Genomic DNA, 72,089 nt, shown 5'->3' with positions numbered 1-72,089 from the left:
AATGCTCACTCTAAAAATTTAACAATGGCCTCTCTCTCTGAGCTGAATCCAGCATATCCCTGCATCTATCCCACAAAATCAGAGCTCCCTCTTCTCAATTCCACCCTCTCACCCAGAGAAACCCATCTGGCAAAGGTGCCTTTTATGTTAAACAGTTTTATATTGAACAGTCTTCCATAATAGGGTTTTTTAATCTAGGGTCCACAGACCTTAGATTTCAGTGGGTTTATGAACTTGAATGAGGGGACATTTTCATTTTTATTTTCACTAACCTCTCACTGAAATCTAACATTTCCTTCAATGATGTAAAAACATGGTTCTGAACAGAGGTCCATAGGCTTCAGTCGATGCCAAAGGGGTGTGTGATACAGAAAAAAGGTTAAGACCCCCTTAGTTATAATAATAGCAACACATCATAGGCCTTGACAAAACTTTGTGAGTAACCACACTATGTCAGAGTGGGAAGGCACGTTGTCGATCCTCCAGTCCAATTTGTTTCTTATAAATGTGAGGAAACTGTGTCTCAAAAAGAGCAGAGAGATTTGTCTAAAGTCACACAGAAAATCTGTGGTAGAGCAGGATCCTGCTCTAAGAACCCTGGCTACCTGACTCCTTATTCTATATTTTTTTCCATGTTACCAGACCCTTTTCCTCTAAACTCGACACACCCATGTAGATGAGTTATTCCTCAGTGAGTCTCTACTCCCCTGGAACTGAGGAGGTGGAGTCTAAATCTACCTGTGTCCTCCCCTGAAAATTACTCAATGGTCCATGTATTTTCCCCAGGCGCCTTCATCCAAGAGCCTGGGCAGGGTGGGATAGACATTGTCAGGGCCCTTTGGAGATTCTCGATCTGCTATAGATGAGAGGAAGTGGGGAAAGGGAAGGAGGAGAGAGAGGCAATGTCATCCTCAGGCTTGCCAATTTAGGGTCACTTCCCTTGGCCAGCACTTTTTCTTCCCTTGGCATTTCCTTCTACCCTTAGGTGACGGAAGAAAAAAATGGAAAGTGTGGAAGTGGTTGCCTGGGGCATTAATATTAAAAGCAACTGCCACAGATTGTTCTAATGTCCCACTATGAGAGGGAAGTTTAAAAAGATGTCAGAAGAGGACACCTGAGGATCTCTCTAGAGACTTTGGAAAGGAAATGGGCCCAGACTTTAGGCTCTCTGGGGACCTGTCTGTGAAGCATCCAGGTGTGCTTTATCTTGTTGCTCGTTAGAAGGATTGAAGACTCTACCAATGCAAATCACAGTGGATGGTATAGGCCCAGACAGAGCTGGGGGGTGAATGTATTGAGTCCAAACAGAGTGCCCCCATCCTTTACATATCAGACCAAAAGGCCTGTGAGGGCGGGCAGTGATAGCATATTAACAGCAAGCCTGGATAGGAGAAGTTGACATTTTAGACCTCACTGTAAACAGCAAGTTGTCACAACTCAGGAATTTTAAAACCAATATTGTTCATTCCATTTTCTCTTTCTATGTGTGAATGATGGATTCTTTTAGTTCATGAAAAATTAGGAAAGGGATTAAAAATCTAAGAGAATGAAGCCAAGGTGGAGCACTGAATAGACCATGGGGCCTGCAGTCAGAAAGACTAATTTTCCCAAATTTAAATATGGCCTCAGACACTTTCTAGCTGTGTGACCCTGGGCAAGTCACTTAACCCTATTTGATTCAGTTTCCTCATCTGTAAAAGGAGCTGGAGAAGGAAATGGCAAACCACTCCAGTATCTTTGCTAAGAAAACCCAAGATGGGGGTCACAAAGAGTCAGACACAAGTGAAAATAACTAAACGACAACAAAGTGATAAATTACTATAAAATTAAATATAAATAAAACTCTTTAGACATTAACCCAAGAAAAACACATTGGAAGGGGGAGCAAGGGGAGAAGAAGGGGGCTATGCTCTGAACATACTAAGTTGATAGCACTCAAATTGGGAAACTGAGGCCGAGAGAGGGGAAATGACTAAGCCAGGTTCACACAGGTCTTCGAAGAGAGGCACAGGTGGAGCAAATTGAATTTTGGAGAAGTTTCCTAGCCCCAAACCTAGCCTCGGTGCTCACCTATGTGTTAAGGGGAGAGTACTCCCATAGGGGTGGATGTGTGTTCATCCTCATGAAACTCTAGATATGGATGGGCATAAGTCATCACGTATATGCATATCTTCCTGAGCCTGGGTGCATATCTACATGTGTGTGCCTATATATACCTATGCTTATGCCTATGCCTATGCCTATGCCTATGCCTATATCTATACCTATACCTACACCTATACCTATACCTATACATATGTTTCTTTAGGTCTATCTATGTCTGTGGGTGTTTTCAGTTGTACCCACGTGTATGTATGCATTAAGATTAGGATTTAGAAGCTGCTCACAAGAGCATAGTGGAAGTGAGCAGATGCAGACGTTTTGTTTCCCTATGTTTCCCTTTTAATGGGTTGCCAGGTGTGGACCCCTCCAGGTTGTTCAGGACTCACTGAGGTGGAGCCAAAGATAACCCAGGTCATGGGAGGAGTGGAATTTCTAGACTGGAAGGGGGGGGGGGATGGGGCATCCATCCCTCCCACACCCCCATTTATAGAAAACCAGCGACAGGATCTCTGTGCCTAGTTTTCCCCCCCTCTTTCTAGGCTTCCCTAGGGCAGGGCCCCAAGGCTCTGGGTCCTCTTCTAGGGAGGTGGCTTGGGGGTGGCACCCTTCTGCCCCTCCCACAAGGGGAATGTGGTCTTGAGTTTTCTTGGGGAGAAAGCAAAAAGGCATATGAATGATTTTTTCTTATTGAGAGAAGGTATTGAAGTGTGAACAGGAAACTAGGCCTTAGGCCTCCGGGGCACCCCACCCTGGATGCCTACTTCAGATTGTCCTTATCCCTGACCAAACTTCTCTTCCTCCTTCCTTACACCCTGCAGATTTCTCCCCCTCCCTCCCTCCTCCCCCACACCAGCCACCACCTTTCTCTAAGATGAAAGAACTTGACCCTTGGCTCCTTGCTAATTCCAGCTGTCCAGTCTGCCCCCCATCCAAGGATCCCTTCTTTCCTCCTGTGCACCCCCTCCTTGACCTCTAAAGAGACCTTAATAATCGTTGTTTGAGTGTCATTAGGATACGGCTGCAGGGAGAAAGCAGGGATTATCTATACACTTTTTCCAGGGTATTCTGGAGAGAACATGGTGACAGAACCTCTGGTTTCTAACAAGTTGGTGATAAATTAGGCCATGGGGTAGAGGTGGAAGCTTCTAGCCACACCATCTCTAATTATACTGTCATGCCACTTTCCCTGAGAGTCCAGGTAGGTGAATAAAAGGACAAACTACTCAGAATCACTCAACTCAAATTCCCCAAAAATCTGTCTCTCTTCTCTCCTCCCTTTCCCTCCTCTCTCCTCTCCTCTCCCACAGAGGCAGATCTCTGAGAATTTCTAATACAGATTCCCTACTTGCCAGAGAGAGAGCAGAGAGGGAGAGGGTTGGGAAGAAAGAGAGAAAAGATGAAACTGGAGAAGGCTAGTCCAATGTTCTCATTTTACAAATTGGGAAACTGAGGCCTACAGAGGGGAAATGACTAAGCCAGGTTTGCACAGGTTGGAGAAGAGAGGCACAGGTGAATTGGGGGGAAGTTTCCCAGCCCTAAACCTAGCCTCATATGTGTATTGAGGGGAAGAGTCCCTCATGGGATGTTTGCATGTTCATTTTTGTTCATGGATGTTCACGTCATGAGACTCTACATATGTGAGGACTACACAAGTCCTCATGTGTATATCTTCCTGGGCCTGGGCACATATCTTTATTTATGCCTACATATTATGGGTTTTTTTAGGTCTGTCTGTGACTTTGGGTGTCTCCACTTGTATGGCTGATTATATATACACATGCATGTATATATGTGTATATATGTACATACAAACATATATACATGTACACACATTTACATATATATTCAAGAAATAGCTGGGCAGTTCATCGGATGGAGCACTGGGCCTAAAGTCAGAAAGACTTGAGTTTAAAACCTGTCTCAAGCATTTAATAGCTATGTGACATTGGGAAAGTCCTTTAACCTCTATTTGCCTCAGTTCCCTCAACTGTAAAATATGGATAATAATAGCATCTACCTCCTTGGGTTATTGTGTGTGGATCAAATGAGATAATTTTTTTTTCGAGGCAATTGGGGTTAAGTGATTTGCCCAGGGTCACAAAGAGATAATATTTCTAAAGTAATTAACACAGTGCTGGGCACATAGTAGGCACTATGTAAATGTTGGCTTACATATACATATGTGTATATATCTATCATAGATAGATAGATAGATATGCTTGTGTGCAGTGGTGTGTTGGGGCCAGCTCTAAGAACCAATTATTAAAATTTCAGTGTAAGCATTGATAGCTCAGAAATCTGCAAATATTACAAATCAGAGCTCAATTTATTATTTTGTTGCTTGTCTAGATTTCAAAAAGAGATGGAGAAAATGTTAATAATACAGATTAAACTTATAAGTGTATCCTGCAGTCATTTTTTTTTTTGAGATCTGATTATTAAACATTTACCAGTACACTCCTGACTACATGTCTACCTTCAACCTATGAATCTGTGTGTGTGTGACTTTGCCAAACTATACCTGCTCCCCTTTCTCCATATGTTTCTATCAGTGAGGATATAAGAGCAGGTAAAAGAGGTGGTGTGTTTATATTCCCTCCAAATGCATGTAACACTAAGCCTGCTATGAGATCATGGGATCATAGATTTTGAGCTGGGAAGAGCATTAGAGATCAGTTAATTCAAACCCTACTTTTTGCAGATGAGGAAACCAGAGATTGGGATTTGCTTGAGGTCCCATAGGTAGCAAAGCTGAGTTTTGGATCCACATTTTCTAATTCCAAATTCAATACTCTTTCTACTATCTTAGGGAACTTTTCAGGCAAGCCTGAGGCAGAAGAATAAGATTTATGAGGTCCTTCTCACCCACACACAACCCACATACCAAACCCTGGCTGGCTGGATAGATGGGGCTAGGGTAGGGTGGAAGAGTTGGAGTCAGCAGGAGGTCAGTGTCTTTCGGACAAGGCTAGGTCTTCCTGAAGGCAGTGGGGGAGTAGGAGAATTTGGGGACCCCTAGAGCTAAAGCCATGCCTCCACTGTCCCCCTTCCAAAGCCAGGCCCAGGTAGGAGCTTGGGGGCCACAGGCGTGCAAAGTATTTTCAAGTGGCCCTTCCCCGAGCACGGTGTAGTGCAAAGCACACTCGATTTGTCATCAGAAAACCTAGGTTCTGGGGCAGCTAGGTGGCGCAGTGGATAGAGCACTGGCCCTAAAGTCAGGAGGACCTGAGTTCAAATCCGGCCTCAGACCAAACACTTGTCACTTACTAGCTGTGTGACCCTGGGCAAGTCACTTAACCCCAATTGTCTAAAAAAAGAAAAGAAAGAAAACCTAGGTTCATATCCCTGTCCTCCTATTCACTCTACATGTCACTTTGGGCAAGTCACCTCCTCTCTGAACCTCAGTGTTATTATCTGTATTGTAACAGGGGATCAGCTCCAGACTTTCCAATAATGGCATGGTCAGGGCTCCCTTTCCCAGGAGGCTGGATATCTGTGGACATCTCAAGAAAAAGACAGGAGTGAGGCATGCAGGAATTAATTACATGAAAAGTGAAATGGAGACTTCTGGGCTAGATAAAGAAGGAAAGGGAAGTAGATAAAGAAGGAGACTGCAACGGCATTGTCCAGGAGTCCAAGAGAAGTGTAGCCATTTTTGTACCCCTTTTACAGATGAGGAAATAGAGGGAGAAAGGAAGGAAGGAAGGAAAGAGAGAAGGAAGGAAGGAAGGAAGGAAGGAAATGAGAAAGAAAAGAAGGAAGGAAGCACTTATTAAGTGCCTATTATGTGCGAGGCACTGTGATAAGTACTTTACAAATCCTCACGACAACACTGGCAAGTAGGTCCTATGATTATCACCATTTTACAGTTGAGGGAACTGAGGCAGACAGAGGTTATGTGGAGTCCCAGAGAGGTTAAGTGATATATGTTTTTGTTGTTTGTCCTTTGTTCTGTAAGAGGACCATGATTTCAGGGAGGTGATGCCATGACATGCAAGTGAATTGGATTTAAGTGAGGGAGGGCTGTGTAAAGTCAACAGCCTCACTCTCTCCTCCAGAGCCATCTGGGTCCAGTGGCAAGATATAGATCAGGATGTCTGGATATGCCCCCAGATGCGGTGGGAGACCTTGGCTTTTTTAAGCTAAGGTCTTTCCCAGGTCTCAGTTTGACTGAGGCAACTCCCATTCAGTGATCAAGGCTAAGTAAGAAATGAGGCAGAGAATGGCTTCTTTGCCTAGTCCAAAAAAAAAAAAAAAATCAATCTAGGAGGGGAAGATCCTCAGGGTTTTTGGCCAAAACAGAAACAATTGCTATTTACATTCACTCTGAGTCAATCAGGGCCCAAACAATGACCAAGTGGGGCTCAGCTGTACCATGTGGTTCAAATCCTGGCTCTGGCTGTCACTTATTAGCTGGGTGACCGTGGACAAATCATTTAGCCTTTCTTTGCTTCAGTTCCCTCATCTATAAAACCACAACAATGATACCTGTACCATTTCCCTCAAAGGATTGTTGCAACAGTCACATGAGTAGATGCACAAAAGTGCTTTACAAACCATAAAGTGCTCTCTGAATGCCAAGTATTATTATTTCTAGGGAGAACAAACCATCAAAAGCCTGAATTGCTGGGTTCTCTGCTCTATGATTTGGCATCGGCTATGGGCCCAAAGGGCTCTGGGTAGCTGCCATTTTGGCAGCTGGTCAAGGCCCCCATCCCCCAAGGCCTTTCTGCTTTGGTGGCCTATCCATAGTGGGGACAGACAGACACAGTAGGAAGAGGCAGGAAATAAAGGTGATCTGATGGACAAATCTCCTTACGCATGGTTAAGCCTAAGACTGACTGACAAGAGGCTAGCTCTGGGCTCGGACAACAATGTCCCCAAGAGTTCCCAGACACTCGATCCTTTGTTTGAGGCCTTGGTATATAGTCAAGGAGGATATTCACTTGGCAAACCAGTCTCTTTATAGTGTTCATTCAGGAATCCAGGGAACTGTGGTGGGGAATCTGGGGGTAGCTTTCCTCATTTTTAGTGTGAAGGAATTGGCCTGATGACCTCCAAAGACCCTTTCAGTTCTAAATCTATGATCCTATTAAAACAATTACTAGGAGCTACTTTGCACAATTATATGCCAATAAATCTGACGATCTAAGCAAAATGGATGAATATTTACAAAAATATAAATTGTCCATATTAACAGAAGAGAAAATAGAATACTTAAAAACATTCAATCTAGAAAAAAAGTTGAACAAGCCCTCAATGAACTCCCTAAGAAAAAATCCCCAGGGCCAGATGGATTCACAAGCAAATTCTACCAAACATTTAAAGAACAATTAATCCCAATATTACATAAACTATTTGGAAAAATAGGCAAAGGAGTCCTATCAAATTCCTTTTACAACACAAATCTGATGCTGATACCTAAACCAGGAAGAGTGAAAAGAGAAAGAAAACTATAGACTAATTTCCCTAATGAATATTGATGCAAAATTTTAAAATAACATACCAACAAGGAGACTACAGCAATATATCACAAGACCAAGTGGGATTTATAACAAAATTGCAGTGCTGGTTCAACATTAGGAAAACTATCAGCATTATTGACCATATCAATAACTAAATCTATAATCCTATGTCTAAAACCCAGGTCTTCTGATTCTAACTCCATAGCTTCCCTCTGGGAAAAGGCCCATAGTGCATAATGAGATCCTCATGATTGAAGGAGCAAATGAATGAATGAATGAATGAAAAGAACATTTATTAAGTTATTAACAGTTATTAAGAGCTTAGTCCTGTAAACTTTAGGTAAGCCTTAGGATACAAAAAAAAAAAGCAAGACAATCCTTGTCCTCAGGGATCTTACATTCTATTAGGGGATAAAGAAGCTAGAGTTGAAGAACAGGGGTCAGGAAGAAGAGGTGTGATGAGTTTGGGACCAGGCAATACAAGGTGAAAGGTCACCAATCAGAGCTCAAGTTCTTAGGATTGGGAGTCTGAGTTCTGGGGGGAGGAAGAAGAAGAGGAGAAGGAGGAGGAGGAGGAGGAGGAGGGATAGAAGGAACAGGAAGGAGGAGGAGGTCAGTTTGCTAAAGTATGTTTTGGAGATAGCCAGGAAGGAAGTAATAACTACCTTTCTCATAGGGCCCCAGGATTGCCCTGAATTTGACATACTCTGGGCACCTTGGACCCTATTCTACTTCCTCAGTATAACAAGTGGCTATCCTTTGGCAGGCAGATGTACCCCCGATCTCGTTCTGGGCATTTTGAGAGGGCTGCCTGAGGTTCCCAGGGCCCTTCAGTTTGTTAATCCACAAGACATAGAGCCCCTCGTGCCTCTGAGAACCCTGGTTCTGGATCTCCATGCTGCTTTTCTCAAGTTTAGTGTGGCTGTTCTGAATAATCCATTGTGTAAATCATGGCCTGAGCTCCCATCCTGTACAACATTCTATTAACAGATGATGCAAGAGTCATAGATCCAATAGGAAAAGCATTTAATTAAGAAGAAATAATGTGAATAACGAAAGGAAATCGAATAGTTGAGTCATTTTCTGGTTCATACACAAATGAATGCAATATCCTCCACCTCCTACAAGTGGCAATAGAAATCTCCTGGGGAAAACACAGAGAAATGAGTGAAGGAAACTGTCAGTTGGTACTCTATTTCCCTTTGTTGCATTTCTGATGGACGGCACAGAGATCTGCTAAACTCTCTGAACAGAATGGAATCTTCTAAAACCTCTCAGCTTATCTCAGAGTCAGGCATCAGTATGCCACCTGGACCCCTTCCCTGTTCCCTATTCCAAGCAAGGTCCAAAGTTCGCCTCTCTAATTCTGATTTCTCTAGGGTCCCTCCCAAAGTCTTGTTCCAGGGTAGATCCCTCTGCTCCTAACTTCTCAAAAATATCCCAGGACTTCCTGAATGCCAAGTCCAGCAGTCCTCATTCTCATTCCTCTGTAATCTTCATTTCCTTTTGTCCTTTTTCCGTGCAATACCTTGTGTTCTTTTTTTTTTTTCCCGGCTGATGCAATCCTGAAATCTATGTGCAAACCCCTATGGGAATCCAGCTTCCTGGAAATATCTCCAATGAACAACAGCTTTCCCTGCCTCGTCAGTGTGGATACCTTGAAGCTGCCCTGGAGACCTTCCTTAAAGATAGGCAATCCCTGACTCTATTAGTTCTGATAAAATCATGTAGTTAGATGACACATTCTCACATTCAAATTCTGCCTTTCCCAAGAAGTCTCCCCATTCCCTCCCTTCTTCCCCCACAGAGCAAAGTGAGTAGAATCAGATCACTGTACACAGTAACAACCACATTGTAAGGATGGTCAGCTGTGAAAGATTTAGCTATTCTGGTCAATACAATGATCCTCCAGAGAGAGAACTGATGAACTCAGTGCAGATTGAAGTATATTTTGTTATGGAAATAGGTTTTGTATGATTTCGCATTTATAATTGACATCATATTGCTTGATTTCTCAATGGGTAGGGGAGGGGCAGGAGAGAGGAAAAGAATTTGGAACTCAATTTTTACAAAAAGAATGTTAAAAATAAATAAATAATTAAAGAGGTCTTCCCCCATTAATGGAGGATAGTATATAGAATCCTATAAAATTAGTGGTAGACACCCCTCTACGTACTGGGTAAAAGCTTACCAGTGAGAACCCAAAGTCTCAGGATTGGGAGTCTGAGTTCTGGTAGGAGGAGAAGGAGGAGGAAACAGGAGGAAGAAGAGGAGAAAGAGGAAAAGGCCAGAGTGCTGGAGTATGAATTCTACGAAGCCATTTTACAGAAAGGGACAATGAGGCCTATGCATTCATTCATCTATTCATTCAGAGGCAGTGAAGTGGAGCAGTGGATAGAGCATTGAACTTGGAGTCAGGAAGACCTGAGTTCAAATCTAGCCTCAGATACTTACCAGCTGTGTGACCCTGGGCAAATCACTTAAACCTTTATCTGCCCTCACTTTCCTCATCTGCTAAATAGGGTTGTTGTGAGAATCAAAGAAGATAATATTTGTAAAGCAAAATATTTGTAAAAATTTTGCAAACATTAAAATGCTATATAAATGCTTTCTACCACTATTATTCAATAAACATTTATAAGTACCTGCCTGGAACCAGGCTTTGTACTAGGTCCTGGAAATATAAAGACAAAAAAATGAATCAGTCTCTGTCTTCAAGGAATTTTCCTTCTCGGGGGATCTAGATTCAAGGTGACACAGCTAGTCAGTAATCAAATCTAGTCAAGAATCCAGGTCTCTACCTCTCTCTAGGGCTTTTTCCACTTTATCCAAGGAAAAGACCTAAAGGCAGTTTCACGGAACAAACCAGCCACTTCCAACCTCTTCCTTTCCTCCCTATTCTCCACCTGCCCTGCTGAACTGCTCCATGGGCTGCATCACAGATAGAGGCCTTGACTTCGAGTCGAGAAAACCTGGCTTTTAATTCTGCCTCTGCCATTCATTTATTAACTGTGTGACCTTGGGAAAATTACATACCTTTTCCTTCTCTGTAAAAGGAGAATAACAATACCTAGAGCATTAATCTTGTAGGATTGCTGTGAGGATTACATGATGACATGAACAAAGTGATTTGAGGTTTAGTAAGATTTATAACAATCAGTTAGTGTTGTTGTCACTCAGTATCATCCTCAGATGGCATCCTGAAGGCAGGCTTGGCCAAACATGAGATCTCTCTGATGCTCAAGGGTGACTGTCCATTCTTCATCTTTTGCTTCTGTCTAGAACCCCTACAATCCATCTGGCAGATGTGGGGCAAGGGGATAACAGTCAGAGCTAGGAGGCTAAGCTCACTAATTAATTATATTAATTAATTATATTATGTTAATTAATTATAATTATATTAATTAAGCTCACTCATTAATTATATATGGGTATTAATTACATGTGTATATATTAATTATATATAACTCCCACATGAGGAAATTTCCTTTACAAGTTTGTAAGTTGGCACTTCCTCTGCAACTTACCATCTTAATGAGTTGCCTAGGGCACTCCATGTTTTGACACTTACCAGCTGTGGGTGTCCATGGATAGGTTGATTTATCACCTTAAACCTTTGGTTCCTTATCTGTAAAATAGAGATAAGAAGACTTGAATAATTTACTTCACAAGGTGGTTGTGGGGAGAATATTTTGTGAACTATGAAAGTGCTTTAAAAATATATATCATCATTATCTGTTTAATGGCAGGTATGCACAGTAGATGCAAATTAAGATTTCAGTTAACCTCTCTTTAGGTTAGCCTCACTTTAAGGTTTCCCTCTCTAATGAATCTCCTCTTCTGGTCACCTATTTTATAAGTTTCTCAAGGACAAGGACTAAATCTTGTTCCTTTCTGTCTCTACTACAGAGCCTAAGACATTGGGACTCAGTAAATGTTAACAAAGGCCTTCAATGCTCTAACCTTAAGGACTGAAGTTCTAAGGGTGGAATTTTAGATATGCGAGGAAGGCATTTGGGGGTAGAGTGCCCTCTTACAACACAGTACGTGAACCATGTAATTAGCTACAAACTCTACCAGAATCAAAGAATAGCTGTGGCCATGGGGCTCAGGGCTAGCCCTCTTGGATGACTGAGGACTATTGAGCATCTCCGCCTCTCCTTCTGAGTCACAGGTGTGAGTCACAGACCTAACTTTTCATGCTCATGGGGAGAGATCCAAAGAAGATTCAGGGATGCCACCTGGTGGGTGGGGTCAGCACACCTGTTCCTCGCTGGGGTCTGAAGTAGTGTTGAGTGATCCCTAAGGGAGCTTAGGTTTCTCCTGAACAGCCAGTCTTTCAGTAATAGAAATATGATAGTGAGGGGTGAGGCAAAGAAGAGGGCCTTTGTTTAGGGGCATGATGGGAGCTCTTGGTGAATGACTTTTGGCTTTTTTTTACTTCCCTCCAAGCAAACCCTCGGTGCCAAAACGTCCCTTCCCCACATCCACTGTGTCCAACCCTCTACTTAAAGTAGTGTAGAAAGGAGGACACCTTGGGATCAAGCAGGCTGGACTCATGCCCAAGGAAAGATTGCTTACCCACAAATAGAAGATTAGGGGAGAGGAGGGGGTGGGAGGGCATGCCTGCTCTGGAGATGGGAAAGTGGGACCACTTCTATCCATTTATTGTTGTTGTTGTTTTTAATTATCATCATCAATCATCATTATCAGTTCTGGTCCAAGCCTGCATTTTACTCTTAGGGAGAACTTTAAGAGAACTCTCCCAGTGAAGAAATTCCCTTTCCCCATGTAGATGTGTAGCTGTTCTACAACTTACAGCCTTCAAGAGTTATGTAGGGCACTGAGAAGGTAAGTAACTCACCCAGGGTCACGCCAGCAGCATTCTCACCTCCACCTCAGTCTCTTGGAGGTGATCTAGTCAGTGGAGCATCCATCCATGACCCAGGCTGAGCCCAGGCTGGCTTCATTCCACTTCATCTCCGTCCTCTTTCTTTCCCTCACCAGTCACCGTGCTGTGACCAGGGCATACCATTCATTTGCTGCTTTTTAAAAATCATCTATTATTTGGGATGGCCTTTAAAAAAGCATTTGGAGTAGAAGCAAATTGTGTCATTTTGGATTATGCACACATTGCCATTAATTAGGAGTCAGTCAGTCTATTCTTTGACCCGGCAATACCACTATTAGGTCTGTTTCCCAAGGTGATTGGGGGAAAAGGAAAAGAACCTCTATATTCTAAAATATTTAAAGGAGCTCTCTTTGTTGTAGCAAAGAACTGGAAATTGAGAGGATGCCTGTCAAATGGCTGAACACGTTGTGGTATATGATTGTGATAGAAAACTACTGTGCTATAAGAAGTGATGAGCTGGTTGACTTTAGAAAATCATGGGAAGACTTGCATGAAATAATGAAAAGTGAAGTGAGTAGAACCAAGAGAACATTGTATACAGTAACAAAAATATTGTTCGAAGAATATGTATGAACAACCAAGTTATTCTGAGTACTATAAATATTCAGATCAAGTATAAAGGAAGATATTATCCACCTCCAGAGAAAGAACTGATAAATAGAAGGATGCATAGTAAAGTTTTATATATATTTATAAATCTGCATCAAATGGTGGCTTTCTCAAGTGAAGGGTGGGGAGGGAGGGAGACAATTTGGAACTTAAAATGTAATGTACATAAAGAAAAAAATTAAAATTAAATGGTAAAAAAGAGTCAGACAATAAACATTTATTAAGCACCTACTATATGCAAGGCACTGAGCTACAAAGGATACAAATAAAGGCAAAAGACAAATGATTAGAATTCATTTTAGCAAAAGAGCTCTCTTATACTCTTCCTCATTCTCTGTTTACATTCCTACATGGGAAGATGATCATTTATCATTATTAGGGCAGTTAGAAGGAGTATATGTAGACAGAGGGCACAAATGTGAGTTGACTATGATGCGATGATATCCAAAAAAATAAAATTGAGAAGTGAGAAAGAGTGATACATTGGGAGAAGGAGGAAGGGAGAGGTAGAATGGGGTAAATCATCTCCCATAAAAGAGGTGCCAAAGAGCTTTTACAGTGGAGAGGAAGATGGCAGAGGTGGCAAGCAACCCTTGAATTTTACTCTCATCAGAACTGACTCAGAGAGGGAATAACATACACACTCAGTTGGGTATAGAAATCTATCTTACCCTACAGGGAAGTAGGAGAGGTGACAGAGAAAAGGAGAGGGTGTTGATAGAAGGGAAGGTGTATAGGGGGAGGTGGTGGTCAGCAGCAAAAAGACTTTTAAGGAGGGGCAGGGTCAAAGGAGAGAGAGAAGGATAAATGGGGGAAATAGGATGGAGGGAAATACACAGTTAGTGATCATAACTGTGAATGTGAATGGGATGAACTCACCCATAAAATGGAAGCAGATAGAGGACTGAATTAAAAACTAGAATCCTACGATATGGTGTTTACAAGAAACACATCTGAAGCAGATAGAGACACACAGAGTAAAATTAAGGGGCTGGAGCAGAGTCTATTATGCTTCAGCTAAACTAAAAAAAAAGTAGGGGTAACAATCCTGATCTCAGACAAAGCAAAATAAAAAAATAGATATAATTAAAAGAGATAAGCAGAAAATTTCACTTTGCTAAAAGATAAATTTGCTAAATTCATAGTCAATGAGGTAATGTCAATACTAAGTATGCATCAAATGGTATACCATCTAAATTCTTAGAGGAGAAGCTAAATGAGTTCCAGGAAAAAATAGTAAAACTATAATAATGGGGGAACTCAACTTTCCCCTCTCAGAACTAGATAAATCTAACAACAAAATGAATGAGAAAGAAGTTATGGAGGTGAATAGAATTTTAGAAACATTAGATATAATAGACCTCTAGAGAAAATTGAATGGTGACAAAAAGGAATATACCTTTTTCTCAGTGGTATGTGGCACCTACGCAAAAATTGACCATGTATTTATTAGGACATAAAAACCTCACAACCAAATGCAGAGTGAGATGGGGACTTGGGGACCCTGTAAATAATGTAGTGAATATAAGTCTTCCCATAGGATAGCTCCCCCAGGGTAGTGAGGCACTTCCCAGGCTGGAGGGTGGGACTATTTCCCCTGTTCCTCTTCAATTATGAGCCAACAAAATAAGGCAATGAAGGCCCCAGTTCATGCCCTGCTACCCCTCCCCAAAGCAAAAACTGGTCATTCAATATATATGGCATTTTAGTTTACAAAGGACTTTTGTATCCATGACCTCATTTGATCCTAAGGACAACCCTGGGAGAGAGGAAGGGCAGGGGTTTACCAAGAAGATCATGGATGGGAAAGAACTTTACAAGCTTCAGTGATAATGATCGGGATGAGGAGGAGGAGGAAGAAGAGGCAGAGAGTGAGAGAAGAAGCAGCTGGTGGGGAAGGTAGTGAGCCAATAAGCACTTATTAAGCACTTACTATATGCTGGGCACTGTGCTAAGCATTGGGGATACAAATAAATGCAAAAAGCTGCCTCTGACATCAAGGTGTATGCAGTCTTCTAGGGGAGATGACCTTTAAATAACTAGGTACATACATGATATATATGGAATACCCCAGACAACACCAGGTGATAGAATGACCGAGCTGGAAGAGCCTTTAGAATTGATGTTCTCAATCTGGGTCTGTGAACTTTTTTTTTTCACAAGTGGTAACTTATTGTATATTTTGTAAGCCCATGTATTTTATTTTATGCATCTAAAAATATGATTCTGAGAAGGGGTAAATAGGCTTCACTGGACTGCTGAAGGGGCCCAGGACACAAAAACATTTAAGAACCCCTGCCTTAGGACATCATCATAATAATGATAGCAGATGTTTATACAGACTTTTAAAGTTGGTACAGTGTTTTACAGGCTCCATCTCATGCGATCCAGGGCTTAGTACCATGCCTGGCACATAGTAGGTGCTTAATAAATGCTTATTTATTTAACTGGACCCTCACAGCAGCTTTGTGAGGTACGTTCTGCTATTATTATAGCCATTTTACAGATAGTTAACTGAGGCTCAGAGAGGTTGTCAAAACAGAGAGTCAGTTGGAATGTAGGACTTCAGAGGAGCACTAGGACCTTCTGGGATTAAGGGGAATCTCTATAGAATGCTATTGTTAGTCTTTTTTTTTTTGAGGTAATTGGGGTTAAGTGACCTTCAAGTGTCTGAGGTCAGATTTGAACTCAGGTCCTCCTGGCTCCAGGGCCAGTGCTCTATCCACTGCCCCTTGGTCCTTCATTTTTGAAGAGGAACAATCAAGCAGAGAGGAAGTCATAGCTTAGTGACTCCCTCACGGCATGCCCCAGCGCCTGAAGGATGGAAGGATTGCAACAGACAGAGAGGAGCACAGGAGGCTAAGTCTCTCTCTATTGGATGTTCTCTCCCAGTCCAAGTTTTTCTTCAACTAGCCCAGCCCCACCCTGCCCCATTCTCCACCCTCTAGTCCATACTCCCCCTTCCCAGCCAGGGTACAAGGCAGGACTAGAGTAAAGCTTCCTGCCTCAGGCGGGGCCTTGGGGAGGAGGGGCAGTCACACCCTCTGGCAAAGGACTGAAAAGGCAGGTGCCGGACCCCTGGTCAGGCTCCCATAGCTCCAGGAGGGAACAGCTCAGGTACCTGGGTAGGCTGTCTCCTTGTTCTTCCATCCCTCTTCTCTTCTGCTCTGCTCTTGCTCCTTTCTCCAACACTATGCAGGATTTCTCCCTTTCCAGCCCCCACCCCACACCCTTCGTTTCTCCTCCTGGAGTACTTCGAGTTTGCCTTGATCCAAGAGTCCTAATCTGACAGCCTCTGCCTTTTCTATGGGCAGAAACTCCCCCACCTCCCCCCATCCCTTGTTATTTTCCCTCATGCCAATATCACAGACATTCCCAGGACATGGCTTGGCAGTCTCCTCATAGTGAGTAAACCATCAGGGAGAGGGGTGGGCAGTCAGCGACCACTTACTCACTAATGGAGAAAGGGAGAGAAAGTGGTGCTGGGTGAGGGTAGACATAGAGAGCCTTCTTTCTTAAGAGGGTGGTAAATAGCTGTGCTGGTCTGTGGTGGATTGTATCATACCTTGTCTTGTGGTGTGTATGAATGTGTGTGTGTGTGTGTGTGTGTGTGTGTGTGTGTGTGTGTGTGTGACAGAAAGAGATAAGGGAGGAGACAGAGGGAGAGCGAGAGGGAGAGAGAGAGAGACAGATAGACAGACAGACAGACAGACAGACAGACGGAGACATAGCCCATTTGGGAGATCCCCTGGAGTGAGTCCCAACCTTTCTTCTCCTGTCTGCCCCTCTCCCAGGGGCACAGTCTGAGCACAGTCAGAAAGGCTCAGAAAAGATGGCTTGGTTAATAGATTAACTGTCACATGTGACTGTTACTGGGTGCAATTGTAGTGTTTTGGGGAAGATGTAGAGAAAGCTTTGCAAGATGAGGAGCCAGGATTGTGTGGGATGAGGAGCCTGTGCTGTCTCTCCTAGGTTTCCTATGGGTAGGACAGTGGGGAATGAGAAGGTGGCTGTTACAGGTCTGGATGCCTCCCTCCTGGTTCACTGTCCTTTCCTCAGTACTGAGTCACTGTCTCCCAGGGCAAGGGTGGGATTCTGTCCATAACTCACAGAATCCTCCCCATTTTCTCCCAGGATGAAGGTGGGATCCAGTCTCAGCTCCATAGAATTCCCCTATTGTTCCTTCCAGATCACAGCTGGGATTTGATCTCTGTCTTACCAAATCCCCTTACTCCCCGATAAGTCAGATCCCTTCTGTCCCCAGAGATCAGATCCCACCTAGTCTCCTCACTCCCTCCCCATAGACTGTGGTGGTACTGTTTTCTCCCCCAGATGGCCCCTCAGCAAGCAATGGGCTCCCTCTTCTGTGGCCCAGGCACCTTCCTCTTCTTCCTGGCATTGGGTGAGTACAGATGGACAAAGAGGGCTGATGGGGCACTAACACTGTCTCTTCTTCTTGCTCACCTGGGGACAGCTGTTTTCTTTTTCCCATCCCAGGGTCTCTCTGAGATTTCCTTTGGCTGGTCCTTGGAGGGTTTGACCTCTGTAGATTTATGGTCTTGGGGGCAAAAATCACCATACTCACTGTCACTCATGAGGAAACTGAGGCCCAGACAGAGGCAGTGACTTGCCCAAATTCACCTAGCAAATTCATAGAGATTTAAGTCTTGATCTCTGATGTTCCAGGTCTAATAATTCTCTATTTCCTTCTGGGGCTCTCAGTTCTATTTACTAGTCACCAGCTTTCCTGGGCAGAGCCTTAGGAGACCTGGGTTCTGATGCCTGGCTCAGCCACTAAGTCACTGTGTGATTCTGGGCAAACAACTTGCCCTGTCTGAGGTGGTGAGGTGGAGAGGTGGGGAGGTTGTGATGGTGACGATGCTGAAGGCTGCCCTTGCCTTAGGGCTGTTGGAAGAATCCGACAAAATTAACAGAGGGGAAAGCATAAGGTGACGTTTACTCATTATGATTTCTAGAAGGACTGAACCCTCCTCTTAGCTCCTCTTTCCCTCAGTTTTCTCAAGCCCTGCAATGAGGTTCCTCTAACCCTCATTCCCTATCCTCAACCACTTCCAGCCTGGGCCAGCCCAGACAGACTATTAAGAACTTGGGCTGGCCCAAAGAGGCTGTAGTTAGGGGTTTGGGAAAACCCAAAGTGAGCTGGGTTCAGCTAAGTGACCCAGAAAGTCTGGGCCCCTCAGGCATCCCCTGGGAGATGTTGGTAAGGAGGCCTGCCAGACCTCAATCAGACTATTGGGATGTCTGACCCAGGCCTTCTGCCCAGCCGAACGTTTAGGGCTGGCTTCCAGATGAACTTAACCTCAAAGGGAGCCTGAGTACATAAAGAATTAAGCTCATTCCATCCATCTCTCTGCTTGTGGCAGGATCACAGCCAGCTTCCCATGATGAGTAAGATGGTGTAGGCTCGCTCTCAGCCTCAGAAAAATAGGGGAGGGAGGAGCCTGGGAAACCAGATGGGGAATCGCCTTTTCACCTCAATAGGTTCATAGACTTAGATGAAGGGGCCTTAGGAGACCAGCTAGTCCAACTCATTTATTTCATAGATGAAGAAATTGGGCTCTAGAGAGGGCTCATGGTCACACAGATATTAGGCAGCAGAGGAGTAATTTGAACCTAGGTTCTCTGGTTCAACTCTAAATCAGTGAACTTTCCACTCTGCTGATCTGTCTTAAACAATCCCCAGCCAGATTGCAAAATCTCAATCTAAATGGTATAGTGGGAAGAGTATTACACTTAAGAGCCAGAGATCTGGGTTCAAGTCACACGGTCTCAAAGATGGAAGAGAACTTGGAATGCAATTAAGCCAACGTGTGTCAGAACAGGAATTTTCTTCTTTTGGGGAAGGCAGTTGGGATTAACTGACTTGCCCAGGGTCACACAGCTAGTAAGTGTCTGAGGTCAAATGTGAACTCAGGTCCTCCTGACTCCGGGGCCAGTGCTCTATTCACAGCATCTCCTAGTTGTCCCGAGACATTTTCTTTGAAAAATTTGTTTCACTATTTTTGTTCTTACATCACCTACATTTTTCCCCTTTATCCTATCCTTTTCCTCTCCCAGAGAACCATTCCATATAACAAAAACAACAACAAAAATTTTTTTAAAGAAAAAGAGGAAGAAGAGGGAAAAAAATCAGCAAAACCAGTCAATACACTGGAAAAAATATGACAATGCATGCGATGTTCCACACCTGTAGATCCCCCTGCCCCACGTTGAAGCAGGAATCTTCTTGATAGTATCCTTGATTAATAAGTTATCCAACTTCTGCTGGAATACATTCTGTGCTGGGGAAATCACTACCCCTGTGCCAAGTTACCTTTGTTTGCCTCTGTTTCCTCATCTGTAAAATGAGAGAATTAGATGATTCCAAAGGTCCCCTCCAGCTCTAAATCTACAATTCTATGAACCTTCCAAATAATCAAAAACAGTAATGTACTACCCACCCCCAACCTTCTCTTCTCTAGAGCAAACATCCACCATATATATTCACACTTGAGACATGTCTGTATGAAAAGTTATCATGCTGCTTCGTATTTAGTCCAGGCAATATTACTCATAAGCTATATGTGGCCTTAGAAAAGGTATTTCAACCTTTCTGGGTCTCAGTTTCCCCATGTTTAAAAAAAAAGGTTAGACTAAATAATCTTTAAGTTCCCTTCCAGCTCTGCCATTCTATGATATCTCATACTTCCAGGTCCTTTTAGAAGGCAGCTTAGGGTAGGGACTGGATTTCAAAATCACACGCTCAATGATTCCCTGCTCTTATACACTGAATCAGGCTCATAGACCTCAGCCATCTGCTATCTGATCCCTATGAGCAGAGGGCTTGAAATCCCTGGGGGACTGGCTTGCCGGGATACCTGGAGTGCAGAGTGAGAGACAGTCACTATGGCGTAGCAGAGAGAGCCCTGGGCTAGGAGGCTGCAGACCTCTTCCCTTTACTTCCTAGATATAGAAAGAAAAGGGTGATGATAAGCGTGTGAGGCTGAAATGGCTCTTATGTTGCAGGTTGTGATTTGTGGGCTGGGTCACTAGATGCTTCAGTTGGGCCAGGCTGGCAGGGCAGGGTAAGGAAGTGGTGATCTTCTAATAGTCTCAATCAGACAATATTCCCCGCCTCCCCTCCCCCTCCACATGGGACATAGGGTCAGTGCACAGGCTGAATGGGCATTTGGACCCAAGTCACAAATGAGGGGAGTCCTCTATGGTCCCTTTGAACTCCAGACTGATGGACACATGATCTGTTTTTGAGTAATGAAGGGCTGTCATGCAGAAGGGATGCAGGACTTGTTCTATGTGGCCTCTGAGGGCAGAACTGAGAGTCATGGGTGGAAGCTGCCAAGAAAATGTTCAGCTAGAAATCAGGAGATATCCCAAGAATTAGAGCTGTGCAGACATGATATGGGTTTGCCAAACATGATTTGGGCTGCCAAAAGGTAGACAGTTCCTCGTCACTGAGGAGTCTTCAAGTAGAGGATAAATAACCATTTCTTTTTTTCTTTTGAGGCAATCAGATTTGAGTGACTTGCCCAGCCTCATATAGCTATTGAGTATCTGAGGTTGGATTTGAACTCAGGTGCTCCTGACTCCAGGGCTGGTGCTCTGTCCACTGTACAACCTCAATAACCATTTCTCAGGGGTGCTGTAGAGGGGCATTCCTAATCGGGTACAGATTAGACTAGATGGCCTTCAAGCTCCCTTCCAGTTCTGAGATACAATAATTCTGTGACATGAATTTTACTAGAGAAGTCTGTTAATCCTGAAGGAATAACTTGCTAATAATAGGAGGAGTTTCAGCCTTTTTTTGGTGGAGGGATTGTGAAGTCAGGAGGGTTCCTTGGGATGGTGACAGTGGGAATAGGTGACTAGACCCCTCTGATTCCTTTGTGTGTTGGGAGGGTTATGTCTGTAGAGAAACCCACATATGGCCCTGCCCCAGTCACCTATCCAGGGGTGGGGAACCTCCAGCCTCTAGGCCACATGTGGCCTTCTAGGTCCTTGGGTACAACCTTTTGACTGAGTCCAAGTTTTACAGAACAAATCCTTTTATTAAGGGGATTTGTTCTGTGAAGTTTGGATTCCAATGCACTTGAGACCCTAGAAGGCCATATGTGGCCTCAAGGCCGCATATTCCCCACTCCTACCCTATGCACTTTCTCAGGCAAGCTCTTCTCCAGAAAAAGATTGGTTCAGATATAATATAGGGTCAGAGCCTTGATCAACATACAGCGTTCCATTCTGTTCTCTCCTTCTTGGTATTCATAGTGCTCAGAGAAGTGGGCATTGGGACCCAAATCACAAGTCACCTCCCTTAAGCTGTCTCTTCCAGACCAGAGCTCTGTGTACAGCTGGGGCTCACCAGCTGCCTTTCTGCTGGGTACTTCCTGACTCCTTCAGTGTCCTATGGAATCGCTGAAGTCTATTTTCTCAAGACAAATCTACTCTCTTGGTCAATCCACATGTATTCATTAAGTGCCTTCTCTGTTCCACACACTGTAATAGGCAATAGAGTTATGAATAGAAAAGAATGAAACCATCTCTACCCTCAAGGAACTTACATTCTAGAAAGGGAGAACAAATACACACATGTGTATATATACACACATATATACACACATATTTGTGTATATGTATATATGTACAACATGTGAATATATATGTATATACATATCTACAGGTATATGTATTTGTGTATATATTTATATACACATGTGTGTATATGTATATGCACAAGGAGAATAAATAGTCAGCAGCAACAAGCATTTATTAACAGTTTACTATGTGCCAGGCAGTGTACTAAGGGCTGAAGATATAAATATAACCAAAAAGAAAGACAATCCCTGCCCTCAAAGAACTTACATTCTATTAAAGAAAGATAACACATAGAAGGGAGCTGAAAAGGTGGGGGAAGGTACCCACAGGGAACAAGGGGGCCAAGTTTGGTGAGTTGGAAACAGAACTAGAAGAAGAATGAAGGTTGGCTGGCCTGGGGCCCTTCCTTAAAATGAAGATTCTGAGAGGAATTCGCCAATGGGAAAAGGGGACCACAGGAATGTTCCAAGGCAGCTGAGGCATAGTGGCAAAATCCAGGGAGTTTACTAGAAGCAGAGTCAAAGTAATTTAAAAAAAAAAGGAGTGACCTACAAAAGGAGGGAGGCCAAAAGCAGTTGGAGGTAGGGGGAGAATGAGGAAAGGCTTCACGCAGAAGGGAGTGCCTGAGCTACATGTTAAAGGAAGAGCGGGAGTGCATTCCAGGCATGGGGAAAGGCCAGCTCGAAGGCATGAAGATGAATGACAGATTTCATGTATGCGGTACACAGAAAAAGCCACTTTGGCTGGATCAGAGTGTGGGAGGGGGAGGAAAGACAGGTCAGAAAGGTGTTCAAAAGCTAAACAGATGGGAGATGCACTGTAGCTCATTCTGCCCCTTCCTTTAGCACTCCCAGGTTCATTTCCCAGAACCAACCACAGCCGTTCCTTGATGCTCATAAGTACAATGACCTGTAGGCCTGAGCCTCTGAAACCTCAGGGGCTCAGCTGCTTCTTTTCCTCTGGGTCTCCAATCAAGCACAGCCACTGACCATTCCTTTGACAGGGAAGAGTCCTAAAGATGCTGGCACCATGGAATCCTCCTTAGTAGAGTATTAGGAAAGAGGAGGACATGAAGGGGAGACAAAAGGTAGGGAGTAAGGAGGCAAGGGTGTAAGTGTTGACTGTGGTCCTAGGCCTTTGCCCTGTCTAGTGAGCTCATGAGTTAGGCAGACCCGGGCATAGAGGAGAGCCAGAACCAGGCCTTTTGTCTTCCTAAGATCTTCATTTCCTCTTCTTTCTTCTAGGTTGCATGGCTACTCCAGGGACCCATCTGGTAAGAAGGTCCCTTTGGGACTCTTTTTGATGGAGTTAGGCCCTCTTTGGCCAGGGAAGATCCCAGGTCATAGGAAAGGAAGATTCTGGGCAGTGGACTCCAAAAGAGATTTAAAAGGCTGATAAGCCTGCCTCTGTGTAGCTTTTAATTTAGTAGGTGGTAGGAGATACACATACTGATAGAGATACTTCCAAAGATCCAAGCAAGGGCAGCATGGTATGTAGAGCAGTGGTATCAAACTCAAACAGAAATGGATTCCTGAGGGTTGCATATTGACTTAGAAAACCATAAATTAACATTATCTATGTGGTATTGTATTTTTATTTATTTCATTAAATATTTATCAGTTACATTTTAATCTGGTTTAGGCCTCTAGTGTAGTGGCTAGAGTGACAAAAAGACCTGGGTTCATATCCCACTTCAGATGTTTATTAGTTCTATCACCTTAGGAAAATCACTTAACCTCTCTAGCCTCAATTTCCATATCTGTCAAATCAAGGACTTGAGTACCTCAAAGCTCTCTTCCAGCTCTGAATCTATGATCTGTATATTTGGGGAATATAAAGCTCTATCAAATCAGTGGACTAGAGGGACCAGGGAATCAGTTGACAAATATTTATTAAGGGCCAGCTCTGGATTAGACACTGGGGATACAAAAATGAAAGTGAAACAGTCCCTGTCCTCAAGGAGCTTACAATCTAACTGGGAAAGACAGTATGTACAGATATAGGTACATAGATACAAGGTGATAGGTGTATGGGGTGGGGGAGGCACTAGCAGGTGGAAGGAGCAGGAAGGGTTTGGGGTAGAAGTCAGCACTTGAGTTCGAGCCTTGAAAGAAACTGGATTTTGAGAGACAGAGGTGAGGTAGGAGTGGATTTCAGACAGTGAGCACAGCCAGTGCAAAGGTGCAAAGACAGAAAACATTAAGAAGGCCAGTTTGGCTAGACAGTAGGATATGTGTCAGGGAGTAATATGTAGCAAAGTTGGAAAACAGCCTGCATGTGCTAATGGTATGTACTTTTTTTGCAGTGTACCAGGGGATCCATTGATGGTAAGTCTTTTCCTTTGTGTCCTACCCATGCAGGCAAGCACTGCCCTTAGAGCACTGCAGCATTTGTTCCAGACTGCAAAGTTTCAGTTAATAGAGAGGACAAGAAAGAAGAATCTATTTACACTTCTATTCCCGAAACAATTTGATTTGATTACATAAAGCAAACAAGTCAAATGAAAACATCAAGTCCCAGAGGTCACTTCATCCAACTCCTACCTGAAACAAGAACCCCCACTACAAAATCCTTAGTATATGATGATCCAACCTCTGCTGGAAGACCTTATACTTCCTGCCTCCAGAGATACTTCATTTTGATTTTGGATAGTTTTAATTATTAATTATTAAGACTTAATTATCAGTGTTAGTTATTAATAATTGATAATTAATTAATTATCTATTATTAGTTAATAATTAATTATTAAGATTATCCCTGCATAGAACTGAAATCTACCCTCTGGTGACATCTACTCCTTGCTTAGTGTTCTGCCCTCTGGGGCCAAGCAGAACAAATCCTGTCCCTCTTCCTCAGTACAACGTTTAAGGCTTCTCTTCTCCAAGACAAGCATCCCCAATTCCATTAGCTGATGGATCCATGACATCTCTTTAAGGCTTCTCACTTTTCCAGTCTCCTTCCTCTAGACAAGCTCTGGCTTGGCAATGTCCTTCTGAAAATGTGACACCCAGAACTGACCACAGTATTCCATAGGGTCACAGGATTTGGGGCTAAAAGGGACCTTAGACATCATCTTGTCCCACTCCTTCATTTTATGGATTGGTAAACTGAAGCCTGGGAAAGTTAAATAATTTGCTCCAAGTCATATAAGTAATGAGTAGTGGGGCCAAGATTGGATTCCAGATCTGCTGATTTCAGGTCCAGTGTTTTGTAAGTGTGGCCTGACCAGGGCAGAGGACAGTGGAGCTGTTACTTCCAATTATAGCAAACTGAGTGCCCTGCTTTTTAAACTTCTGCCTGGTTTGTAGCCATTAATAAATAAAAACAACCTTGCATTTCTGCTTCTATCTTTGGATTTCACAGGGAAGTACTGGTAAATTCTTAAGACTAGCTCTCTGAAAAAAAAATGTAAGCACAGCACACTTTTTAGTTTAATCTGTATTATTAACATTTTCTCTATCACTAGACAATCAACAAAACAATAAATCAAGCCCTGATTTGTAGCCATTGCTGATATGAAGCGTAAATTCTCACACTGAAAATTTAACAGCTAGCTTTGTGAACTAGTTGGAACTGCTTCCAGTATACCCCTGCTTATATTTCTTGCCAAGAAGAGTATTCAGTTAAAGCTTTGTGTATCAATGCCCCTGATAAAGGCAAAAGACCTTCCTTTAATGAATAATTAACTAGCTGTGTGACCCTGGGCAAGTTACTTAACCCCAACTGCCTAAGCAAAAAAAAAAAAAAAAGAGTAATTAGCTTTGAGAATGAAAGCATAAACAGAAGTACAATTGATAAACTTGCTCATTTTTCTTTCATGCTGAGGACATTAGCAGGTAACACCAACCTATTTGTTTCTTTGAACAGAAGCCACTATCTGTGCCTCAGTGCCAAGGTGAGTATCTGGCTTTATTGAGGGGTTCCATTTAGAAAATACAATCTCTCACTCCAAGTTGTATACATTGGACTTAGTACATTCACTACTACCATCTTCTTACTAGGCTGGGTCAGGAAGGAAGGGCAATATTGTATGTGTTGATGAGGCGATGGATCTGACTGACTGAAACCATCTCTTTGTTCTGCAGCATCAGTGAGGAGGATGTCAGGGCAGCATCCAGTGGGGACCCTTCCATCTGTCAGGTGACATTGGCCCAGTACGCCTGCATCCCGGTGAGGACCCAACTTTGCCTATGCGACTAAAACCTTACAATGATCCAAAGCCTCATTATGGACAATAAATGCCAATGTCTCTTCCCTTTTCTCCTTTTAGCCTTTCCCTAGAGTTTCATATCATGTGGTTTTCTGGCCATAGCCTGGGCTTTACCAGTAATTCATTATGTGACCTTTTTCTCTCTCTGGATCTTAGGTTCCTCATCTGCTAAATAAAGGGATCATTGATTCCCCTTCATTTTATAAGTGGGGAAACTAAGGCCCAAAGAGGGAAGTGGCCTGTCTATTCTTTCAGGACCTGAGTTCAGGGTCTAGTCTCTGGGATCAGAAAGACCCCTATGAACATTAAAAATTAACAATGTACTTTGTGTGTGAAGATGACACTCAAAGTCCCACCCCATCCCACCCCCTATCCCACGGCAATAGACAAAGGGCAATAGATGTATCTGTATCCCCAGAAGTGGGAATGGGATGCACTGAATTATCCATACTCTTCCATGACTGATGAGGTGAGGGCGTAGTCAGAGGGCAGGATCAGAGGTCATTCTGGGGCTGGGGTCAGATGTCAATCTGGGGCCAGATTTAGCGTTCACTCTGAGGTTTCAAGCTGGAGTGGGACTAGGGTGTCAAACTAAGAGATCTCTTTTCCTCAGAGGTCATGGCTGCGGGTCTGGAAGGAAGATTTTCTGACATCCCTATATCCTTGCCTTGTGGCCAGAGGTCTGCCCAGTGCCCTGGACCCTGCATACTCTACCCTGCTCTTCTCCAAAATTGATCTCCCTGTTCTTGAGACTGCCCTGGAGAGATTTTCCCAGCAGGTAGGTGGAACTGTGGGCCTCAGCCCCTGATGGACAGCAAAGGTCAGTTTTGGTGACGGGAAACCCAGTGTTACAAATAGGCTCCATCAGGCTGTGTGTCCTCTGTGAAAACACATGGCTTCTTCATCTTCCCATCCCATTTTTGCCTCTGACCTCATGTTATCAGCATGGTAGGAAAGAGCTTTATCTAAATCCCTCCCCACCAAGGGGCATGGTGTAGACCCTACAATCTCTCAAGAATAACCTCTTATCCTATAATGTTTAGGGATAGTCCCAGGCCTGTGAGTCCCACGTGTACGTCCCAGGCCTCGGATATCAGAATAGAAATGTGACACTCAGGTGTGGTCATATTGATTGGTAACTATTGGTTGATAGGCTAATTAATTTTTCCTGGATGACCAGGACACTGTCCTGGGAGTCAGGAGTCCAGGGTTCGACAGTCAGCTCTGCCCCTACCTGGCTTTATGGTCTTGGAAAAAGTTGCTCTTTTCTGGGCCTCTCTTTCCTCATCTTTAAAATGGAAATCATAACCAATGTTCTGCCGAACTTTTAGGGTTGTTTTGATGCTTAAATAGGATAAGGGATTTGAAAACACTTTGTAAATCATCCTAATGGGAGGTGGCATCATCTCTGCTGTTTTTCTTTCTCTCTTGGAATAGTTCTCTCCAGCGGTGCTCTCAGACCAGTGGGCAGGGGTGTTGTTTAATGGCCTATGGGGGAGGCTGGGGCCAGCATTCCAGGCCAGGGAAGCCCAGGCCACATGGTCCCGGTGGCTGGCCCGGCTCCAGCCCTTCCTCCTACACCCTGAAGCCTTCGACTGTCTGGCTGCTCAGAACACATCCTGCGAGACTTTCCACAATCTGTAAGTGACCTCCCAGCTGAAGGGGTCAGTTTCGTGCTTCAGTCGATAGACATTCTGCTTGAGAGTTCTGCTCCTAGCTTAGGCAGAACCAGGACTGATAAACAACAGTTACAAGGAGGCAAATAGCTGCTTGATAGGAGGAAAACCCCCCCTAGCAATAATTGCTGTCCAACTATGAGATTGACAACATCGGAGTGCGGGGAGTGGGATGAGTTTCCAGTCCCTGGGGATGTTCAGGCAGAGGACAGATGGCTCCCTTTCAAGGATGCCCAGGAAGGGATTCCTAAACTTTTTAAGTCTAAACTAGATGATCTCTGAGGTCCCTTTTGTCTCTCAGAGTCCACCAGTCAGTGTGTCCTTCTCTTCTCCTCAGCACCTCAGCCCTGAATGACATCTACTCAAGCCTGGAAGTGGAGAAGCAGAGGAAGATTTTCGAAGGCATGGTGGCCTTCCTCCTGCAAGAGGGTAGGCTAACATTTCCTGAAGTCTGAAAGCACCCGGGAAAACCTACCTGAGGCAGGGCTAGGATTATATAGTCCCAAAGAGAGAAGTCAGTAATCACGTACTCCTTTAAGAGGTATGGCCCTATGACATCTCACCCTCTATGGGCCTCAGTTTTCCTCTCCTATAAAATAAGAAGATTGGACTGCTTGACCTGTAATTTCCCTTTGAGCTCTGAAATTCTATCTATGTTCCAGGTACTATCTCTTATTAAATGTGGTATAATGAAAGAACCTGAGACTAGAAGTCAGAGAAACTAGGAGCAGCTAGATGGTTCAGTGGGTAGAGCACTAGGCCTGGAGTCAGGAAGATCTGCGTACAAATCTAATCTCAGGTACTTACTAGTTGTGTGTCCCTGGGCAAATAAATCCCTTAACCTCCATTTGCCTTAATCCACTGGAGAAGGAATTAGCAAACCACTCCAGTATCCTTGCCAAGAAAACTCCTTAGACAGTGCAGTCCAAGGAGTTACAAAATCAGACACAATTGAATAACTGAATAACAAAATTCTCACAGGGACCTTGGAAAAGTGAGTTAATCTCAGTTTCTTTACCTATAAAACAGGGCTAATAATACAATCAAAGCTGATGTCTACCAGAGGGAATAGATAATTAGCAGGCCAATGTTATGTTTCTTTTTATATTTTATTTACTTATATTTTATATTTATATTTTAAATACAATAATTAAAGACAATCCCTTTCCCCTTGTTGTTGTTATTGTTGTTGTTGTTGTTAAGGGCTTCTGGGTCCTTTGCGGACATCTGTAAACAATGTATTTGCATTTCTAGTGTATTTGGATTTCATGGGCACTTGACTTCACAAACATTTGAATAAGACAGTGCCCTTGACCAAAAGAGGAGACCTTACTTAAACAAAGGGTTAACTTTGAGCCCAGAGGAATAAACAAAAGTACAATAAACGACTTTAAAAATTGTTTTCTTTGGCCATTAGCTGGCAATTAATCTGTCTTTAATCATGTGTTAAGTAAAATGTACCATCTTCCATATAGTAAAAATTAATATTAACAGTTCATATTAATAGCACTTTACAACGTGCAAAGTATTTCCCTTACTGTAATTAATTTTACAAATGAGGAGGCTGAAATTACTTGCCCAAGTTCACATAACTAGTAAGTGTAAGAGCCGGGTCTCGAACCCAGGTCTCCTGACTTCAAGTTCAGATTTCTTTTCAGTAGCCCCATCTACTTCAAGGGTACCACTGCCCCCCTGCTCTGCTTTACTTTTGCGGTATATGAGCACAGGGGAGGTAGCACATACTGAAGCCTCCTTCACCCAGGCTGCTTTGTGATCAAAGGCAATGTGTGTCCGGGAGCAGAGTTGGGGTGTGACGGGGTGGGGTGGGGTGGGGAGGAAGGGAAAGGGGATGGACATCTGATACCCAGGTCTTCTCTGCCCCCTGCATTGTCAGGCTCTGGGTCCCACTGCCAGCATGAGGCTGTGCCGGGCCTAAACTCCTCATCCTGGTTGGCCGATTACCTGGGCTTCTTCCTGGAACACGCCACTCAGGAGGAACTCAAGAGATTGGCGGATGAGCCCAAGGTAGGTGGAGGAGGTTCTAGCTGGTACTGGGGTGTCCCCAGGTGGTTCTGTAGATCATAAAATGAATCTATGAACTCCTCCCCCATCTGCCTCTTACAAAGGCCATTCCTCTTACCCTGGATTCCAGGGCTTAGGACAGGGTCTGGCACATGATAAACACTCAATAAATGCCTATTAACTGACTGACTATCCACTGAGAGCTGCCTTTTCTTCAAAACTCGGTGAGTACCAGCTCCTGATGACTAGGGGCTCTCCAGGAGGTTGGCCCATATCTTCTCTTTCATCTATCTTTCTTTATCCATCAGTTCTTTCTCTCTCAGCTCCAGATGTTAGTGAGAGATCCTGCCACCCTGCACCTGGTCAGCCAGCTCCACCTGATGCCAGACCTGGCCAACTTTTACACAGCTCTACTCACCTCCCCGCCTAGCCTCGACCTCTCCAGGTGAGATGACTCTCATTTGTTTCTGTACTAGCACCTTCAGACCTGGGCACTCTAGAGTGTGATAAATCGAGAAGGGGACCACGGTATGTGATATCGAGGAGCTCTGATGGGCCTTGAGTCTCTGTTCTTGATGCTGAACTCACAAGGAGAAGGCCTATTGTAGAATCCTGTGCGGCCTTAGAAAAATGCCTACCCCATCTCTGGTCTTGGGGGAAGGTCCTTCCCCCATGATATCTCAGAGAATTAAAGGAATAGCCAGGCTTCTCCCCAACCCCTGGGTCACTGAGGGTATATATATCCTTTCTGGATCAAGGAATGTTGACATCTCCTCTCTCTTCCTTTCAAATTCACCTCAAAAGCACCATCTTTTGCATTAAGCCTTTTTCTGACCCCTCCCTCCAGTGGCGTCCTTCCCAAACTACCTTATATTTAACTACTTTGTATATATTTGTATTTATTTACTTTATATTTATATTGAATGTATTTTTACATGCACTTGTTGTCTCTTCCATCAGCATGTAACTCATTGAGAATAGGGATTGTTTTATTCTTAGTACTTGCAACTCTAACACCTGGCACAGCACCATAAGTAGGCCCTTAAAAATACTTGTTCACCTGATTAGTTGATTCTCTTACTAGCATCCCAGACACCCTCATCTGTCACCTCAGTCCAGAGACCTTGAAAAACACAGAGGTTGAAGATGTCTTGGCCCTGGCCCAGAGACTCAACAAGGTTTGCTTTGACCCAACTCCACAGCCTGATGGAAACAAGTCAGTTCTTGAACTGCCATCTCGGGAAGCCATACAGGTAGTGAGTGCCCTGTGGATTGGGTTTTCCTTGGGTGACCAACTGGGGAGCGTGAACTTCCCCTCTATCCCTGGACTTGACCACTACCAAATGAGGTAATGTTGGTAAAAGGCTTGGCAAACTTCAAAGCTCTATATACATATTGATTATTGTTAGCCATGATTGTGATAATGACATTATCATTATTCAGAGAGCAGCCCAGTCGTTTTGGACTATTCCATTATCCTCTCAATTCACATATAAGACAGCTCTGCCCTTCATCTTGTTTGGTGGCTTTCAGGAGTTTGCCTGTCCTAGGTGTGTCTGTGTTGGGTATGCCAAGGTTCAGGGCCTCAATGCTGTGCCTTGGTCAAGAGTTGACTCTCCTATAGGTGGCATCTGGGCTGCTGAGTAGCTTTAGGAACTTTTCAGAGGCCGTGCTGCGTAGATTGGGTCAAACAGCCCTGGGGCTGTCAGTGCCACAGATTGAGGGGCAGATCAGTGGCCAGGACCTGGTGGCCGCTCTGCCCACCCTGGCCCAGGTGAGGGCTTGGAGCCCTGCACAGTCCCGTGCTCTCACCCACAGGCTCTTGGACTCTGGCTATAAGGTAACTGGGGCTAAGGTGCAAGGGGAAGAAAAAATCAAGACAGGTAGCACAGGGTCTGCTGTGATGATGCTTGTGTCTGTCTCCCCACATGTAGGTCTTGGATGGCCAGAGTCTAGCAGCCCTGGGAAGCCTGGTGGGTGGCCTCAATAGCACTTGGCTCCAGAGCCTGGCCCCAGATGTAGTCTTGGAAGCTGTGAAGGATCCAGAATTTGCTCAGCATCTTACCCACATCCCACCCATACTGAAAACTGCATTTGTGGAACAGGTGAGGCCCAGGCCCTGTTTAGTATATGGGTCATTACTGCTACTTAAAACATAGGATGCCTATCATAAGGAACATGGAGTACAGAATATAGACTACTAGAGCTATAGAGAGGGAATATAGAGAGAGCCTAGGCCATCTCTCTCATTTGGCAAAAGAGGAAAATGAGACCCAGAAGGCATTGAAACTTTGCCCAAGCTACAGTGGCAGAGACAGAAATGGAGCTCAGGTGTCCAGGGGTGGGGATCTCTCACCATAACGCCCCAGCTTCAGCATCCCAATCTCGGCCTGGCCTCCATCATCCCTGTGCTCTCCCATTAGGTGGCCTTGGCTGTTCCGAGCCCCATTGCCCTGGTTCAGGCCATGCCAGACACGCTCGCCAATGCCATCCCCAGTGAGATGCTGGCCTTCAGCCCTGATGACCTCCCCAGATTCGATGACCTCAACAGCCAAAGATGGACTCAAGTACAGGTGATCCATCCAGACCTCACTTACCTTGACCCCCCTGCTGCCTCCTTAAAACTGGCCCATGGGAAATGATCTGAGGTCCAGAAGCCCACCCTGTTGCATTCCCCCTATGGTGGTCTGGGTTTCTCTCAAGAAGTGGGTACGAGATATCTTCTGAGGACACTGGTGGGGTTATCTCACTTTCTTCCAAGGGAAGCAACTATTTAGGAAGCACTTTGCAGCATCCCCTTACTCTCCATCTCCTACATCCTAATGAGACACCTCCCAAACCCCCAAACTCTATCCTATCCCCAGAACCACTGACTGATGACACCCTAAGAATTTGTCTGGCTGGTTGGTCAGAGGTTGCCCAGCACTGTGAATTAAATCTCACCTTTGGAGAAGGGGAGACATTTGTCAAAAAGATAGAGTTCCAGCTGGGGGTAGGGGGAGGATAGGTGGAGCAACTGGTGTTTTGCTGCAAGAAACTTTTCCTATTTCCCCCAGGCAGCCATGTTTTTCGATAAAGTGGTAAAGAACGTGTCTGACTTTAATAGGTGGGTTTCCCAATCTCCCTAGGTCCTGGCCATGGCCACAGGAGGCCCTGGTAGGTGCTTATGAATTATTTGTTCTGCTCAAAAATTGAGGCTATTGTTGTCAAATGGATGAGGGGAATGCTACTGTGGACATTGCTATCATCAGGTCTTTCTACCCTGGTGGATGTGTCTATCTTGCTTGCTGCCTCCTACGAACTCATTCCCACCTTGGCTCCTGCCAACTCTTTCCCTAATCCAAACCCCTGGAATTCCCCCGTCCCCTTCCTTTATCCATCCTTTTAGCCCAACTTATGCTTCACCTCCTCTGGAAATCCTTCCTTGGTCACCCCCAACTCATACTGATCTCGGATCAAGTCAGCAAACCTCATCTATTGTCTACTATGTGCAAGAGAAGTACCATGGTATAGTGGATAGAGAGCCAGCCTTGGAGTCCAGAGGTCCCTGGGTTCAAAGCCCATCTCTGATGCATGCTAGCCATGTGTCCCTTAACACTGTAGGGCTCTAGGCAATTCTCTAAGATTAGACCCTGCAGATGAAATTACGTTGAGAATGGTATTTACTCAGTGGAGTTGACTATACCGATGAAATTACAAGTTTAGGCCACAAAAAAGATTCAAAATTCTGCATTGGGCAAACAAAGATGGATAACACACGTGCACACACACACACACACACACATGCACGCACACACGCACACACGCATGCGTGCGCGCACCCCTCTATGCAACCCTTTACTGCATCCTCCTCGGTGGCACCCTCTAACTTTTCCATGGATGCGTTTCATCATCCCAGCTGGTGGGTGAGCTCCTCTCAGGCAGGCCCAGCCTTAGGCCTCTTACTCCTCCGTCTCTCCTCAGCTCATCAGCTCCTCAAAGGCAGGGTCACAGAAAACGAAGAAGACAAGAGTGAAGCAGAAACCCTGAATCTGCAGTCAGACGATACCAGTTTGAATCCTTACTATGCTACCTATGAGAGGCTGGCCAAGTGCCTCTGGGCCTCAGTTTCCTCACTGAGCCATAGCACCGATGTCAGAGGGCTGTTGTGAGAATCAAATGATATTTCATGTGTGTATGTGTGCACAGCATGCATATATACATGTGTACATGTACACACATGTGCATGTAAGGCATGCATGTGTATATACACACATAGTTCTTTATAAGCCTTAAAGCTCTCTGTAAATGTTAGCTATGAGATCACAGGGCTTGGATTAGATGATCTCTAAAGTCCTTTCCAGCTCCCAATCCCCCGATCCCTTTCTGTCTCTTTTCCCCTCCCACCTCCCAGACTTTGAGCTTTTCTAGGTCAGGGCTCCAAGCCTCCTGGACTGCCCTGTCCCTTGTCTCTCCTCCTGCTCCGTGTGCCCAGCACCAGGATGAACGTGCAGCAGAGTCAGGTTGAGGTGAAACCCCACACCCCGGACGGGGACTTGCTCTCCAGACCCTCAGGCACGTAAGGGAGCCCACTGTTGCAGGAGTCACTGTGTAGACGGCCTGGCCTCTTTATTATGGTTTCTCCTCATCATAGTCACAGATGTAGAGCTAAAAGTGACCTCAGAAGCCGTCTAATCTGACCTGTTCATGTTACAGATGGAGAAACTGAGGCCCAGGAAAGTTAAATAACTTGGTCAAGGTCATGCAGTAGTGTCAGAGGCAAGATTTGAACGTAGGTCCTCTGACTCCCAAGGCCCACATGCTCTTTCCACTGAACTAGGACATCTTCTACTACTTCGGAATTAAAAAAAAAACATGACCAATGAGGAAATTCGTTTTTGTGATGGACTGCATATTTGTTATAAGGAATTGATTTTTTTTGTGAGGCAATCAGGGTCAAGTGACTTGCCCAGGGTCACACAGCTAGTAAGTGTCAAGCATCTGAGGCCAGATTTGAACTCAGGTCCTCCTGACTCCAAGGCTGGAGCTCTATCCACTGGGCCACCTAGCTGCCCCAAGATTTTTGTTGTTTTTTTTTTTTTTTCAAAGAGTTAGGGGCTAGGCGGGAGAAAATAGATTTGTTAATTAAAAAATAAAACTTTAATAAAAAAAAGTCATATCACTAATTGGTAATTAGTGGCTATTGAGACATTATAAAAGAAGCCCAGCAGAAATGTCTGCTCCTTGTGATACAGCTGCTGCTGTCCAGGACCAGGCCCAGCTCAGACTGACCCAGCCTCTTCTCCCTTCCCAGCCTCTCCCCTTATATTTTACATGGCTTCACATGTGCATCAGCCTCTAGCCTGGACATGGAACAAGTCCGACACCTGGCCAAGGTCATGGAAAGGAAAAACGTCTCGCTGGGGGCAGAGCAGGTCGGTGGGCTTCGTCCATCTGTCTGTCTGTCTGTCTGTCTGGAGATGGGGGGGGATGAAGGATGGGTGGGAAAAACCTGCTGGCCACAGGGACCGCCTTTCCCAGGACATCCTCAGGAAGCCTCAGACCAGGCAGAACTGGGAAGTGGAGAAAGTTGGCCTTGACCTCTCTCTGGTGCATCTCTCCTCCTGCTACTGTGAGGCAGGCCTGGGCAGTGCCATTCCTGGCCTTTCCACAAGGCCTCAATCTCTGCCAGGGCTAGTAATAATAATAATAGCTGTCATTCATGTAGAACTTTAAGGTTTTCAAAGTGATTTACAAATATTATCTCATTTTATCTTCCCCGCAACCCTGTGAGGTTGGTGCAATTAATACCCCCATTTTACACTGGAGGAAACTGAGGCACAGAGAGCGTAAGTAATTTGCCCAGGGTCACATGGTTAGTAAGCTTCTGAGGGAGGATTTAAACTCAAGGCTTTCTGACTCCAAGGCCAACATTCTGTCCACTTGTGTCACCTAGCTGTCTTTGATTCTCTGATCAGAGAAATAAATTCAAGCCACAGTGTTGGCTTAAATGATTCATACCCAGTGGATAGCACATTGTACCTGGAGTTAAGAAGTCCTGAATTCAGATGTGACCTCAGATACTTATTAGACGTGTGACCCTGGACAATTCATTTAGCTTCTCTTTGCCTCAGTTTCCTCATCTGTAAAATGGGGCATAATAAAAGCATCTATAGAGAGGATAAAATGAGATGTTTGTAAAGCACTTTGCAGTCCTTTAAGTGTTATATTTTTTGTTGTTGAGTCATTCTCAGTTGTGTCCGATTCTCCCCATTTGGGGTTTTCTTGGTAAAGATACTGGAGTGGTTTTGCCATTTCCTTCTCTAGCTCATTTTACAGTTGAAGAGCAGAGGCCAGGGTTAAGTGACTTGCCCAAGGTCACACAGCCAGTAAGTGTCTGAGGCCAGATTTGAACTCAGGAAGATGAGTCTTCCTGCCTCCAGGCTATTATTGTTGTATGACTCTGGGCAAGTCACTTAGCCTGTTGATGCCCTAGGCCAGAGGTGTCAAATATCAGCCAGGCTGCATACTGAAGCAGTGTTCCTTAGTGCTGCCGGAACCAGAATAAATCGTAATTGGGAAATATTTAACAAAATATGTCAAAATATAATAGAACACAGGTAATGTTAATATGTAGTTTTCTAAGTCAATATGGGGCTTCAAGAACCCTTACATATCATTTAGTGGTTCTCCCTTTCTATCTGAGTTTGACACCACTGCCCAAGGTTACTCTCTAAGAGTCTAAGTTGCTATTATGATGATTATCATTATTATTAATAAAAATAATATATGAACTGAGCCTGCAATGCCCTAGCCCCGGAGGGTGAAGCTCTATTGGGAGGATTTCAGGCCAGTGAAGGAGATACTTGGTCCCCCTCAGATGGCTCACAGGGAGAGACAACCTCAGAGCCTCAGGTAGAAACTTAGCTCTCTCTGCAGTTGAGCTGCCTGGCCAAGAGAGTCACTGAAGACGGCATTCCTGAGGACCTGGACAGCTACCCCAGGGACATGCTGCTGTTTCTAAGGTGGGTTCTCGGCAAGGTGATTCCTCCCCAGCCTTTACCCCTACTACCCCAACCCAGGAATCTATGGCATCAGGGTAATAATAATAATAACGATAATAACTGCTAACATTTATGTAACACTTAAAGGTTTGAAAAACTTTTTCTATATAGGATGACCCCAAAGTTGTAGGGACACCCTGTATATTACTTCATTTGCCACGGCGGTAACCAGGACTTGGACCTCAAGATCCCAGGGCCCATGTTGTCACAGCCATCGCAAGGTCACACAGCTAGTAAGTGTCTAAGGGAGGGTTTGAGCCTGAGTCTTCTTGACTCTCTAGCTGTATGACTTTGAGTTGGTCACTTAACCCTGTGTCATCTTTGTCTATTTCATAGCCCTAGCCCCATGCTGATACTGTGTTTGTAGCTGAATGGCTGAGTGGATAGAGTATTAGGCTTAAAATCAAGAAAGACTGGGGTTCAAACCTGGCCTCAGGCACTTATTAGCTGTGTGACCTTGGGCACGTTACTTAACCCTGTTTGCCTCAGTTTCCTCATCTGTAAGATGAACTGGAGAAGGAAATGGCAAACCACTTCAGTACCTTTGCCAAGAAAACCCCAAATGAGGTCACAGAGAGTTAGATACAACTGAACAACAACAACAAAACTTCTTAACTCTGAGCCCAGTGCTCTAATTACTAGGCTACCTAGGCGTCTAGAGCATGATTCTATGATCTCATCTACCCAAGGGTGAGGGAATTGCACCACCAACTCTTGGATGGGTCCTCCTGTGCCTCCTGCCACCATGGTGGGTGCCATGAATTCTATGATAGACTCATAGAATGTCAAAGCTGAGAATGGCCTGGAAATCTATGTAGCCCATTTTATGTGTGGAGGAAATGAGGCTCAGAGAAAGGAAGTCACTTGTGCCATATCAGACTGCAATTTGGTGATAGAAACGACATTTGAATTCCAGACTTCGTGGCTTCCCAATCAAGTAAATTCAGCAAGCACTTATTAAGCACTTACCGTATGCAAGATATGGTGCTAGGTACTAAGAATAAAGACAAAAAATGAAAACATGGGCACTGTCTTCAAGGAACACTGAGATAGTGAGGACACAACATTAGAAATGGGTGTTAGGTCTCATAGGCCAGATTCAGTTTCCTCCTATAGAAAGTGTGATGGTTGGATTATATGATTTCTAAGACCCTTTCCAGCTCTAATATCTTATGAATCTGCCACTATGGCATGGTTCCCCTCATAATGAGTAGGTCCTACCTTGCCTTCTCACCCCCGCCCCCCATAGGAATGTATCTATCCACCCAATAGTAATGTACAGTAATGGCCATAGATGATGCCTACCAACATGGAGGAAAGTGGCATTTTCTCTTTCACTTGGAAGCTCATGTTATCCCAGAGACAACACAGGAGCTAGCACTCCCAGCTTAGGGCCATATTTGTGACCTGGTCACACTATAAGAGTAACAAGGACAAGCTAGAGCATGGTTAGAAGAAGGCAGCCAGGATATTGAGAAGAGTAGGGAACATGATATCTAAGTATTGGTTGAAAGAAATGGGGATGTTTTAACTGGGAGAGGAGAAAACTTAGGGGAAAACATAGTAGTTCTGTCTTCTACCATAGTACGAGCTGTGGAAGCAGGCTTGTTTTGTGGGATTTGAGACTGAGATGGGGGACTGAGGGGCACTAGGACCAATGGAATTATGAAGAAACAGATTTGGGCTCAATATAAGGAAAAACTTTCTAACATTAGACTGTAAGCTACTTGAGGGCAAGGGCTGCCTTTTGCTTCTTTTTGTATCCCCAACACTTAACACAGTGCCTGGAGTGTAGTAGGCTCTTAATAAATTGTTTATTGATTGATCGATAACAGAGCTGCTCAATAATGAAATGGGCTGTTTTTGAAATATCATGAAATATTCCCATCCGTGGAAGTGCTTGAGAAGAAATCGGAGGACCAGCCTCCTTATCATGAACCTTGTGGGAGATTAGCTTAGATATCCTGGGAGGTTCCTTCCAGCTTTGAGCATCTATGATTCTGTGAAATGTTGTCAGGGAGCTGATGTGAGAATATGCTATTGGTTCCTTCCAGCCCTTCTGCCTACACAAGGACTGGAGACTGCAAAAATTTCTTCATTCGGGTGGGAGAGTCCAACCAGGATGTCCTCCAGAAAGACTCGCCCCTGAGATCCAGACTGCTATCAGAGGCCCTGACTTGTCTGGTAGGGAGCTAGGGTTGGGGAAAGGAGGGAAAATTGGGCAGGTTGTAAGGGAGGCCAGGGAAGGTTGGGCTGAGACTTGGGCTATTTATTGGCTGGAGCCAGCTCTCTACCTTATTGCCATCTGGCAAATTATGTCCCTGAGGCTGTTCTAGGTTTTGAGTTCCACAGGGTGCCGGCCTTGAAGATGGGCTAGGAATGGAAAGGAATGTCCACTCTAAAGCCCCTACCAGTCCTGGTTGGGATGGTGGTGGGGAGAGAACACTGGACTTGGAATTCCCACTCTACTAATTGCTTGCTGTATGACCCTAGGCAAGTTACCTCAGCTTTCTTTGCCTCAGTTTCCTCTTTGTAAGAATAATAATAATAATAATACTCATTTTACCTATTTCTAAGCATTTTTATGAGAACAGCACTATAGAAATGTGAGCTGTGCTTCTCTCTTCTGTTCTTCAGAGATGGGGGAAGGGAAGATTCAGACTCAAGCGGAATTTTTAAAAAGGGGGCTGAAGGAGGGACCCCAGGAATTAAAAGTACTGATTTTCAGTAATGTGTCCCACATAGCAATTCTACTATTTCCCATCCATGTAACCTCAGGCAAGTCTCTAAACATTCTTGAGCCTTTGTCTCCTGATCTGCCAAATGAAGATGTTGGACTAGATCAGGGGTGGGGAACCTGTGGCCTCCAGGCCACACGTGGCCCTCTTGGTCCTTAAGTGAGGCCTTTTAACTGAATCCAAACTTTGGATTGGATTTTTCCAAACTTTGGAAGTTTGGATTCCATTGAAGGCTGCACTTGAGGACCTAGAGGACCACATGTGGCCTCGAGGCCATAGGTTCCCCACCCCTGGATTAGATGGTTTCTAAGGTCCTTGATAGCTATGATAATGATAGATCATATAAAGTTTGCAAAGTGACTTATATATATTATCTCAATTACTCTTCACAACAGCCCAGAGAGGTAGATGCCATTGTTATCCTCATTTTACAGATGAGGAAACTGAGGCTCAGAGAGGTTAAATGATTAATTTGCCCAAGGTCACATGGCTAGGAAGTATCTGATTGTGGATTTGGGCCTTCCTGACTTCAAGTCTGGTACTCTACCCACTACATCTCCCCACTAACTACAACAAAGAGGTGTCAATGGAATAGTCACGAGGGATTGAGAGAAATCAGATTGCGCTCCAAAGCCACGTCTGTGAAAACTGGGTTAATTTTGAGGTGCGGCTCTGTAACTTCACCTGTGTGTAATTCTAATAGCACCTCAGCCTCCTCCCCTCCATCATCCACCCAATACAGGTCTGCTCCCTACAGTCAGAAACTGCCAGACCCCTTCGCACACAAACACACTGTCCATTTCTGTCCCATTTCACTGTTTATAAACCAATGTCCTCAGAGCAACTCTGGGAAAGAGTTTATTAGACCCATTTTACTGAGGAGGACGTTGAGGTTCGGTGATGGAAAACGGATCACAGGTAGTGAGAGACAGAGCTAAACTTGGGTTTTCTGAGTCCTGTCTCCTTTCCCCTACATCACATTCCCTCACCCACAAAGACTCAGAAATTTTAAACTGGGCATGCCCTCCTTAGAGCAGAACTACATCTAGAGGTAGGCAAGGTGGGCAGCTCCCTAGGATGCCCGCAGAGGAGTATGGCAAGAGATGCTTCTTCTATTTTTAATGTGAGAAAATTCTTTTCTAAATAGCTTACAAGTAATTGCTTGGTGATGAGTCAAGTTAAATGTGATATAGAAAAGGCCCAAAGCATAAGATAGATATTAACAAACGGGTTAATTTTCAAGACCCTCAAGGCCTTCTCTGAGTCCTGTTCCAGAGGGATGGATGCTTGCCCAGAGACAGGGGAAAGAATGGTCAGGAAACTGTCACCAAGAGTCAAGAACTTAAATGGGAGAACACTGATGTAAGGTCAAATGGACCGTGGGTGGATGTGCTTTGGCAGGGGTCCTAGACTGCAGGTGTTAAGTCAGGTTGAGAGGGCTGGGTTGCTGTCATAGGGCATCTCGGGCACACAAGTCAGCGAGGAGGACATTCGCATCCTGGGCTGGCTGGCCTGTGACCTGCCCGGCCGCTACATAAACAGCTCTGCGGAGGTGCTCTTGCCTCGGTTGGAGCAGTGTGGTGGTCCCTTTAGCCCTGACCAGAAGGAGGCCGTCAACCTGGCCCTACGCTCCAGTAATTCTCCCTATGGGTAAGACACCCCCCTCAGAGCCCATGGAAGAGTGAATGAGAGGGTTGGTGTGTATGTCTGTGTGTACATAGGGTACACATACAGGAAGATGCATGTGAGAACTGGTATAAGTGAGCATGTATGTGTATGCATACATGTGACCTTGCTTTGGTCTTCTTGAGGGTGTTTTTATCTGTTTCCAGCCTGAGGGGGAGGTAGCTGGGCCTGGGTGAGGCTAGGTCAGGCCCCACCTCAGCCTCAGTTGGGTCAGTCCTTTCCATCTGACCATCTTTTGACTTCTGCCTGTCCATCTGTGCAGCCCCCCCTCTAGATGGTCGATATCCACCCTGAATGCTCTTCAGAGGCTGCTTTCATCTTTTGACAGACACATCATTCAGAACATCTCCCAGGTAAGCTCCTTACCAAGAGGAGAAAAGAGAGGGATAACCTTGATCACAGAGTATGGGGGTGATGGAGGGAGAACGGGTGGGTGGGGGAACCCAGATCCAGACATATAAGAAGGTAATGCCAGTCTCTGAAAGCAATGGCTGAAATTCCACCATTAGAGCTTTGTCCCTCTGGTTCAAGGCCCTGAGGCCTGTGAGAATAGGCCTTTCGGTCTTTGACTTCTCAGTGTGAAATAAAATCTAAGAGCAGTTCCTAATGAAGATGGAGGGAAAGGGTCCAGAAGAAGCCTCTTTATGCGGACAAAGAATAAACTTCGCTGAATTCCCCATCCTCTTTTTTCCCCTTTACACTACTGCTGCCCTCCCTTGCCTCTACCCCCACCCTCCAAAAAAAAAAACCTGACCTCTAAACAGAGGGCCTGAATGGGACTGTCTCCCCCTAACCAAGAGCTTTTGTATTTTATTAGGACCCCAGAGGCAGGGCAATGCTTACTCTAGTGGGACAGAGCTCTAATAGAGGAATTTCAGATGATGGGGGGGTTGGGGGATGGGAGACCTAGGAATCTCTCACATCACACCTGATAAATAAATGGGTAGGGCATGCCCTGGGCATGGTGACTTACCCAGAATTCCACAGTGAGTCAGGACAGACTTACACCACGCCAAGCTGTGTATCAGCCTTTGCTACCACTCAGCAATGACCCTTTCCTCTCAGAGTGTTTTGAGTGCCTGGCTAAAACGTGCCCTCCCGTTCCCTCCCTGGGCCGGGCAGAATCTGAGAGCCTTCATCCAAAACCACCCGTCTTCCCGATATAGGCGGGCTGCTAGTAAGTGCCTGGGGACTCCTGGGGGGGTCAGCCTTCAGTGAACACATCTTGGTACAGTGGGCCCACCTAACTTTCCAACATGGGATCCTGGCCTGCCGACCTTGGCGTGGAGCAAAGGCCAAGCTTGGAAGTTACTGTCAGAGACAGAAAGGGGGAACATTTCTAAAAGTGGTCAAGGCCAGTAAGAAGGTGAGCAGGGAGCAGAGAGGAGAAGGGCCAATCAGGTATAAGGGAGGAAATTTCCCTAGCTAGGAACTTCTGACTTCCATGTGAGTTAAGGAGGAGAGAAAATTGGCAGGGGGAGGAGCAGGAGAGAGAATTGTGGGAGGGACAAAATAAGAGAGATATGGGGGGAGAGGAGAGGAAAAGAGGAATGGGAGAAAGGAGGAAGAAGGGGACAGAAGTGGATAAGAGACAAGGGGGGAAAGGGAAGGAGAGAATAAGGGAGGAAAGGAAGGGAAAGAAAATAGAGGAAAAAAAAGAAAATAGAGCACAAAGGAATGGGAAACCCTGACCCCTTCCCAAGTCTCTGCCAATAGCCAGCACACCTGACAGGAGAGAGTGAGAGCCGAAAGAAAAGGAGGGGGAGAGAACTAGGCAGATGAGAGAGAAGAGAGTGCTGGGGGGAGAGAAGGTAACAGAAGGGCAAGGATGTAGCAGGAGGAACTTTCAGCTTCTCACTTGTGTGGGAGGAGAGGAAGAGGATGAGAACTGGGCCCCAGGGTTCAGATCAATGCCTGCTATTGTAGGGCCCACAGCTCAGTGCGGGAAAGCGGAGATCACAGATATAACCGAAGACCTGGTGTTGTACTCAGAGGAGGCGTTGCGGAACTGTCTGAACGCATCTGTGGTGGCAGTCAACTTGCACAAACTCAAGGACTTCCCCTTCACCTATGAGCAGGAAGCGATCTTCAAGGAAAAACTGGATGAGGTAACTCGGGCCTCAGGCTCCCCCACCCCCAAATGGACATAATCATCATCCCTCCTTCTCCATATTCTCATCAGACCTGTTGTGGAAAGAGCGCCAGGCTTGGTGTTTCACACAGGGGTTTGAATTCTGCTTGTGACCACCACTTAATTTCTCTGGGCCTTAGTTTTCTCATCTGCAAAATGGGAATAATAACAACTGGCCTGTTTACCTCACAGGGCCTTGGTAAGGACTGAATGAAATGATGGGTGTTAAGCAACCTCGAATGTGTTGTCAATGTCAACTATTGTCATCCTCCTAATGGTCCTGGGAGGTACTGTTGTTCCCATTTTACAGATGGTGAAACTGAGGGCCAGAAAGAGGAAGTGGTCTATCCCAAAGTCACATAGCAAGTTAATGGGGGTGCTGGGATGGGAACCCAAGTCTCCTTGTTCTTTCCACTGAACTACACTGCTTCCTCATTGTCGTTACCCTACTCTTCTTGCTTGTTTTTATAAGCCTCTATTTAGGAGGCCAGGCTACAGGCCAGAGTGCCCGGGGACTCAGGCCACTGTTGATCTCTCTTCTCGAAAGGTCCCACAGGCAAGGGTCCCCTTTTCTCTGCCAATTGCCTCCTGCTAGAGTCTCTAACTGCTAGCACTGAGTAACTATCCATCTTACGCCCTAGCTGGAGAAAGCCCGCCTAAGACATTGTGGTACAGTGGGAAGAACCCTGTACTGGTCATTAGTCCTGCCTCTGCCTCCTATTGTCTGTGTGACCCTGGATAAGTCCCTTCACATCCCTGGGCCTCGGTTTCCTCTTTTATAGAAGTGGAAGTTGGACTAAATTTGAGGCTTTCTAAAGTCTCTTCCAGCTCTGGCATCCTGTCACTCCCTTTTGATCGGGTTATCAAAGGGCAGTGCTTCTCAGGGAGAACCCTGGAAGTTGTGATGCCAGTGTTCTCGCTTCCAGATTAATCGCCTGATTATACTTTGTGAATCATTTATTGCCCGGGCTTGCTTCCCCCAGCTATCCCTCACCAGCCACCCTACTGTGCCCAGGGAACACAGTTCACTTCATGTTTTCATTATCATCTGTTTGGATATTATCTTGGGGAAGATTATCCATCTTAAAGTCGAGGGGGATTATCCGCACTCTTCTCTGCTGGCGCAATAAACTGAGAGTTGATTGGAATTCATTCCAACAAAAGAAGTACTCAGAGCTGTCTCACATTCTTCTTCCTTTTCCAGTTCTACCCAAATGGGTACCCTGAGTTTGTGATCAGTAAACTGGGCTATCTCTTTAATCTGGTCACCCTTAACCAAATAAGCAAGTGGAAGGTGACCTCCGTGGAGACTCTGGAAGCGGTGCTCAAAGCCAACTTTAGACGTGATGATTTGGTGATCTCTTGGCTACCTAATTTTTAATATATTTCAAGACTTGGGTGGGAGTTTTGGGGCCCCATAAAGAGGCTAGCAAGGATGGGTCTTTCTACAGGCTAATTGCCCCAGGGTGGGAGGTATTTCCCTTTAATTACGAGCCAGCAGAATGAGGTAATGAAGGCCCCATTCCATACACTGTTCCTTCTCCCCAAAAGAAAAAAAATGAAATGGAAAAAAAAAGGTCTTATATGCATGTGGCTGGGGCTGTAGATTAATGTACGAAGGGCTTTTGTATCCACGATCTTCTGTGATCTTCATGACAGCCCAGGGAAGAAGGGAGTTCCCAAGGTTATGAAGTAAGAACACGGGTGGGGAAGAGATTTGCAAGATAGTCTAATCAACTGATTGTTGAAGATGGTTCTGAGGTCTCCCCTCCTTAGATCAGACACCCCTGTAAGGTGCTTCTGTAGGTGTTCTCTAAGCTGTGCTCTTCCCAGCTCCCAGACCTGGAGTCCCTAGTCGACAGAATACGCCTTCCTGAAGGCTGGATAGGAGGCTAGACTAGATGGACTCAAAGTTCCCTTGCATCTCCTAGAATCCTAGGCTCTTCATTTCATAGATTCTGTGAATCTGAGCTTCTGTTATTATAGGTTATGGCAGTGATTAATAACTACCTCCAGAGGGGAGGCCCCCTCAATGTCACCTTCCTGAACACCATCGGTTCCAAATACCTCTGCGGCCTGACTGATGAGCAGCTCAGTTCCATAGAGCCATCCGTCCTCAGGTGAGCACAGGACTAGGAGCCAGTACCTCTCCCCGGGCCTTCTGGGTGGGTTTCTGGGGAGCTCAGAGGATGCTGTAAAGAGCACAGATTCATTGCCTCTTTTTGTATCCCTTGAACTTAGCACAGTGCCTGGCACATTATTGTTGTTCAGTAATTTCAGTTGTGTCCAACTCTTCATGACCTCACTTGGGGTTTTCTTGGCAGAGATACTAGACTGCTTTGTCATTTCCTTCTCCAGTTCATTTTACAGATGAGGAAGCTGAGGCAAAGAGGGTTAAATGACTTACCCAGGGTCACACAGCTAGTAAGGGTCTAAAGCCGAATTTGAACTTCCACTAGGGGAAAGCAAAACCATCTTAGACAAACCTAGTTGTAGAGCATCCAGGTGGCACAGTAGATAGAGTTCCAGGCCTGGAGTCAAGAAGACTCATCTTCCTGAGTTCAAATCTGGTCTAAGATTTTTACTAGCTGTGTGACTCTGGGCAAGCCACCTAATCCTGTTTGCCCCAGTTGCCTCATCTCCAAAATGAGCTAGAAAAGGAAATGGCAATCCACTCCAGTATCTTTGCCAAGAAAACCACAAGTGGGGTCACAAAGACTCAGACACGACTGAAACAACTGAACAACAACAACAAATTCCAAAGCCCAACCAAGGTGACTTTGGGTTAATCTACCAATCTGTAGATCAGATAACTACTGTCATTGTGGGTTGGGGCATTAATTCAGATAATTGAAAGGCTATAAAGAAATGATCCTTCCTTTGGTACTAGTGGAGAGGTAATTCAATTTAATTCAATTAGCATTTATTGAGTGTCTACTATGTGGAAGGCACTGTGCTAACTGCTGAGGAATCTAAAGATACAAGCAAAATATTTCCTACCATCAAAAAAGCTTACCTTTTCTTGAGGGGGGGTAGGATGGGAGGTAAACTATGCTTATTTTCTTGGTATAGTGGCTGGGCCTCAGTGCTCACACTGTGCAGTAAGAAGAATCCTGCCAATGACTAATAAAGTATTTTCATGGTCACTCAAAGTTATGACCCTAGAATTTGGAAGGAACAGGAGTAGGAGGTCTGCCAAACTCATCAACAGACATTAGTTAAGCATCTACTCTGTGCCAGGCACTGTGCACTGGAGATAAAAAGGGGAAAAAACAAAAACCAAACAACAGGGCTACCATCATCCTCCCAGTCACCAGGCTTAAAATCTAGATAGCATCCTCAACTCTTCATTGCCCCTGTATCCAATCTCTTGTCAAGGTCTTTCTAATCTACCTTTGCAACATTTCTCATCTATGGCCCTTTCTCTCCTCTGACACTGCCACCCCCCCGGTGCAGGCTGTCATCATGTGCTGGTTCTACCGTTGACAGAAATAGGGAAATTAGGAAGAAGGGTGAGTTTTGTGAAAAAAAAAAAAGATAATGATATTAGTTTTGGACATATTGAGTTTAAGATGTCTATAAGACACCTAGTTTGAGATGTCCAATAAGCATCTGGAGATGTGAGACGAGGTCAGCAGAGAGGTTAGGGCTGGATAAATAGATCTGAGAATCATTTGCGCAGAGGTGATCATTGTTTTATGGAAGCTGATGAGCTCACCAAGAAGGATAGGGTAGTGGGAGAAGAGAAGAGGGAACAGGATAGACTTTGGGGGCCATGCACAGTCAGTGGGCGTGACCTGAAGGAAAATCCAGCAAAGGACATTGAGAGGAGCCATACAGGTAGAACGAGAACTAAGAGAATATCAGAAGAACCTGGAGAGAAGAGAGCATGGAGAAGAAGAGGTTGTGTTCAACAGAGTCAAAGGCTGCAGAGATCTTAAGAAGACTGAGGATTGGAAAAGGCCATTGGATTTGACAGTTACAAGATCACTGGTAACTTTGGAGAGAGCAATTTAAGTTGAATAATGAGTTCAGAAGCCAGAATGCAGAGAGTTAAGAGGAGAGTGAGAGGAAACATCATTGCAGATGGTCTTCTTAAGTTGGTTTAGCCCCAAAATGGAGGAGAGATATAGGATGGTAGCTATTGGGAATACACAAGTCAAGGGAGTTTTTTTTGCAGAGACATGGGTCTCCATAAGTATTTGCAGGTAGCAGGGAAGCAGCCAGTAGACAGGGAATGTTGAAGATTAGTAAGGGTGGAGTTGATAGAGGCAGCAATCTGCTGATGAAGACCGATGGGATGGGGTCACATACACATAAAAGGAGTGCCTTGTCAAGGAGAAGGGTCACCTCATCATGTAAGCTGGGCAGAGGAGAGAGCAGCAGTAGGCATCTGAGTGATAGGAGAGGAGGAAGCCAGGAGAAGAGGGGATTGACTTCAGTTGGCCTCAATTTTTTTCAGTGAAATATGAGGCAAGGTACTCAACTGAGAGAGTTGGGGAGGGGGAGCCATGGGAAGTTTGAGGAGGGATGAAAAGATTTGGAAAAAACACTGTGAGTGGAACTGTGAATCAATTAGGTAGGTGTAAAAGGATTACCTTGCCCCAGCTGAGATCATGTAACATGGTTTCATGATAAAAACGAGAGGATAAAGGTGAGGAACAAGGTAAGAGGTGGATGAATACCAAGATGGTTCCTAAGGCAATGCTGGACTCAGGGAAAGCCAAGGTTAGATGCCAGGAAACAAGGCCAGGCCATTTTTGTTTAAGATGTCTGGTGCCACAGGCCCTGTGGATGAAATTTCCAGGCTCTGGAAAATCAAAGAAACCCAAAACATCATAGCTGAAGTGGACCTTAGAAGTCATCTTGTCTATCCCCATCTCATTTCATGGTGGGAAAACTGAGGGGTCAGAGAAGGGAAAAGACTTCTCCAACGTAATGCTGTGAGTTAGTATCAGAGCTAGGTCTAGAACCCAGGGCTTTTGACTCCTAATCCAGGGCCCTCTGCTACAGCACACTATGATCTATCATTCTATACTCCTCCGCAACTTGCTTTAGGCGTTTAGACTCTTTCTCTTAATTTGTGTAAGCTTTGGGTAGAGAGGGGATGATCACATGGCTTCTGTGGATATCTGGTAGAAAGAGCATAGAAGGGGAAGATTCTAGGAAGAAAGAATATATATATACATATATGTATGGATGTGTATGTATGTGTATATATCTGTAAATGTATGTTTGTATATGTCTATCTCTATCTTTCTATCTATCTGTGTCTTGGGACAGTACCTTTCTGCCTGACTGTGTGGTAGCCCTGTCCTTGGTGCTGGATTGAGGTGGGAGGAGTCAGTAACTGCTGATGTTTTAGCTTTTCTCTTCCCCCTCTCTCTGCCACTCCCAGAAAAGCCAAGCCCTTGAACCCATCTGCCTGCTCCCAGGCACAGAAGAATATCCTCTATCCAAAGGCCAAGACTTCCTTCCAAGGCATAGCATTCCCAAAATACTACACGCTGATCCAACCTTATCTAGGTAAGGCAGGGATGAGTTGTGTGGTTGGGGTGGTGTGGGGAAATAGGAGGAAGAGAGTAGGGGGAGAGGGGAAGAATCTGTTGGGGGTGGGGGATAGATGGAGAGGAAACACACGCTTGATCAAAAAGGACAGTAGGCCTCCCAGCTTTGTCACACTCCACCTCTGTGACTTTGGGCAGATCACAGAACTCTCTGAGCTCCTCGGAGTTTTTTCATCTATAAAATGAAGGGGTTGGACGAAATGACCCCTCCAGTTCCAAATCCATGGTCCTATGATCCCATAATCATTATTTTCAATATTGAAGGGTAATAGGAATTTAATTTATTCTGTTTGGCCTCAGAGGTTGGAACAACGGCCAATGCAGAAAAGCCATAGGGAGGCGAATATTGGCTTGATATGAAGAACTTTCCAACAATTAATTTGAGAGGCAGTGTGGTAGGATGGAAAGAACACTGGCTATGGAATCAAAGGACTGGGTTTGAATCCCAGCTCTGACAATTGTTACCTATGTAATCCTGGGTAACCTCTCTTACCTCTGATATGGAATACCCATATAATCTTGGGTAACTTCTCTAAAGGTTGAATTAGCTGACCTAGACGGCCCCTTGCAGGTCTATATATATGAACCTTTTATCCCATGAAATGTAAAATGAGTTGCCATAAAAGGTAGTGAGTTCCCCATCATTACAGGACTTCAAACAAAAACTGGTTGATACGTTGTCAGAACTGCTGTAAGGTGGTAGCTGGACTAGGTGATCTCTGGGGTCACTTCCAACTCTGAGATTCTGTTTCAGAGGAACTAGGGGAAAGGAATAAAAAGAAGGGGAGCAGTGGATTGGGCTTGGCTCTGGTTTTCCCATGGACTACTGCCTCTATTTGATTCTTCTTTCAAATCTAGGCAGGTCCTAGGTGAGCCAGGAGTGAAACTCAGCATTTCAGAGCCCCATAACCTCTCAGAGCTACCCTTAAATCTCGACTACCCTCTCCCCCCTGTCCCACTATAGGGTAGAGTGAGAGGCCAAAAAAAGTCATGGAACATCAAATCTGGAAGGGACCTTGGAAATCTAGTCCAACTCCTTTATTTTACAAAAGAAGAAACTGAGGTTCAGAAAAAGAAAGCAATTCATCCTTAATCACACAGTGAGTGAATGACAAGAGCTGGGACTAGACCTCAGTTCTCCTGTATCACTGTCTAATTCTTTTTCTACCACACCAGACTGCCCTGGGTTCTAATCTCAGCTCCACTGCTAATCTGCTGTGTGATCTTGAGCAAATCACTTTGGTTTACTCCTCTGGACTATTTTTTTAAGGTTCCTTCCAGTCCTGACATTTTGCATTTGATTTGATATTCTCAGTAAGGGTGGCATCATCCTACTCACTGCTGGTAGGAGGGGCCAGGGGCCAGGGTTTTGCCTTGGACTCATATTTGACTTCCCCTCCCCTCCCCTCTCTCTCCTCTTAGGTGGAGCCCCAACACAGGATCTAAAAGACCTCAGCCAAAAGAATGTTAACATGGACATAGAAACATTTAAGGAACTACAAAAAGAAGTCATCTTGGTACAGTTAGAACCTTCAGCCTATTGGGGATGGCCAAAGAGGGAGGGAGGGTCTACTGAGGGCAAGAGAACCCTACCACATGAGGTCAGAGGGAAGCACCAGCACATGGGGTCCCTTTGAGGTTGAAGATGGTATGGCAATGGCCCAGAGGCTCCAGTTGCTTGGTGGGAGGCAGTTTAAATTCTCACTCAATTTTGATCTTGGTTTAAATCCCAGGCCCTCCAGACCTAATTAATTGTGGTTGGGAGTAGAGGAAGGATATATGCACATGTGAACCTCTTTCCACCCCAACTAGATCTAAACCATCCTAGGGGAGGGCCAGGGAGTCTCCTTAGAAATCCCAAAGCTGGGCTCCGGGGTGCTCAACAAGATATTGGCTTTGTCCTTCAGCCACTGACCCCCGAGGAGGTACGCGGACTCCTGGGACGAAACCTAATGGGGCTGAAGGCCGAGGAGGAAAACTCTCCAGTCCGGGCATGGATCCTCAATCAGCGTCAGGAGAGCCTGGATGACTTGGGCATTGGGCTCAGCGGGGGGATCCCCAATGGTTACATTGTCTTCAGCTTCAGGGACAAAAATTAGATAACAGTCTTCCTTCTTTGGTGGGGGGGGTGGGGAACTGCACAGGGCTTTGGCCCTCTCTCATTCCAGAAAGTTGTAAAAATAAAAGAAATAGTTTTACACTCTGAGCCTTGTCGTCTTCCTGAAGCTTGATCCCAGTCAAGAACTACATAAATGTGAGCTTTCAAGCAGGACAGATGGTATTAATAGAATTAGAGCAGGAAGGGATCTTTAAAGTCATCTTTTACACTTCATTATGCAGAGAGGGAAATAGGAAGTGATCTGAGCAAACTCACTGGATGAGCTAATAAGTGAGTTGGGACTCGAACCTGACTTGAGCAGAATTGGGAGGGAACGGTAAGAATCTGCCAGGGAGTGACAGGTGAGTGCTCCTCACTCTGACGCTCAGGTGCTCTCCATCGCCTTCGCCTTCAGCCCTTTCCCTTTGCAAGCCCTAAGCCCTGAGAAAGCAAGAGTCCTGCACACTAGTCTATAGGTGGGCCCTGCTGGTTCAAAGTACTGTTGAAATGAAAAGTAGGGGCTAAAAGGAGTCCCAGGGTCTGTAAAAAACGCTTAGGAACAGAAGCTGGGAGGTCCTGTTCCCACCCCCCCGATTGAGATTTTGGACTCTGTCTCCGAAGGTCCTTTAACCCCGGGGGCCGCTGAACCTTCGGTGGATTGCTAGTATAATGGCTCAGGGATAGCCGATGCTGATTCAGAAAGAGGCTGGGGTGTCCTTTTGACGTGCCTAGCCCTCACACAGAGAGGAGCAGAAAGGGCAGGTGGTACTGCTTCAGTATCTGTGTGGTAGACCCCAGATGAGGAACAGGAGGAACTTGGACAGACTCAAGCAATAGCCGGGTCCTCTTTCTCTATCCTCTTCTCTAATCCTGGACTTTCCTGATACTTTGGTTCCTGGCTTGAGAGCCTGTGAAGCGTGCACGGATGGGGCGTCGGCCCCCCGCGAGGCACGCGCGGACGGGGTGTCAGACTCCTGTGCTGGGGACCTGACCCATTGTTCACCTAGGTCAGTAACCCATGCTGACATATCACTGGGGGCCCGAGGCTTTAGCTCCCTGCTCCTACCCCCAGTGCTGTTGGACTCATTAACTTGCGGGTGGAGGGGGAGGAAGGAGAGAGGAAGGGAGGATTAGCTGACTCACCAAGCAAAGCTTTATGGGAAGTGCCTGAAGCCCACCGGGGCATGACCTCTACTGGGATCCTAGAAGGATTCTATCTGGCCCCAGATGGGTAAGTCCCTCTGGGAGTCCAAAAAGGGGTCCACTCTCCCCTCCTCTAAGGGACTACATGCAGGACAAAGAAGGAGTGGTTGACAAGCTTGAGGAGCACCTCACATTTATTAAAATCAGACCATAAAGACAGCAAAACTTGAGCTTTCCCCACTCAGAGAAACATAGCTCTTGGCAGAGGTGCAGTCAGGCTCCTGCTAGGGGAGGCCTGACCTTCTGTGGCCTTCAAGCTGTTTCCAAGCATGCTCAGCCTGGATTTAGGCCCTCTGGGACTCTAGAAGACTTGAGAAAGACAGAGACTGCCCCAGGTGGTTTGCCCTGTGTCTCCCGCGTCTGGACAGTGGAGAGCTGCCCCGCTGAGGGTAGCCCAGCCAGCTCAGGTGAAGAGCCCAGCTTTCCCCAAGGTACTGCCGCAGAAACAGTCTTCAGTCCAAATCCTGTCTGGCTGGAGTCCAGGGGTGGTAAGAGCATTTGTGAAGATGACTCCTGGGGGAAGGGCAGGGAAAAGGTCTCTGAGCAGGTCCCCTTGCAGTCCAGCCATCATTCCTCCAATGGGTACCCAGGTTCTGAGAATAGCAAGGCCTCCCAAAGGCCAAGGCCCATCATCAGATCAGGGCCAAAGTCAGCCTCAAGTCTGCTTGGCACCCTTGTCCATTCTGAGTTGAAGAGAGAAGTATATAAGGGTCCTAGTTGTAGATCGAACTCCATGTTTTGGAGAAGGGAAACTTTTGATTCAAAGACGATGGTGGAGTCCAGGGCAGGGCTGGTAAAAGAAGAGAATTCTTGTCCAGGAGTATCAAAGATGCTTCATCAGTAAGGTAAGGCCTACCGGGAGGCCAAGGGCATTGAAGAGGTGGAGTGGTACCAGGACACAGCAGCCTAGAAGGGAGGAACAGGGAGGAGAAATTGGCACCAGCTTGAGTCTTGGAAACATATAGGGAGCTCGCAATTAATCACACCAATGTTGGAGAGGGAGGACAAATATTCTTTTAAAAAAGCAATTAAAAATCTTTTAAACTTTAAAAAATGTTGCTTATTGAGTTTGGAATGTGGCTTACTTCTTGTATTTGGATGTGGGTGTGTCTGGTGTTCTTGGAATTCATAACATTCTCAGGAACATGATGAAGACACGTGATAACAGCTGATAGCTCTTTCCATTCTTAATTCATCCCCATCCTATCCCCTTAACTCCATGCTAGCAGCGGATGGCATCACCTCTTAGAATCATGCAAAGGACCAGCCTGAGCAGAGCAGCCTCTTCTTTTCCTAAGCTAAGACTCTCTCTGCCTCATACCTTCCCTGGTTATAGAAGAGGAAAACGTGTACTAGAGCTTAAATATTTTTTTTTCTGGAAGCTGAAGGTGACTGGGGAGCCTTTTACCTCCTTCTCACAGAACCTCCTACTGAATGGAAGTCTCCATGCAAAATGAGAGTTGATATGGGATATGGCAGTGTTAATAAAGGGGTGGCATGAGGAGAGAGAAACAACAGTACTGTCAAAGGAGAGGAGGTGTGAGAAGCAGTGGTGATTGTGGTTGTTGTTTGTCCTTCATTCTGGAAGAGGACCATGACATCAGGAAGGTGATGCCGTGACTTAAAAGTGAATTGGATTTAAGTGAAGGAAAGCTGTGCAAAGTCACCAGCCTCACTTTCTCCTCCGGAGCCATCTGGGTCCAGTGGCCAGTTATGGATCAGGACTACTGGAGATGGCCCAGGATGCAGTGGGAGACCTTGGCCTTCTGAGTTCTCACTTTGACTGAGGCAACACCCATTCATTGATTATGGCTGTTTAAGTGAGTCAAGGGATGGCCCCTTTAATACAAAACAACAATAGCAAACACCACACTACAAAGAATGAAGGACCAAGGAGGCCACAGATGCCACCAAGGAAACTGTAAACAAAGAGACTGAGCGTGAAGTTTCACTGTGGATAGTGGGGCATGGGAGTTTAACTTCAGATCTGCAGTTTCTACCTGGGAGTTGCTGGGGCCTTGGACACCTACCAGAGGTAGTGGCGAGAGTGATATGCTCACTGGGTGAAGCAGAGGACTTGTGCCCTTCGTCAGTGATCCAGGCAGGGAGAGGCTTCCCAGTGGTGGCAGGGTAGGGGTACAGCTGCTTTGGGGTCCCCTCCAACCCCAGGGCCTCCAGGGCTGACTGGTTTTGGCTTTGGAGCCAAGAGCTTACAGCTGGGTTGCTCCGGGCCTTCCGAAGATCTGCCACATTTCGCCCAAGTAATTTTGCCACGTTGCTGAGACTCAGGTTCTGCGTGGGGAAAAGGAATTTGAGACCCTCGCTTCCTTTATCAGGCACTCTCCCGCCCACACCTCCTATGCCCATAAATGAGAATACCATTTGCAGCCCTTAAGCCAATGAATAACAGACCTGGTATCACCTCAAAAGTGATGCAATGCAAAGAACCCTGGGCTGGGATTCAGGAGACCTGTATTCTGCCCTCATCTCTACCACTACCTAGTCCCTGCATGACCTTGGGCAAACTATTTCCCTTCCCCTAAGTCCTGGTTTCCTGATCTGTCAGATAGGAATAATGATACCCTTTCGAAAAGCCCAGTGAAGGAGGCAGGGTAAATATTGCGTATCATCTCATGTTTATATAATCCTTTACAGCTTTACAAAGAACTTTTCTATCTACTCTTGGGGTGGAAACACTTTGTAAACAGTTCAGCACTGTACAAACATGTGGGGCTATTATTATTATGAATTAGTCTGGTGAAGGGGCCACCCCCATTGACCTTCCTCATTCTGTCTGGCTCAACCTGATACTTAAGTGGACTTGTTTCCCGCTGGGCACAGAAGGGGAAGAGCCTAGCTTGTCTTAAAAAAAAAAAAAAAGCTTGGTGGATAATCCACTTGAAAGTAAGGGAGAAACTGTGAAGAGGTCATCTACTCCATCCTCCTGCATTTCCCCCTAAACAACTCTAATTCCAGCTTGTATAACTCTTGTCTGGACAGCCAACCTGGCTACCAGGTTCAATTCTATTCAACAAATATCTTTGGAACACCCTTGTTATGTGTAGCCTTTGTCCCCACCCTCTGTAACATCCCTCAAGTCTGTTCTTTCCTTTCTACTACCACCACCACCCCCCTAGTTCTGGCCTGTTTTCATTTGGATTATTTTAATAACCTCTTAACTGATCTCCCTGCCTCCAGCCTATTTTCCTTCAATTCACTCTTCACCCTGCTATTAAAGTAATCTTTGTAGGACTACAACACACAAGTCCATTCTCATCCTTCTTCTGCTCCAAAACCTTCTGTGGCTCTCCATTGCCCACTGGATAAAGTACAAGTTCCTTAGCCTGACTTCCCAGGCACGGTACATTTGTTGACACTGTCACCTCTGCCTGAAACATTCTCCTTCCACATCTCTGCCTTTTGAAGTCTTTCCCTTCAAGGCCTGGCTCAGTTGCTACCTTCTCCATGAAGCCTTCCCTGATCTTTTCCTGCTGGAAGTGATTCCTCTTTTAATCTTGTCTACTTCTCTATTTGGACCTTTCCTGGACATTCAGTACATGACTTACATTACAGTGATTTGTCTATTTGTCTCATCTTTCCCACTAAATTATAAGCTCCTTGATGGCAGGGATTGTGACTGGTTTCATCTCTTATCTCCAGAGCCTAGCACAGTGCATTGTACATAGCAGGCATTTAATGAAAAGTTTTTGAATTAAGTTTGTACTTTGCTGTGTGGTATTAAGCAACAGTCTCTGAAATAGGAATGGGGGACCCCAGTGACCCAGAGAACCAAGGCATGACCATGTGATTGACCAGTTAGAGCTGGAAAGATGGGTCAAATCTGATCCTCCCTGCAATAACCAATGGTGGGACAGCTTCAACACAATCCACACCTGCCCTTCATCCATTGTCTCCTAATGCTCCTCCACTCTGCCCCCTCCCACTGCCCTGTAAGCTCCAGATCTTCTCCCCTTTTGCTCCAGTCACTGACTCCTTGTGATAATTATAACCTAACAGCCAACAACAGGTGCCTTTGAGAAACTTCCCCCTTCCCCCAACATTCCTGCCCCTCCTTCATACCCACCTTCTGTTCTACATATCATTTATGATTCAGGCAGGTGGCCTTTGAAGAGTGGGCTCTGTGCTCTGGGGCAGTGGCTAGTGAGTAAGAGCCTCCCTCCCTCTCCTCCCTCCTCCATTGCTGAGGAGCTAAGCCACTTGGGGAGACCATGTCCTCAGACCCTCCCTTAACCTAAGAAGTCATACTAGAGAGAAGGAGTAGGATGGGGGCAATGGGCAAAGAGAGAGAAGGATCTCTGGGCTGATACAAAGAAGGGGACATCAAAGTGGGTCAACAGGTCCCTGCAGGAATCTTGGAAACAAAGAATTCAGACTCAAGATGCCAGCTGTAATTGGTTTTCAAGAACTGTGAGAAGTTCTAAAAGGTTTACTCATTTCACATCTTTATTTCCCTGGGTCCATCCAGTTACAGGTACTAATTATATACCCTTCTCCCTTTTTATTTAATTTTTAATATTCTTAATTTTTAAATTAAAATTTTAATATTTAATATTTTATTTAATTTTATATTTTATTTAATAGTTTTCTTTCTCTGGATTTTGCTTTATGTAAAAAGAAACCTGAGATCCCTCATGAAGGCTTGTACTGTATTATTAGTCTGTGTTAAGAAAAAGAATGGAGGAAGCCAGGTGTTAGCAGGAAATACACAGCATTTAAATTAGGACAGAGAGCCCAACCTCTATCCAAATGTTAGTAATTTTCTTAATTAGAGGCTCTGAGCTATTTCATCTGATATAAACTCCAGAAAATAAAAGGGAAAGAGACCACAAAGACCTGAGAGCCCCTAGGATAAAATTAAACTAATTGTTTTTAATAGGATATGACTGATTAAATCTCTAGAGAAAGGGGGAAGAGAGGACAGGGAAGTGACCAAAGAGGTCACCGCCTGAACCACTCCCTAAGAAAGACATGAGCAAGGCCTAGGAGGATTTAGTTCCATCCACCTTTGAAAGGAATAGAATGCTAGCTAGTCGACTTTACCCTCCATAGTGATATCAACCGGTGTTACATACAAATAAAACAAACCCAGCTAGAATAAGAAGAAAAGACACAGAATAGAGGGAAAAAAAAAACTTTGCATTAAAAATTTCTGTTAAAAGTCCAACATCCAAAATACATAGGGGATGTATGCAAATATATAACATTAAGAGCCATTCTCTAATACATAAGTAATTAAAGGTATGAAGAGGCAGTTGTCTAAGAAGAAATGAAAACTGTCAACAACCATCTCAAAAAGGGTTAAAAATCACTAATGATCAGAGAAGTACACATTAAACCAATTCTGAGGCATCGCCTTAACCAAGGGTGTGCTGGAGCCAGCTTCAACTGGCTCTCAGCCAACTGTTAAATTTTCAGCGTGAGCATTTACACCTTGGGCACACACTATGAATCAGAACTTGATTTATTGTTTTGTTGACTTGAAAAAGCAATAGAAAAAAGGTTAATACTGCAGATTTAACTTAAAAATGTTTCATGCATACATTTATTTTTTCTGACAGCAGTAATTAAACATCTACCAGTATGCCCCTGCTTTACGTCCATCAAATTGACAAAGAAAGAAAAATTCAGTACTAGTGGGACTATGGGAAAACAAGGGCAGCTAGGAGGTGCCACAGTGGATAAAGCACTGGGGGCCTGGAGTCAGGAAAATTCATCTTCCTGACTTCAAATCTAGCATGTTCATCTTTCTGAATTCAAATCAGACACTTAATAGCTGTGTGACCCTGGGCAAGTCACTTAACCCTGTTTGCCTCAGTTTCTTCATCTATGAAATGAGCTGGAGATAATGCTCCAGTATCTTTGCCAAGAAAACTCTGGGGTCACAAAGAGTTGGACATGACCAAACAACTATGGGGAAACAGCCAGGCACGCTAATTCACTGTTGGCATGGCTATGAATTAGTCCAACCATTTTGGAAAGTCATATGGAATTATATAATAAAAGTTACAACATTCATAACCTTTGGCCCAATGATCTCACTCTTAGGTTTGCATCCTAATGGGTTATTAACAGGAAGAAAAGATCTATCATTACAAAAATATTCATAGCAGTTTTATTTGTACTGGCAAAAAGTTAGAAACAAAATGCATACGCAATGACTAGGGCATAATTGAGTAAACTGTGGTATGTACTGGGAATAGAATGTTATTAATATTAATAATAACATTTACATAGTGCCTTATGTACTTTAAGCAAAGCACTTTCCTCGCAACAATTCTCTGAACTGTAATACAAATATTGTTTTCATTTTGCATATGAGGAAAGAGGGACTCTGAAAGATTCACAGACGTGCCTGTGATGACACACACAGCTAGTAATAGTCTGAGCCCAAGTCTCCAGACCACCATATGCAATGTTCTATTCCCCGAGACATGTTGGCTCTCACACACTGTCCAGAACAATACTGTGCCAGGGTGAGCGATGAATAGGAAGAATTCAAAGAAATATGGGAAAGACTTACAGAGAGTAATATGGAGAAAACAAAGCAGAAACAAAAGAGTCTACACCCTGACTACAGCTATGTCAATGAAGGCAGCGTTAGATGGCTACAAAAAAACTCTGGTCACATACAATCAGTGATTTGAGCTAACTACCTTTCTTAAGGTTAAAGCACATAAGTTCACAATCTCTTTTTTTGTGTTGTTTTTCTTAACTCTTTTCAGAGCTTATACATTTTGGTTTGTTATAACAAAATTTTTCAACAAAAATAAATGCAAACTTATTATTACTTTGTACTTATAGGAAGGAAGGAAACAAGTATTTATTATGCACCTACTATGTGTTAGGTGCTATACTTTACAAATATTATCTCATTTGATCCTCACACCAACCATGGGAGATAGATGCTATTTTCTCCATTGGGGGGGCTATTCTCATTTTACAGATAAGGAAATTGAGGCACAGAGATATTAAGTGACTTACACAATGTCACCCAGCTAGTAAGAGTCTGAGGATAGATTTGAACTCATATCCTCCTGACTCCAGGCCCAGGCCCACTAAGCCACCAGCTGACTTTAGATTTATTGTTCAGTCGTGTCTGACTCTTCCTGATCCCATAGACCATCACACCAGGCCCTCTATTCTCTACTATCTCCTGAAGTCTGTCCAAGATCATGTTCATTGCCTCCATGACACTATCAATCCATCTCTGGATAGCTGCAAGTTTATTTATACATTTCTTAATCCCCTGTAACAATAAGCTCCCTGAAGGTAGGGCTCGTATCTAATTCATTTTCCTTTCTCCCTCAGAACCCTGTACACAGTACACGGCAAGTAGTTATTGAATGACATCCCTTTCCTAGTCTACTGAATAATGACTTAGGAAGGCCCATGCTGGGCACTTACCTGTAGCACCTCTGGATTGAGACTTGTGAATGTATCAATGTCCATAGAAATATTGGCCCGAGACAGGTGCTTCAGATCTTCCACAGGTGCACCACCTAAATTAGTATGAACAGAGATACCCTCCTCATCTCCCTGTTCAGGGTTCGTGGGGAGAGGAGAAAGAGGATGAGGAAACAGCCCTGGGCTTAACAGGGTAGGAGGGAGCTCTAAACTGCCCACTGCCCACCAGCTCAGAGTTCTTAGCTCCAGACTATAGAGCACACAGTCTAGGAGAGACAGAGGAGCCACAAATATAGGTCCTGCCTTCAGGGAGCTCAGAGTCTTGAGGAGACAGAGGAGGAATAGATCCAGGAGTCAGCCTCAAATTGTCCCAGGGACCAAAGCAGAATGGTCCTGGTTGGAAAGGAAAGCTGGTCTTAAGGATGGAAGCTTAAGCTAGTGTGGATAAGACCCCTTTAGACTCTAGAAATAATCAGAGAATCACAGAATTTGAGACCTGGAAGTTCCATCCATCTAGCCCAATGCATACACAAAGGGAATCCCCATTATAACAAATCCAGCAAGTGATTTCCAGCCTCTGCTTAAAGACTTCCAAGCAGGAGGAACTGATAACCACTTGTCCATACCCTTTCTGGACAGCTCCATTGGTAGGAGGTTTTTTCCTAACATCAAACCTAAATTCCCCCATTACTCCTAATCCCCAGGACTGAAAGCCAAATAAAAACAGGAATTGAAAATACGAATTTTCTTCCCAAGGCAAGAGTCAGGATCCAGAAAAAAAAACAATAGGCATTGCTACAGCTAGTCTAACCAACTCCCTGTTATCCAAGATCTATGGATCTCCTGTAGAATTATCCAGATTTCCAGTTTCTCTTCATGCCTTAGGTTCTCTAGATGGCTCTCTACCCATCAGCCCCTCTCCCAGAGGCAAAACTCAAGCACCCTCTGTGCGGCTCTAGAACAAACACTAAGGAAGGGGACCCAAAACCTCAAGGTCTAATTCAGGCTTCTCCGCCTCTCAGGAAGCCTTCCATGACTATCCAGACCACAGTGATTTTATCCTCTCCTTAACTTCAACACTGAAAGCTTAGACCCTCTCTAGCCTGACATTTGAAGTTCACCCCACATAAGGTTCCAGCCTTATTTCACATCAATCTTCCAAAAAACGCTTTGTTCTCCAAACTTAACATGTTATCTCCTCCCTCCGTTCATTTGAACAGGCCATCCTTGGGTCTAGAATACATTCCCTCATCTCCTATTTTTAGAATCCTCCTCTGAAGGGCCTTCCCTGATTCCCCCAAGGGAAAAGTATTGATTACCTCTTCAAATATTCCTTGAATACTTTGTCTGAATCTTTGGTCCCCATCACCTCCTGCCTTATATTATACTTATCCATTTATATATTGTATTATCTCCAGTAAGCCCCTGGAAAGGAGGGATTGTGTCTTTTTATAATCTTTGAGTCTCCTGTACCTCCACTAATGCCTAGCTAGCACTTAGTAGGTACTTAATAAAGACTTGAATTCAAATTTGTATTGGTATTTGAAGTTGGTTGAATTTATATTGGTGTTGAATCAGTATTTACATTAATAAATGCTGAATCTGAATTTGGGTTGGTCTTTAACTTTGGTTGGTTTTTAACTGGTCTTGACACCATGTCTGTGTCATCTCCTAGGTCCATCTCCACCCCATTCCCTTTCAAGACTGTGAGCTTCCCCAAGGATAGGACCAGAGTTTTCTTCCTTTATCAGACTGGCAGCCGTGTGAGTGGAAAGAAGGCATATGAGAGCCAGTAAGGTAGAAACAAGAAGATTTGACCACAGATTGGATATAGGGGGTGACAGTCACGATATCCCAGAGACACTTCAAATTCACCATGTCCAATACCAAATCCATTAGCTTCCCTCCAAAATCCTTCCCTTTTCCAAATTTCATTATTCACTGTCAAAGGTAACACCACCCTTCCAGTCAACAAGGGGTCCTCCCTCCTCTCTCTCCCTCATGCCCCATGGGCAGCCAGTTGCTAAATCTTGCCATTTCCACTTCTGCAACACTTATCGTGCGGTTCCTTTCTTTATTCAAACAACTACCACCTTTATTCAGGCCCTCCTCATGTGTCTGATCATGTAATTTAGGGTTTGGATGAGAGATAGACATGGAGCTAAAGGCATTCCAAACATGGGCAATGATTGTGGCTAAGGTACAGAGGTCTTCAGAGGGCAGCGATGAGGCTGGCCCGGCTAGATTGGAGTACGCATCTATAAGGGAGTAATAAGAGAAAAATCTAAAAAGCTATAAGGTAGGGCTGGGTATTAGTGTAAGACTTGCTTCTGGGGATATTGGGGAGAGAATGGAGATCTGTTCTAGGCAAAGCTCACCTAGGTAGGGCCGGATGTAGTGGTAGTAGGTGATTGTGCCATTAGACCCAGAAAAGGCCTCCTTGGCTTTCTCATATAGGTCATCCTTCCTCTCCTGCGCACAGGAGGAGATGTCCAGGGCCCCCGCCCGCCTAGAGGGAGCAAGAAGAATCAGGGTAGGGTTGACAGGTTCCCACTCTGCCACCTTTTCCATGCCCTCATATCACCTCCCAGGTATTCATCCTACAGGGCTAACTAGCTCTGTGACTTCATTTCTCTTTCTAAAGCAATTCATTCCCCCCCCACTTTGTGCCATGCCAGGGAAAGGTGACTCTCTAAGTAGAAATTAGGCAGCCTAGAACAGTAGAAAGCAATATTATCACAGTCCCAACACCTGGGTTCAAATCCCAGTTCTGACATTTCCTGGTCTTGCAACCCTGGTGAAGTCACTTCAACTTTCTTAGCCTCAGTTTCTTCAACTGTAAAATGAAAACAATAATATTTGCATGACCTACATCACAGGACTTCATAAATTGTAAATTGCCATATAAATTCAAGCCCTTATTATTCTTATTATATGATCATGGGATCACAGATTTAGAGGTAGAAGAGATTTTAGAAGCCATTGAGTCTGACCTTCTAATTTTTTCAATGAGGAAACCAAGGCTGGGAATAGTTAAATGACTTGACCAGGGTCACACAACTAGTATCTGAAGCAGGATTTTAACTCTAATCTTCCGGATTCTAATTCCAGCACTATTCACTGTGTTACCCAGCTGTCTTATTAATTTCCTGTGTGAGCTCCTGGGAGATCTATAGTCATGGTCACATGGGCATGACTGTGGGGCCCAATGGGAGAGCAGCGAGCCGCCTTTCTAGGTTTATAGTAGGGGAAGCAGATTTGTCCAAAGGTATGGGGAGGTATGGGGTTAATTTCTATCTTTTCTGAATCTTCCCCCAAAAAGACCTAGAGGACCAGGAGTATACTCCCTTCACCCCTTCACCTGCAGAATCCTGAGCTGTCTTTAAAACTCAACATTGAAGACCCAGATCTGGGTTGGAATCCCAACTTTGGCACTTGACTAAGCTGCGTGGCATTGGGCAAGAAAAGTCACCCTCTTGGCCTCAGTTTCCTCCTCTGTAACATGAGAGGTTTAGACTAGATGATCGCTGAGGTTTCTCCCAACCTCTGACATTCTAGAAGCCTATTGACTCAATCTCGGGAAGCACCATCTACTCCAGGAAGCTCTCCCCAGGGGTCCAGAATATGGGGCCTTTGCCTAGTTAGGTTGGGACCCAACCCTCAGCCCACCCAATCCAGGCTTTCATTGGGTTGGGGTGCTCTCCCCATGCACACTCACCTCAACTCCACAGGTCGTATAGCCTCGATCTGCTGTGGGCTCATCCAACAGAGACGGACGCCACCGATAGCCACCAGCAAGGCACCTGTCACGGTGCCATTCAGCTCCAGGTATTTCTTGATGATAGCCTGTGAAAGGGTCATGACCCTTTACTCCCGTAACAAACCTCTTCATTTTCCCAAATGCTTTCTTATGGATTCTACACAGGCAACATTCTGAAGTAGAAAAGGCCTGTGACTTGTAGCCAGAAGTCCTGCCTGCAGTCAGATCCTAGGTCGGCCACTCACCGCCCTTTTATTATTTCTACCACTTTAACCTCTTCCAGCCTCAGTTTCCTCACCTGTAAAATGGGGATGCTAGACTCGGCTAGTATTGAATCCTACCAACCTCCCATCATGGGAACAATTATTATCTCACTGGAACCTTACAACAATCCTTCCAGGGTTGTCACCTCCATTTTGTGAAAGGGATAGTTAAGACTTAGGGAAGGAAAGTCACCTGCTCAAGGTCAAATGGTGAGTGGCAGAGCCAGAAGGAATAGAAAGTCTGGTCTCCTATTTTAAGGCTCAAATGAGATCATGGATATAAAGCACTTTGTGGACCTTAAAGTGTTATATAAATGCCAGTTACTGTTTTATCATCATTATCATTATTATCCTCATCCTCATCCATCTCCTCCTCCAGTCATTAGGCCTCCAGTCTCTGGTGATGACTTCATTCCTTGAGCCTCCTTCTGCCCTCTTGCTGAGCTCAAGCAATATTTATAAAGTCACAAAGAGGGTGCTGCAAGGCAGCTATGTGGCACAGTGGATAAAGCACCCAAACTGGAGTCAAGATTTATCTTCCTGAGTTCAAATCTGGCCTCAGACACTTACTAGGTGTGTCACTTAACCCTTTTGCCTCAGTTTCCTCATCTGTAAAATGAACTAGAGAAGGAAACGGCAAACCACTCCAGTGTCCTAGCCAAGAAAACTCCAAATGGAGTCAGGAAGAGTCAAACATGACTCAACAACAACAGGGTGGGGGTGGTGTGCTGGTAAATATTTAACAGCTGTGCTTGCTAGGAAAAAAATGCATAAACACACACTTTTAAGCTTAATATGAATTATTAACACTTTCTTAACAATCAACAAAATAATCAAACAAGCCCTGATTCGCAGGATTGCTGACGGATTCCTAAGGTGTAAATGTTCACACTCTATGCCAGTCCAGCCTTCCCCTGTCAGGAGAGCCCTCTCTGGGAAAGGAACGGTAATGTCTCTCAGAGTGACCTGCTCTTAGTCATCCAGGGGCATAGGGTAAGACAGGTCTAGAAGGAGGGGCTTGGTGTTAGAGGTCACCTAGTACAACTCCCTAATTTTTTTTTCAGCCAAAAACAAGGTTTATTAAAGATCCGCCATATTAGCCAGACTCTCAAGGAATCGGAGCATCAGTGAGCTATTGGCTAGATTGTAAAAATCTGAGCCCTGGCTAGATTTTAAGAATCTAAGCCTCCACCCCCTCATTTTACAGATGATGAAACTGAAGCCCAGAGAGGTTGGGGCTTGCTCAAGATCACACAGGGACCAAGCTGAAGAGAGGGTAATTGAGCTCAGGTCCCAAGACTCCCCTAAGTTTAGCACTCTTTCCACAACACAATGAGGTAAGGAGCAGGATTCTCCTACGTCCTGGGAAACTCCCAACCTCATCTGTTCTGTCTGAGCCATAAACCCATTTTCCATTTGTTCAAGCAGAGACAATCCTAGAATTCTTCCAAAGAAACTTTTAATTGGTCCCAGGAAGAGAAAAGTTTCTACAAAAAGTAGATACCAATCCATTCCTCTAGGGTACAGGTTTCTGATGCTAACGTTCCAAAGTCTGGTCCTACCCAGACTTGGCTAACAGAGCTTTTAGGCCCGTTCCCAAGTCACCTTTTCAAACCCACAGCAGGTCCCCCTCCTAGAGAATGGGTCAGGAGTCTCGCCCTGTTCTCCCGTCCCCTTCCTGCTTAGGTGAGTTACTTGATCATTCCCAAGTAGAGGAAGGAATGGTGGGCAGTCCAAATCAGCATTCAGAGCTGCACCTGACTTTTCTCCATAGTGTCAAGGATAAGACAGTCCCACATTGTCTGCTAATGAATGAATGAATCAATCAATCAGCTAGGGTTTAGTGAGATCCCCACTCCCTATTCACCACTTCTTGGCTCCTAGTTCTGAACTCAATACAGCAGGGAAAGAAGAAAAAGGGGTAAGTTGTTCATTCATTCATTCAATAAGCATTTTCAATAAGCAATTTATTAAACAGCTAGTGGGTAGAGTACTGGACTAGGAGCCATGAAAGCCTGAGTTAAAATCCATTGGACACTTTATAGCTGTGTGACCCTGAGCAAATCACCTAATTTTGTCAGCCTCATTTTCCTCATTTGTTAAATGGAAATAATATCACTTATTTCTCAGGGTAGTATGAATCAAATGAGATAATATATGTCAAGCCCTTTGCTACATGAAGAGCTATATAAATGAGCTATTAATAAGTACCCATTATGAGCCAGGCATTGCATTAGGCACTGAGAATACAAAAACAAACAAATAAGCAAAAAAACCCCAACAACTCAATAACAACCCCAAGGAACTCACATTCTATTGGGAAGAAGCAATATGCACATAGAAAATTAGATACAAAATACATGCAAAGTACTTATAACTGGAGGAAGTCAGACCAGGCTTATTTTAGAAGGTGGCCCCTGAACTGAGCTCTGAAGGAAGCCAGGGATTGCAGAGCTATAGACGAGGAGGGGGTACATTCTAGACACGAGGTGGCCCCTGTCCTCAGGAAACTCATGGACTGACTAGGGGGACAAGATATGGAGGGGCGGCAAAGCAATATCTAATCATGCCAGTCCTCTTCTCAAAAACCTTCCAGGGCTCCCTATTCCTAAAATTTTGTTGTAGTTGTTTAGTCTTGTCTGACCCTTTGTGACCCCGTTTGAGGTTTTCTTGGCAGAGATACTGGAGTTGTTCACCATTTCCTTCTCTAGCTCATTTGACAGATGAGGAAACTGAGGTCTAAAGAGATTAAATTTGCTACAAAGGTAGCAAATTACAAAGCTGGGAATATAGATTATCTGACTCTCTCAAAACATCTCGTTTAACTTCACCAAGCTCATAATTAACATTCTGATTGGCTTTTTTTTATTATTAACTATTTTATCCTGTATTTATTAACTATTTCATCCTTCTTTTGTTGTTGTTTAGTCATTTTTCAGCTGTGTCTGACTCTTCATGACCCCATTTGGGGTTTTCTTGGCAAAGATACTGGAGTAGTTTGCCATTTCCTTCTCCAGTTCATTTAACAGATGAGGAAACTAAGGCAAACAAGGTTAAGTGACTTACCCAGGGTCACACAGCTAGTAAGTGTCGGGGGCCAGATTTGAACTCAGGAAAACAAGTTTAATGACTCCAAGCCTGGTACTCTCTGCATATGGCATCACCTACTAGGCGTATCCTTCTACTGGACTATAATCTCCTTGATGGAAGAGATTTTCATTTCTAGTTTTTGTATCCCTAGCACTTTGTATAAAACCTTACCCATAATAGGCACTTAATAAATGTTGAACTGAATTCACTTGGTCTGAATTGAATTGAAAACACACTTTATAGATAAAGGGTGATGACTTAGAGGAAGGAGGCCAGTACTAAACTAGGGGTCAGGAAAGCAATCCAGTTTTGGCTTTGCCACGGACTTATGGTGGGACCTCAGGCAAGTCACTAGATCTCTTTAGGCTTCACTTTTTTCATCTGCAAAATGCAAGGGGGAGAGGGATTGAGCTGGTCCCTACAGTACCTCCAAGCTCTGTCACTGTCTAAGACAGACAGGACAGTGGAATCAAATGCTAAGTCCCTTACCTGAGTCTGGTTCTCCATAGCTACATCAGAGCCCAGCAAAGCCACCACAGTGTCCCCAGATGTGATGTTCCAGTGACCAATTTCATCATTGGTATATAAGTAGACCAAGGAGGTGATCAGTTTTAGCTGGTCCTCGGGGACACCTCCTGGATAGATCTGGGAAGGAGAAAGAGTAGCCCAATCAGTCCAGAAAGTTGTGGGCTCCTGCCATCCAAACTCTGGTCAACAGACTTCTAGGACAAGACCTCTTGCGTAAACTACATCTCCATATATGCAAATAAAGGGTCCCCTTTTATTCTTCTAGGTAGAATCACCCTTATATCATGATACTCCCCTAGTCCAGAGTACTTCCCCGTTGTTGAATTAGATCAAGGTCAGTCTTCTCTGCCTGATATTCACGGACCTTCACAATCTGATCTCAGCTTCTCTCTCTAGCCTTACATCCCATTGTTCTCCAACATGTACCCTCTGTTCTTATCAAGCTAGTCTCCACACCAAGGCTGTAACCATAGGGGCACATGTGGAGGCAATGACACATTTGTGGACATGTCGGTCCCTGCCTTAAATATAAAAAAAGCCCTCCATTCTGACCCCTCAATGACTTAGAAAGGAGACTTTGAGCCATAGTCTGTGGAGTTCAGAAAAACCAGAATTTCTGGGGTTATAGGGCACTCTCTGCACCCTCACACACCTGCCAAAGATATTCTTCTTATGTGGTATCAGTATAGGGGAATGAAAGGAGAAGAATATGTCCTGCATCCTCTGTCACTGGATGCTTAAACTGTCCATCAGCACTGGCAATGGTGTAATGCTCAAATAAAAAAACTATCATTGGATGTCCTTATACTGATTGACAGCTTGGTTAGACAGTGACAAGGGGTGGGGGGAGAGAGACAGACAGACAAAGACAGAGAGACACAGAGAGACAGAGACAGAAAGAGAGAGAGAGAGATAAGAAGAGACAAGGAGGGGAGGGGAGGGGAAGGGAGGGGAGGGGAGAGAGAATGGTCTCCTTTCTCCATTTTTGCTTGTCCCATCACTATTTCTGAGATCTTGCCAACACACAATTCTTGTGCACATACCTTAATTTTCCACCAGAGAGATTACATTCATCCTGCCTCTGCTCTGCTAAGATGGTTCTTCCTCATCCCAGACATTGAGGGGAGATGTAAGTGTCATTGGAAAATCCCTACACACCCCAAAACATCTTCATGCCCTCCTGTCATGTACCACCATTAAGAGCTTCATCCCTTGGTGGTAACTATTGCCTTCTCTTGGCTCTGCTTTTAAAAAATTAATGTTCATTACCTCCAAACATGAATAACTCAGGGTTACAGTGTGCTGAGTCTAACTGACTTTCCTCAGAAACAGAAGGGAGAGTGATGGCAGAACAGCCTAGGGCTCCAGGAACACAAGAAGGGAAATGGCCCAACAGAAGGGGGCAGGACAGCATTCCAAGGACCATCTTTGCCAAGGTCATATTCCCGCTCTCCAGGGGACGTCAGTACCTCACTGAGTTTCCCCTTGACAACATGTTGGCACTCTGTTGGCAGCGGGTGCTGGAGCAGTGGGTTGAGGTTAGCTTTCAGGACCTTGCTTCCCAAGCAAGACTTGAGCTGATCACAGTCATAGTGGACCAAGAACAATCTATCGTGGATCACCTGAGCTGTGATATTTCCACGACTGCATCTTCTTCCTGGGGTCCAAGAGGCAGGGAAGAGGTAAGAATTGGTCCTCAGTGACAGCTCTAATCCATCCCAAAATCTAAACTCTGACTCTAAACTGAAATCTAATTTCAGCCCAACCCTCACCAACTGCAACCCCAACTTCAACTCCAGCACCATCCAAAAACCCAGCCCTAGCCCCAACCCAAAGCCTAATCCTGCTGACAATCAATGGGCAAACCTCATCCCAATCCCAACCTCAGCCCCAAACTCTAGCCCCATAACTAACCCTAAATCTAACCCCCATGTCCCATCAGACTTTATCAGACTCCCCATATCTAACCCATTAGACTCTTGACCAGACCCTACCAAGCCCCACCAGACCCCTAATGCATCAAAACTTTAACCCTAATTCCATATCTAACCCCAACTTCACCTTAACCTTTATTCCAACCTGAGGCACAACCTAAATGCAACCTCAATCTCATATTAACTTCAAAGCTAATCTCATTTTTTAGCTGCTAACTTTAACTTTGTATCTCCAACCTTAACTTTGAACCCCAGTCTCAATCTAAAACTCAACCCCAACCCCAGGCTGATCCCTAAATTTAGCTGTAATCTCAATCCTAACCTCAAATCCAGCTACATTCCCAGTCTCAATCCCTCACCTGCCCCTAACAATTGAAAAGGGTGAAGCAGTTTTCCTTCCAAGTTCCTGAACCCTCCCCTCCCTAGGTCAGTACCTAGGATAAGGTTCCTTAATCAAGTCAGTTATTTTTCGCTAGGCTCAGGGAGAGAAGTGGCCATGTCTCCCATAGTCTCCACGGCGTACGATGAGGGCATTGGTTTCATGAATATAGAAAACCATCCATGGGATAGGCAAGAACAGAAATTCCATCACTGACAAAGTAATCTATTTTCTCACTCTAAGTAGCCTCAAGAAGCAATATCAAGTACCTTTCATTTGAGCCCAAAGACTTATTTCTCCACAGGCCTGCAAACACTCACCAGCCTGACAAGTCTTCCCACAGACTCCTCCTCCTCAATTTTCTTCCTTCTTTCCACAGCCTACTTCTCCTCATAACCTTTTCTCTTCCCCCCAGAATCCTCCTTTGCCACAACCTTCTCTTTTTAAACTCCTCTTTGCCATAGTTTCTTGCCTTTTTTTCACATCCTCTTTCTTCTTCCCACAATCTCCCCTCCACAGACTCTCTCTCATTTTCTCCTTCCTCTCATTCCATTCTCCCCTTCCTCCTTTCATTTTCTCTCCTAGAAAACTGCCTTGAAAGGCAGCTGGTAGCACAGTGGATAGAACTGGGCCTAGAGTCAGGAAGACTTGAGTTCAAATCCAGCCTCAGATGCTTACTAGCTGCGTGACCTGGGCAAGTCACTTAACATCTGTTTGCCTCAGTTTCCTTAACTATAAAATGGGAATAATCATAGCATCTACCTCCCAAGGTTGTGGTGAGGATCAAATGAGATAATATTTGTAAAAGCACTTAGCACAGTGCCTGGCACATGGTAGGTGCTATGTAAATGCTTATTCCCTTCCTATACAAAACCACAGAACATCCAACATGTATCTAGTCGGCACCTCTACCTTGAGGTCACCCTCATTTCTTCTTGGCCCTGGTCCCAGAGAAATCATTCTTTTGGACTACTTGTTCAGAAGCAAAAAGTCAACCAGAGAAGGGTCCCTATGTGACCCCCTATGATCTTGAGGAACCTGGGGAAAGGGGTCAGAACCTAAGGCCCTCCACTAACCTGTCTCCCGATTGACTCTTGAAATTGATAATTCCTGAGCGAGGAAGGAATCAACAAAACTCTGGACATGGCTCCTTGGCAGGCTTCCTGCTTGGTATCTAGTGACTACATCCCGAAAGAAATCCTTACCCACCTCCTGAGACAAGGGAGAAATTGTAAATGAAGTGCCTTTCATCATTTCCTCCATATTAATTCATCAATGGCCAGAATGGATCAGCCAATCACTCAATGAGCATTTATTCAATACATGCTATGTGCCAGGTACTCTGTTAGGTACTGGAGATGTGAAGACAAAATCAAAATATTCCCTGCCCTCAAGGAGCTTACATTCTATTAAGGGAGACAACATATGTATAAATAAATATATACAAATATATATTAAATAAATACAAGATAAATTGGGGAGGGAGGCACCAGAATCGAGAAAGATCAAGAAAGGTAAGAGGTATTGTAATGGGTATTGCTTGAGCAGAGTTTTGAGGGACACAAGGAATTCTAGAAGACCTTCTCCCATTAGCTTTTGCAGCCTCTTATTCTCAGCCAGGGTCCCATGTCCAGCTACCATCCTCCTCAGGGTCCCTACCTTATTCACCAGCTTCCACAGAGTAGAATTGATGTAAAATGCCAAGGGTCCAAGACTCCAAAGTCTGCCAAGATTCCAGGATCCAGGAGCCCTGTGTCACAAAGGGAAAAAAAGAAAGGGGTGGGGAACTGGGGAGGGAAGCTTCTTCAATTATGGGACCTGGGCTGCAATGTTAGTTGGAGGTGATTGATCCAGGCACTTTAGATAAAAGGAAACAGCATGGCTTTTGTGAACTTTACAGAAGGCCTATGTGAAGGGTTGAATTATTCAGCCTTTTTGAGATGATAAGAACCCGAGGCCTGTTTTATATTCCCTTTTTCATTCTTATGAGCAGAGGTGGGGGAAGATAATTAGCACATTGTTTCAGTAAGAATATGGGCAGTACTCCTCCAAATTTGCCATGTGATCAGAAGGCTACTTAAATGAGCCTGTGGTTGTAGACTGGACCACAGAGCTCTGACCAGGGTTATCTGTGGTTCGGCAAATCCTAAATCATAAGGGCATATTTTGGACAATGGATGCTATTCTTGCCTGGAGTTGCTAGATAGCATGGCATTGGGACTGGCAACCTAGAAGAGAACACAGGAAACTGAGTCTGGGGGGGATTAATTAGGAAATTAATTACTGTCCACCCATTCTGGGACTAGGCAGTTTTCTTTTTCACACTACTAGGCATATTATTTCTGAATTAGTATACAGTTATCCCTTCCACATGGTAACTTTCCTCATTGTGGATTTGATGTATCGTGGGTCAGCATAAGAAATTAAAGGGAAATTTTTTGCAGGACCCGCAGATGATAAGTGAAGACCAGCAGATGTCACAGAAAAAATTTAGAAACTCAGAAATGCATAAAATATATGTGTAGTATTGTATAATATGAACATTTTTTGTCTTTTAGTACCATAATAATTCAAAATTCTTCTCTGGTACAAAGGAGGGCCAAAAAATTTTACAGAGGTTTTCCAGATCGCAGGAGC

General features: G+C 44.7%; 1 protein-coding gene across 1 annotated transcript; it reads left to right on the top strand.

Annotated features, from left to right (window-relative positions):
• The first annotated feature begins 17,165 nt into the window (after positions 1–17,165).
• On the top strand, positions 17,166–50,934 carry MSLN (mesothelin). The gene is made up of 28 exons (XM_027863083.1): positions 17,166–17,230; positions 17,422–17,491; positions 22,944–22,972; positions 24,005–24,026; positions 25,567–25,594; positions 25,785–25,869; positions 26,523–26,687; positions 27,347–27,549; positions 27,923–28,014; positions 29,480–29,610; positions 29,931–30,052; positions 30,692–30,860; positions 31,232–31,447; positions 31,542–31,712; positions 32,031–32,180; positions 32,664–32,713; positions 34,901–35,021; positions 36,526–36,611; positions 38,705–38,834; positions 40,845–41,038; positions 41,337–41,427; positions 42,140–42,251; positions 43,001–43,182; positions 44,410–44,559; positions 45,192–45,325; positions 48,604–48,731; positions 50,195–50,289; positions 50,680–50,934. Exons 1-28 carry the CDS (start codon positions 17,225–17,227, stop codon positions 50,869–50,871), a joined length of 3,324 nt encoding a protein of 1,107 aa, XP_027718884.1. The 5' UTR covers positions 17,166–17,224; the 3' UTR covers positions 50,872–50,934.
• The last annotated feature ends 21,155 nt before the right edge of the window (positions 50,935–72,089 follow it).

Source organism: Vombatus ursinus, unplaced genomic scaffold (genome assembly GCF_900497805.2).
Source record: "Vombatus ursinus unplaced genomic scaffold, bare-nosed wombat genome assembly UNPS02014770.1, whole genome shotgun sequence".
Classification (NCBI taxonomy): domain Eukaryota; kingdom Metazoa; phylum Chordata; class Mammalia; order Diprotodontia; family Vombatidae; genus Vombatus; species Vombatus ursinus.
This window is presented reverse-complemented; position numbering and strand designations above follow the sequence as displayed.

What these genes read in the sequence shown, in the direction of transcription:
- MSLN (XM_027863083.1), top strand. An exon ending in TGCGAGACTTTCCACAATCT is followed by an intron (nt 27,550 to 27,922) that starts GTAAGTGACCTC and finishes TCTTCTCCTCAG; the next exon opens with CACCTCAGCCCTGAATGACA. An exon ending in TCTCGCTGGGGGCAGAGCAG is followed by an intron (nt 35,022 to 36,525) that starts GTCGGTGGGCTT and finishes CTCTCTCTGCAG; the next exon opens with TTGAGCTGCCTGGCCAAGAG.